Below are 72,089 nucleotides of genomic sequence, written 5' to 3'. Positions count from 1 at the left end.
CATTGTAAAAACGGTGTTCTCAGGAGGGGCATTAGTCCTCACTACAATGGATGGGGATGAGCTACCGCACCCAATCAATTCAGATGCAGTCAAGAGGTACTATGCCTAGCAGGGGTAAGGCTTCAAGCTACGAGCCCAAGACAATTCGTAAAGGATAGGAAATCGAGCAATCATCAACTTCCGAAGTCAAAGGATTATTGGGGCCCTCGATAGTAAAAAAAAAAGAGCAATAGCAGTATTAATGTCATTTCTATTTGTCATTTTTCTTTCTCTCACACCCTTTGTACATTCGCCAATTTAAGGCAATAATCAATAAAAGCTTTTCCCTTTCACACTGCATCTCTTATCATTCCAATACCAAGTGCAAAGAATAATTTATTTCTCATAAACTTTAAACTTCGTATTTAAAACAGGAAACTTACAAATCATTAGACTGAAATAAAGGGGATAAAACCACGATACCTCCGGCAGCCAATATACGCCTGATGATATGATAACCCTAAAAAAAAAAAACAACACCGCCATATTCCAACATACTAGCCCCGGGCGATCTGAGTCAAGACCCGTAAAGTTGCTCGAAAGATCTTAAACAAATTCCAATGGGTGACAAAAGATAGTACCCCAAAGTCATCATACTTACATATTCACTTACATAAACACTCATACACATCGCATTTACATACAAAACATTCACATGACCTGCATCCGCATACAAACATTCATCATACAAATAACAAAATCATGAGCATACACATTTGCAAGATAACCTTTTATACACGTAACTCGCCCGCATCAAGACAAGTAACCCTTTTGGGGTTAATCCAACTACGATAGTAAGCAGGTACGGCTAACTGCGACGACTTACTAGACTGACAGTAAGTGGGCCCTACCATCTACGATAAGCTTACTCCAACTACGATAGTGAGCAGGTACGGCTAACTGCGACGACTTACTAGACTGATAGTAAGTGGGCCCTACCATCTACGATAAGCTTACTCCAACTACGATAGTGAGTAGGTACGGTCAACTGCGACGACTTACTAGACTGATAGTAAGTGGGCCCTACCATCTACGATAAGCTTACTCCAACTACGATAGTGAGTAGGTACGGTCAACTGCGACGACTTACTGAAAAGTAAGTGGACCTTACCATCTACGATAAGCTCACTCCAACTACGATAGTAAGCAGGTACGGCTAACTGCGACGACTTACTAGACTGACAGTAAGTGGGCCCTACCATCTACGATAAGCTTACTCCAACTACGATAGTGAGTAGGTACGGTCAACTGCGACGACTTACTGAAAAGTAAGTGGACCTTACCATCTACGATAAACTCACTCCAACTACGATAGTAAGCAGGTATGGCTAACTACGACGACTTACTAGAGCTATAGTAAGTGGGTCATACCATCTGCGACAGACTTATTCCAACTACGATAGTGAATGGGTATACCAACCGCGACGACTTACTAGAATTATAGTAAGTGAGTTACCCATAAGCTGCAAACCCCTGCTAGCGCCATAAGTAAGGTAACTACTTTAACAAGGCATCCTTCTCCACTACCGGGTACAAGGCAAATTCAAGGGGTCTTCCATTATTTAATAACTCTTCGATCAAAAGACGTGAGAACTGCGTATTCTCACTCCATTCAATCAAAGGTAATTAAATAGGGGCAGCTGTCATACCCCAAAATTTACCTCCCATACTTTTCTCATAACAAAAGCAAGGCTCAAATCTCAAAGCATGGCTCATTCACATAATCCAGATAATTCACAGTCAACTGATCCAAATTGAAAGGTCAATTACAATCAAGGCATGATCCAAACCTTAATCATTGGGCAAACATCAAGTATGGAGTGCATAACCATCATTTGATCAAGAATTGATCATGATTCCATTAATAGAAACTCAAAAATGAACAAACATGAAATGGTTCAAATTAGGGTTTCTTAGGAGAAAGTCAACCCAACTTTGACTGGGCATAACTTTCACATGGAACATCAAAAATTCCCCACTCAAAGCCTATCTTGAAGAAAATTGGATTCTCCACAACTTTGTGTCTCACAAGCCAAGGCTAGAAATGCTTCATTTAGAAGATATGAGGCAAAAGATTACAGGTCATTTTTCAGGCATCCTTCAAAAGTAGTTTTTTCCCAGAAGAGATATGATCAAGATAAAAGCTTCAAATGAGAAATATGTTCCAAAGTGGCTTGTAGAGGACCTCTTGAGGTTTCTAAAAAGTATTAGATCTCCCTCATAGCTTAAAAATTGAGTGAGATATGCTTGATCAAAGTTAGGTGATTTTGAGGGACCAAATGTGAAAAAGGAGGGTTCAAAAGGAGAAATTTTGCAAATGGGCCTATGATTTTATGGTACAAACTTGATCCACAAGCCATTATCTTGTCCAAAACAAAAGGGCACGAAATTTATCAAATTAATTGATTTAATATATTTTTTATTTCATTTTTATGATTTAATTAAGTATAAAATCAAATATTATGATACAATATTCATAGGGGCCAATTTCAATCAGTATTAATGGCAAAATATATTGTTAATTTCGTGCATAATCAATATGGAAAGACCAAATGCAAATCATGACCAAAATAGAAAGATTTTTATTCAAGAAAAATCAAATTTTCTCAACAATGGAAAGATTTGATTCAAAGGCCTTTTTGATTCTTTTTTTGACCTAAATTGCATCTCCTATAAGTACTAAACACAAGGCACAAGGGTTGGGGCGAAAAATTCTGATCAGAGGCAAGAGTGCAAGAACCAAAAAAAGGCTTCAAGAACATCAATTCGGTTTTGGAGAATTTGGAGCTTTCAACAAGAATAAAAGGTTTCAAAAGCTTCTGCAAGGGATTTGGAACGTGTGTGGATCACTTCTCTGCCTCAGCACCCCCAGAATTACCTCATATTTGTCAAGGTGAGTCGTTTTAAAAACCTTCTCGATCCGACCAATATATGCATTCTCAATGATCATTGGCAGTATATTATAATTCATATGATGTTTGTGAACGTTTCTGAATGATTGAATTCAAGTTTGGGTGGTTTGTTCGTGTGTCACCATTAACGGCCGTGTAAGGTTTTTTAGGGTTTTAATTGGGGTTTTTCTGTAAGTGTAAAATTGAGACAAATTGAATATATAAGTGGATTCGCATGGCTTAAACGAGACAATTTCAAGGGTCGCGAAAGATTTATGTGAGTGTATGTTCTGTTCGCTATTTTCGTATTTGATTTGCTACGAGCAAAGCCGTAGCAATCTCGTAGCTAAATTTGCAGACTCTATGTGAAATCTGTGAAGAAGACGACTGCGTGGCAGAACCCCAGTGGTTCGTTTGAATCTCGCGCGCGTGCTTTCCCATTTAGAACCTTTTGTCTTATTTGTTTTACTGAAAGCGTATACTAAACAAAGCGCTTGGCTTGGCTGGTTGGTTGTGAGACGCGTTTGGGAGTGGAGGGTCGCAGGTTCGAGCCCTCCCTCCAACATATTATTTTTCTGTGAAATGTTATGTGATCCAGTGCATACACCTGCACACAGAGCACCATGCACCCCTTAAATCTGGCCTTTAATCTTCACTAGGTTTAGATCTCACGCTCCTGATTCAAGGCCCCATATCATACACCCTCAATATAATCACACTGGATAAAAGTCTCAATGAAATCAATAAATTTTAATTAAAATGTTTATTTAATTAATATGCCAATTAAATTATATTCGATTAAATGGTTGCAACTATTTTATTAGTTGTGATGATTAACCGTTTTCCCTTCAATTTAATTTGTTATTCTTTTTAATCGAATCAATCGATTACGAGGGGTAACAATGCATCTAAAAATTCTATAAAAATTATTAAAATATACCTTAATTCATTATTGGTGATAATCGAATCAATCGATTAAAATTGGTAGTGATGCAAATTTCAAATCTTTTAACTATGGTAATTGAATCAATCGATTATCGCGGTTAATAGTGCCAAATCAGGGTTGTACGCCCTAAATCCTAATAATTCTAAATTCCATTCAAAACTACAATTACAAACCCAAACTGCGATAGGCTGACCAAAAAAGCCTCTAAAAAAACCATATCAAATCAAATTCCAACTCTAAATGGCGTACAACTCTTCCCGAACTACGTAGACTCTGATCCTCCCTAAGGAGGTACGTAGGCACTTGGCAACAAGGCGAGTCCCCCTCTTCAAAATCTCAATCATGTCTTAAAATTCTGTTTGCCACATTTCTCCCTAATTTCCTGCCATGCAACCCTAATCTTTGATTGTTAGCCTTTAGGAAAGGGCTGAGGGTGCCTCATACCTTCCCTCAGCCTGATTATAATAACTTACCCTCAATCTCTTATCTGCGTAGGGTTTCCTATTCGCCCTTCAGAATAGGTGGCGACTCGAAAGCTGAAATTTTTAGGCAGGTTGCTACAGTAATATTTTCGACCTGTAATATATTTTCAACCTGTAATATTTTCGACCTGTAATATATTTTCGACGATATATTTTCAACCATAGGTAGGACTATATATATACTAATATAATACCATTATAATATCCAAAATTATATATATACATCATTATGTCAAACAAACTAAATCTCTAGCATCAACAATATTATACTTCAAATATTGGCAACAATATGAACAAAGTTAGTAACCATATATCCTAGAGTACTATAATATTCTCTTCAAATCGACACAAATCCTACTGCATGAATAGCTGATGAATATAAAATTGACACAATCCTCTTTGATTTCTTCCAACTTAAGTCTCGGGTAAGAAGCAGCACAGAATTCGTCAAAGTACTACAGAATAAAAACATAATATGAATGATTTAGTTAAATGTAATAAATTATAAGAAGTTATCTAATTAAGTTATAAATCCATACCGTGATTGGAATCTCTAATTGATTCATTTGAAGGATTTCTTTCATAAACCTCAAAACAAAGTATCCGCAGTCTGAACTGTTTCGCTGTATCGGACACTACATAGAAAAACAAATAAGATTTTATAGTTGTACGTCTTGTTTTATCAAGTAGCATAAATATTATAAGCAAAATTGTGAAAAATAATGTACCTGCACTTTGATCCAAGTAATGTTGTTTGATTTAGTCCGGGATACCTGTGCGTCTCGTTGACTTCGGAACACTTGTATTGATCTAACAAAAATATAAAAGCATATATTTAGATCAATCTCACAAATAATTAAATATATAAATATACAAGAATATTTAGAACGATCCCACTTACAAATCAATAATTTCCTTCATAGCCGGATAATTGCTCCACTCACCATCTACCGAATTCAGAAAATATACCACTTCTCTTATCGGGTTGATAGCAAGCAACAACCAGTGTGCTCTATAAATTAAAATAATAGGTTATATGAAAATTTAGCTACACAAAAGAAACAAAGATTAGATGAACCAAGAATGAGAAACTAACCCTACTGGTCGGGTATTATACGCCCATAGAATCAGACTTTCTGTATTGCCGGATGACATGAATCTATCGACTAAGCGTTGTCTAACTGATTCCGGTTCCGAAGCAATTGTCATTCCGCTGCAATGGGCGGAAGACACAAAACGGAATCTGTTTGACAATGCAGTCCCGCGCAACACTCTGTCATGCAACAACCTTAAATAAAAACATAATAAACATATTAGATTATTTTCATTGAAATGTTTAAATAAATTGTTCAACTAATTAAATAATATATCGGATGAGTGAATATTACCGGATGTATGAGTGCATATTAGCGACGCCTAGTTGTTCATGCGTAAAAATCTCTTCCAAGTCATCTATTGCAATATGTGACATGAATTCAACACCAAAGATACCTCATCCATATTGATTTCACGGAGAGCACCTTCCTTCAGGATAATCAGTATCAACTTTCATCCACTGTGGTGAGTCTGCCGGATGTCGCAACTTTCCATCAATAATTCTTTCATCTGCATGCCAAGTCAAGTGTCTTGAATCGGTTTCACTACGATATATGCGTCTAAATCTCGGAATTATAGGAAAATACCATAAGACTTTGGCCGGAGACAACTTTTTCTTATATCGAGGGGCACCGCATTTAGGACACTCATTCAACGCTGCATACTCATTTCGAAACAAAATGAAATCGTTTGGACATGCATGTATCTTATCATAGCTCATGCCAATAGAGGACAACATCTTTTTGGCTTCATACGTTCGATTGGGAAGAACATTATCCTTTGGTAGCATATCTTTCATAAGGGCTAATAACTCTGTGAAACTTTTATCCGACCATCCATTGTCCGCCTTTAAGTTGTACAACTTTAACACCGCAGACAATCTTGTGAATTTTGAACAACCATCATACAACGGTTTCTCTGCATCGCTTACCAACCTCTCGAACATTTTGGGACAATCCTCAGGATCTTCTTCAAGCGCTTCTGCAATCTCTTCGACTCGATCGCAATCGTATGTGTCTGTGCAATCGTCGTTTGAAGCATACTTTGTATTACACCTCGGCTCAACATTCCCGTTACTTTTCTCACCATGCAAACTCCAAACTGTATAACTTCTATCAATTCCAAACCGTAGTAAATGCGATGCCAACTTATTCCCGTCAACCTTATCCCCATAACAGCAACCCAAGCAAGGACACGGTATTCGAATCGGGTCTTTGAAGTGCGCAACCACAAACTCAACGAATTCCCATACCCCTTTCTCGTACTCTTTCGACAATCGGTTTGAATTCATCCATGTCTTATCCATGTCTTAATTAAGCTAAACAAAAACGGTCAAACTTTCACTCTTCACAAGTAACCCCTATGGCGAATTCAATTCACAAAGTTAGTAAGTTCATCACTAGTCTATACCACAAATATATTATAACATAAACATCTCTTATATCTATCTATTAAAACAATATTAAAATAGTACATCTATCACTCATGTTAAAACTTCAATACATTAAAACATTAACACAGTTTAGAATCTATCACTCATGTCTTAATTAATTAAGCTAAACAAAAACAACTGATTATTAAGGAACATAACGGTATAATGCGTTTCTGTCAAAACGTAAAGGATACACGGAATGAATCAGAAGCAATAAAACGCAACATATTACTTTGGCGAGAGAGAACAATTAATTACCTGTATAGTAGTAAGCAACTTCTAGACCCACACAATGTAAGATTCTTGAAAACGATCAAACTTTCACTCTTCACAAGTAACCCCTATCTAGCAAAGATATTCCTAAAAAATATAAAATAAAAAACTTAATTGAAGAGTATAAAAATGAGGTCATAATCCATAGCTTAAAAACCAACAAGTTCATGGTATATTCCAATTAAGTCCAAAAGTGGGCAAAACAATAATTAACTCATGGTTTTATCATGCTATTAGTATCCGGGCAGCCACAACAACAATAGTAAATCATGGATTTATTGTTAAGTAAGCTAAACAAAAACACTAATTATTCAAATGTCAAAAGCAGCACTATGGCGTCACATTAGTTGCAATTTGACAACACTTAATAACACTAATTGTGTGTTGCAGAACAATAGTAATTTGTTCAAATTCCACTAGACTATCGGATTATATTCGCTATTTGACAACACTATTGCATGTACTATCACCCCTCCAATAATTTATATATATAAACAATTCTGTCAGTTCATAATAGAATTCACAATAACAAGCAGAAAATAACTCTTCCAAAGAACATTAAGACATGATTGTTAGAAGCTAGAAAACTCACTCTACAATTTAAATCATCAAATAATTCAATCAAACAATCATTTTTTTACAGTATTACTATCATCAACAACGAGGAGTAATTTCCATTTTCGAAGTCATGTTATCAAATTTTTAGCATAAGAAAAATGCACATAATCGATTTTCTTTTAGAAAGGGAAAAAACCTAGAAGCGAGAATTGGTATCAAATTGAAACGAAGAACAGTAATCGATTTTTAGCATAAGAAAAATGCACATAATCGATTTTCTGCAATTTTCTTTCCCTTCTTTAAAAATGTGGACTATCATATGCAATTTCTAGAATTTCTTTCCCTTTTCCAAAAACATGGTTTATCATTTGCAATTTCTAGAATTTTTTTCAATTCTCCAAAAATGTGGTCTATCATAAGCAATTTTTGCAAGTTTCTTTCCCTTCTCCAAAAACTTGGACTATCATATTCAATTTCAGGAATTCCTTTCCCTTCTCCAAAATCATGGATTATCATATGCAGTTTCTAGAATTTCTTTCCCTTTTTCTAAAAATATGGTCTATCATATGCAATTTCTTAAATTTCTTTCCCTTCGCCAAAAACATGAACTATCATATGCAACTTTTGGATTTTGTTTCCCTTTTCCAAAAACGTGGACTATCATATGCAATTTCTAGAATTTCCTTCCCATCTTTAAAAAACATGGACTAACATTTGCAATTTTTGGAATTTCTGTCCCTTTTCCAAAAAGGTGGACTATCATATGCAATTTCTAGACTTTCTTTCTCTTCTCCAAATACATGGTCTATCATATGTAATTACTGCAAATCTTTTTCCCTTCTCAAAAAACGTGGACTATCATATGCAATTTCTATAATTTCCATCACTTCTCCAAAAACGTGGTCTAATATCTATGCAATTTCTGCAAATTTCTTTCCCTTCTTCAAAAATGTGGACTATCATATGCAATTTCTACAATTTCTTTCCCTTTTCCAAAAATATGGTTTATCATATGCAATTTCTAGAATTTTTTTGACTTCTCAAAAAACGTGGACTATCATATGCAATTTCAGAAATTCCTTTCTTCTCCAAAAACATGGACTATCATATGCAATTTCTAGAATTTCTTTCCCTTTTTAAAAAAATATGGCATATTTCTGAAATTTCTTTCACTTGCCAAAAACCTAAACTATCATATGCAACTTTTTGATTTTCTTTCCCATTTCTAAAAACGTGGACTATCATATGGAATTTCTGCAAATCTTTTTCCCTTCTCCAAAAACGTGGACTATCATATGCAATTTCTATAATTTCTCTCACTTATCCAAAAAACATGGTCTAATGTATGCAATTTCTGTTAATTTCTTTCCCTTCTTAAAAAACGTGGACTAACATATGCAATTTCTAGAATTTCTTTCCCTTTTCCAAAAACATGGTTTATCATATGCAATTTCTAGAATTTTTTTCACTTCTCAAAAAACGTGGTCTATCATAAGCAATTTCTGCAAATTTCTTTCCCTTCTCCAAAAACGTGGACTATCATATGTAATTTCAGGAATTCCTTTCCCTTCTCCAAAAACGTAGACTATCATATGCAAATTCTAGACTTTCTTTCTCTTCTCCAAAAACATGGTCTTTAATATGCAGTTTCAGTAAATCTTTTTCCCTTCTCCAAATATGTGGACTATCAAATGCAATATCTATAATTTCTTTCCCTTATCCAAAAACGTGGTCTAATAAATGCAATTTCGGGAGATTTCTTTCCCTTCTTCAAAAACGTGGACTATCATATGCAAATTATAGAATTTCTTTCCCTTTTCCAAAAACATGGTTTATCATATGCAATTTCTAGAATTTTTTTCACTTCTCAAAAAACATGGTCTATCATAAGCAATTTCTGCAAATTTCTTTCCCTTCTCCAAAAACGTGGACTATCATATGCAATTTCTGGAATTCCTTTCCTTCTCCAAAAACATGGACTATCATATGCAATTTGTAGAATTTCTTTCCTTGTTTAAAAAATATGGCCTATTTCTGAAATTTCTTTCCCTTCGCCAAAAACCTAAACTATCATATGCAACTTTTGGATTTTGTTTCCCTCTTCCAAAAACATGGACTATCATATGCAATTTCTACAATTTCCTTCCCATCTTTAAAAAACATGGACTAACATATGCAATTTCTGGAATTTCATTCTCTTTTCCGTACACATGGACTATCATATGCAATTTCTAGACTTTCTTTCTCTTCTCCAAAAACATGGTGTATCATATGCAATATCTGCAAATCTTTTTCCCTTCTCCAAAAATGTGGTCTATCATATGCCATTTCTATAATTTCTTTCACTTATCCAAAAACGTGGTCTAATATATGCAATTTCTGCAAATTTCTTTCCCTTCTTCAAAAATGTGGACTATCATATGCAATTTCTAGAATTTCTTTCCCTTTTCCAAAAACCTGGTTTATCATATGCTATGTCTAGAATTTTTTTCACTTCTCCAAAAACTTGGTCTATCATAAGCAATTTCTGCAAATTTTTTTCCCTTCTCAAAAAACGTGGACTATCATATGCAATTTCATGAATTCCTTTCCTTCTCGAAAAACATGGACTATCATATGCAGTTTCTAGAATTTCTTTCCCTTTTTCAAAAAATATGGCCTATTTCTGAAATTTCTTTCCCTTTGCCAAAAACCTGAACTATCATATGCAACTTTTGGATTTTGTTTCCCTCTTCCAAAAACATGGACTATCATATGCAATTTCTACAATTTCCTTCCCATCTTTAAAAAACATGGACTAACATATGCAATTTCTGGAATTTCTTTCCCTCTTCCAAAAATGTGGACTATCATATGCAATTTCTAGACTTTCTTTCTCTTCTCCAAAAACATGGTCTATCATATGCAATTTCTACAAATCTCTTTCCCTTCTCCAAAAACGTGGACTATCATATGCAATTTCTATAATTTCTTTCACTTATCCAAAAAACATGGTCTAATATATGCAATTTTTGTTAGATTCTTTCCCTTCTTAAAAAACATGGACTAACATATGCAATTTCTAGAATTTCTTCTATGGGAATCAAGCTCACCATATCCAGTGGATCATAGCCTCTGATTCGGGATACTTCTAAATTTGAACGCATATGGCTAGAGGAAAATAAATCCTCCTGCCCCTTGATAGGTGCTGAGCCTTTGGGTTGGAAGGTGTGTGGCCAGAGGAAAATAAATCCTCTTGCCCCTAGATAGGAACTCAGTCCTTGATAAGAGCACCTAAAATTGTGCGCCCTAAATTCCTAAGATCCTTGAAAGGGTTAGTTAAATCATGTTATGCTTATGATGTCATGATGTCATGATATTATGTAATGCATCAGGCAAAGCGTAAGATAGTAAGGATGAGTGAGTCCCACAAGAAAAAACCTGCAAGAAACCAAAGGGTTAGTGGCAAGCACAGACAAGTCACATAAGTATCCTTAGGTTTAAAGGCTTGCGTGAAGTTCGTAGGTAAGTACCCTCCCCACTGAAGTTAAGTTGGTTCAACCTGTCCTAGAATAGTAACCGGGTTCTATGGTGCTCATATCCTTGAGGATGTTGACCAAAAATCAGAAGTTTTTACTGTGGTTTGACTCTAGTTTGACTTTTAGGTCAACTAGTCGATTATTGATTGTTTGGGCCATTGAGTGAGCAATCTTTGGAATTAGAGCTTGAGACTTGGCATGAGGGTACTTTGAATCATATGAGAGATTATGGAATCCACTTGAGGTATCAGAAGTTCAAATTCCTTGATTAAATCTGAAACCCTAATTTAGGGGCTGTTGTTTAGGAGAGAGACTGCATGCTTCCTTCTTGTGTATCTTTGAGCATTTGAGAGTCAGATGGACTGAAATATGGATAAATATGTTGGGCAAATTTTGGGGTATGACAGTTGCCCCTGTTCAGTTTTCTTAAACCTGAAGATGTAGATTGGCTTGTGTGCTTGTCGGAGTCTGAAGGTGGAAGAGGATTGAACACTAGAATACCCAAGAGATTTGCCCTTGTTGGGATAGGGACTTTTTGTAGGAGATGGGCTTAAAGATGCCATGCGAGTATTTGAAGAGTTATTTTTCTAAAGCAGATGCTTTTTAGACTGGATCATATGCATTGATTGTATGTGAAGGAGAGATGAAGTAATGTTTTGCAGAAGACTTCCTAGAGTGGTTCCTGAACAGGATAGACCACTGGCCTAAAGAAGACTGTGATTACTGATTTGAAGGAGATTAGGCTTTTAACAAAGCTCGGGAAGAAATGTCTGGTAGAAGATTAATTGAGAAACTTGTTGGATAAATATTTAAAGGAAGATTACCTAAAGAGGATGAGATATGTTTTAAGCAAGACTAACCTAGAAAGGCTCCTAGAAAGGATATGATATGTCTTAAACAAGAATACCTAGAAAGGGTCCTAGAAAGGATATGATATGTCTTAAACAAGACTACCTAGAAAGGCTCCTAGAAAGGATATGATACGTCTTAAACAAGACTACCTATAAAGGCTCCTAGAAAGGATATGATACGTCTTAAACAAGACTGACCTGTAAAGGCTCCTAGAAAGGATATGAATCATCTTAGAAAAGATTACCTAAAGAGGTTCCTAGAAAGGATATGACTTATCTTAGAAAAGATTACCTAAAGGTTCCTAGAAAGGACATGAATCATCTTAGAAAAGATTACTTAGAAATGTTCCTAGAAAGGATGGGAAGTTCTTTGATTACTTCTGAATTATCTTTGAAGAAGGACCCGTAATGAAGTGTCAGAATTGTATTGTCTTGAATGAGTATTGAGATTGAATCGTTGATACGATTGTATTTGCACCGCACTTGGATGATAATATTCTTTCGACTTTGAAATGACCTGAAAAGGAGAGATTAGTTTTATGCAATGTCATGATGCATGTATTGAGATTCTCGAAATAAACGAGAGTACTGTATGTTATGCATGTATTCATGAATGATGCAGGGATGGACTATATAGTCGGAGCGTATTGATAGCAGCTGCTGATTGAGAAAATAAATCTCTCTGTGTTGTCGGAGATGATGACAAGAGAATTCCTGCCTTTTATTTGATGATATCCAGCTGGGGTTTTTGATCTTCGCTTGGGGATAAGAGTGACTTGAGTGATCTGATCCTGATGTATCCTGCGGACAAGAGAAATGAGTATACTGTCCCACCAGATTTCTGAGCGGCAACTTTAATGGGAATAGCGAGTTTGAATAAACCATGCTAGAGAAGAAGATTGTGTCGGAAAACCGGCAATGTCGGAGGTATAAAATCCGTTAGGGAACCAAGTTTCCGTTGGGAATAGATTGCTTGAAGATAATTTCTTTAAAATGCTATGTGGGGATATATTATGAAAACTGCTCTGTGGGGGAGGTTCCCAAAGATTTTCAATTTTTCATTGCCCCTTGTCTTTGGGTACTTGCTGTTGAAAAACACTGGCGAGAGTATACCTGCCCCTGGAATCAATAGCTTGGTATGCTCGATACTTGAATTTGGAATTAGAACTTCAAAGAAGAGGCATCATCTGATGCTAGTAGCTAAATTGCATTTTGTTGAGATTTGTGACTGATGTGACATGCCCCCAGTGATGGACTAACTTCTCCGGTTTTTCAGTGCCTCTGAGAGATTCTATGAATCGTGACCAGCTTTCCCCCAATAGATGGGATAATAATATGTCGTGCCCCTTGTGTAAACAAGCTTTTAGCTGATCGAGTCATGCATATGAGACGTCTCTGCAAATTTATTTGTCGGGATGACTTTTAGTCAGTAATTATGCCCCATGCAGATTCTTCCTGATGCCAAACATTTGAAATTACGTAGACAAAATTGTTTTATAATAACACTCATTAAAATGCAATGCATATGTCTGTCTTGGAGTTTTAAAAACAATTTTAGTAAAACAAAATATGTAAGAAAGTGATATTTGTAAAAACATGATATCAACTCAGGATTTTTGGTAAACTTTAAGGAGTTAGGATACCCTTTTTGTGACAGTACGCTTTCGAACTAATCATGCTTCAGTTAGGACTTTCAAGGGTTGTAACGTGGCTTGGTTCACGGTTTAAGAAACAAAGGATAAAGGCTCAAAGTTTATTTATACCCATCCCAATCTTCGTGATGTTCTTCGATCTTATGCTCAGTTAACTTTGCATTTAAGTTCTAGCAGGTCTTGAAGTCGTAATATTGACATTTGATGATGGTTGAAGCACCGAAAGTTTATTTGAAAAGGCAGTCATCCTTTTTGTAATTTTTTCTTTTGTCGAGGATTTGTAGTAACCTCTTTTTTTTGACTTTATTATCCCTAACTTTTGCCTGAACTGTTTATTTTGAGATTACAGTCAGCGGGATGTTTCGATTTTTGATAAGTCTCCTTCATAGGTTTTGACTTAACAGTTTTCTTTTTCTTTTATGGATATTGACTGCCTGACTTGAGAACTACGGGAATCCATCACTTGTGTAAAGCACCTGGTATAATTGAGGTAACTGAGTAACTACTCTGCCCCAGGTTATGATTAAAGGTTTTAATCTGTATGAGAAAAAAAACTTCTACTTCTTAGGCTCGAAGGGGTTGACGAGGGATTAACATCCTTATATCTCCACTGTTTGGGGATTTGAAACAATGTCTGTACATCGTCAGCATAGTTCGTTCAAAAGCATACTGTATGAGGTTGCGGTATCGTTTTCGTCATCCTCCCTCAAACGGTTTACAGCTTTAGCGAGAGTTAAATATCATAAAGAAAACCAAGTAAAAACAAAGGTTAATAGAGCATTAGCAAGAGAAATAAATCAAGACAAACATATGCAATCCATTAATGATTATGATAAAATAAATAGAGTCTGACATAAGACGAATGTTTAAACAAACAGGAAAGAAATTGCGAATGTGAGTAAATTAATGATCTAAATAGCCATCCTTTAGACTTTGTGTGGCTCCTCTGGTTGGCCAAATTCGACAATCCCTTCTTCGATCAAATCTTGAATTTTATGTTTCAATGGCCCACAATCTTCTGTATCGTGACCAGGGATATTCGAGTGGTAAGCACATCTTGCATGGTGCTTGTACCCAGGGGCGGGATTAGCAGGAGCTGAGTATGGAGGCAGTAGAGTTATCAGACTTCGATCGAGTAAGTGTTACAAAGCTTGAGCCAATGGCATGTGTAGTGGGGTAAATGACCTCTTGGGTTTTGATTTCCAAGTACGTTGGCACCTTGTTGTTTGCGTTGATCTTTCCGTTGTTGTTGTGTTGGAGCCTGACTAGAGACCAGGAATGCCCCAATAGTGGTGGATTCATTCTTCCCATTGTATGGCTTTTTTAGAGTACCAGAAGAAGTAGCTGCCTGAATTTTTCCGCTTCGGATGCCACTTTCAACATGTTCTCCAGTCAGTACGAGGTCAGTGAAACCAGACGAGGAGCTTCCAAGTAAATGGCTGTAAAAGGGACCAGTCAGTGTATTCATGAATATGTCAACTAACTCTCGGTCAGCCAAGGGAGGTTGGACTCTGCCAGCCAAGTCTCTCCATTTCTGAGCGTATTCTTTGAAGCTTTCATTTGGTCCCATGGACATGCTTTGTAATTTTGTACGAGTTGGCGCAAGATCAACATTGTATTGGTATTGCGTGTAGAAAACAACAGCCAAGTCTTCCCATGTATGGATGTTGGTACCCTCCAGTTGATAGTACCATTCGAGTTGAGTTCCAGATAGGCTCTCTTGGAAAAAATGGATCCATAGCTTCTTATCGGCGGTATGACGTTGAATCTTCCTTACATAAGACCTCAAGTGCAATTTAGGACAAGAGACTCCATTGTATTTTGCGAAAGTTGGAATCTTGAATTTCGGAGGGATAACAACTCCAGAGATGAGTCCTAGCTCCTCAAAATCCAGACCGGGTACCTTCTGAATTTCCATAGCTTTCATACGTTCTTCCAGCAATTTGTACTTGTCATCAGGATGTTCGTCCTCATGGTAATAGTCCTCTTCTTCCTCAGAAGGCTCGGCAGAATCATGGTTACTTTTTGCCTCAGTCTTGATACTAGCATCATCCTCTTCGTCACTGTCTTCAGAGGCTTCGGCATCCCTGAGTTGCAAGATCGGTCTAAGCCTTTTCCTTAGACTCTTCTTGCCTTTCTTCTTCTTATTCTTGGTAAGGAGTGCTTTCAGTTCATCTTGCCCCTTGGACAAGTTCAGGATCAGATCTTGAAACAGGGCATTCTGGGCTTGAAGGTCTTTGACTGATTGTTCAAGATTCATGATGCTGAAATAAACAGCGAGGAGGTGAGAAACCTGTGGTGGAAACCTGTGATGCAATGTTATGAATGCAGATGCAATATTTTCAAGGATCTCTAGAAATTTAGTTAGCAATGATTTGGTCGCTTCTTCGTTTGAAGAACTCTGATTTTTGGATGTTCTTCTATAGGAATCAAGCTCACCATATCCAGTGGGTCAAAGCCTCTGATTAGGGATACTTTTGAATTTGAATGCATATGGCTAGAGGAAAATAAATCCTCCTGCCCCTTGATAGGTGCTGAGCCTTTGGGTTGGAAGGTGTGTGGCCAGAGGAAAATAAATCCTCTTGCCCCTAGATAGGAACTCAGTCCTTGATAAGAGCACCTGAAATTGTGCGCCCTAAATTCCTAAGATCCTTGAAAGGGTTAGTTAAATCATGTTATGCTTATGATGTCATGATGTCATGATGTTATGTAATGCATCAGGCAAAGCGTAAGATAGTAAGGACGAGTGAGTCCCACAAGAAAAAACCTGCAAGAAACCAAAGGGTTAGTGGCAAGCACAGACAAGTCACACAAGTGTCCTTAGGTTTAAAGGCTTGCGTGAAGTTCGTAGGTAAGTACCCTCCCCACTGAAGTTAAGTTGGTTCAACCTGTCCTAGAATAGTAATCGGGTTCTATGGTGCTCATATCCCTGATCTTTCTCGTGGGCATTGTCTCAACATGGCACTCGATCGGCCAGCCAAAAGCATCCCTAGAGTCCAATCTCAATGAGTGTAGCATCGAGTATCAACCAGCTTCAGTCAGGAATCCAAAGCCATCTATCTCGCTACTTCCTATAGGCCAAAGTCAAGTTCAACTAGGGTTCTAAGGGCGAATTAGTGCTTATGACACCACGCGGTAGCCAAATGTCTCCTCGATCATATTCAAGGGCCAACAGGACAAACCAAAGCGTCGCACTAATGATGGCCACCCGTTCAACCATAACGATACATGTCGTATAACCTCCCTGGTCTAATGCCACATACCTAAGGTACACTAGATCCGGGTGTAAGATCTTTCACACAGCAGAATACCCAAAACAGCCTTTAAAGATAAAGCAAACAAGTCAAACAAATTTAAAGTGATCCTAGCTCTAAGGTAACCCCTCTTTAATTCGAAAGTATCCCCAGCAGAGTCGCCAGTTCTGTAATATGGTGAACTGACTTTATCGAAATGTCGCAGTTAAGCAAGAGTCGCCACCGACTTTTATTTTATCCAATTGGAAAGGCTAAAAGAACAGGAAAGACCTTTGAAATATTTTTTGAGTTCGGGGGGTAAGTTATACAAAGGGAAGGTGTAAGGCACCCTTTGTATTCATGGTTATCCATGGGCTCTTAATTGCTTAGCTCACTTTTGAATTTGTTTGAAAAGATTTTGAATAAGAAAAGATTTTGAAGAAGAACTTTAGCTTTTAAATAAGCGTAGTCTTTATGAAAATATTCTTTGAAAAGAAGTGGGAAAAGATTTTGAAATTTTGAAATTTGAATTGAGCAAGCAATTAATAGCTACCTACCCTAAGTTTGAAAAAGTCGTTCTTTTAGCTTTTCGGGTGAAAGGGTCTATCCATACCATGAGAGGGCAGGAAGTCTTTCAATCGGATGTTTAAAGGTCATCGAGAATAATCGTTCGCCATAAGACTGTCCCATGCCATAAAGAGGGCAGGTAGTCTAAGGGAAGGATATAATAGTCATTTAATACTTTTAGGCATCATGCGAGGATACCTTAACAATAGGGACAAATTATTTACCGAGGCAACATCGAGGGAGTTTCAATAACTTTGAAGGCAACATTTGCTTTAGGTATCCTCGGAATCGAGGGACTTGACTATTTTTAGACAACAAAACTAATAAGGCAACCAGGCAACAATATAAGGCAACTGGCAGCATAAGAAGGGTTACCCTAAAGGTGTGTGTGTGGCAATCATGTGTTTAATTCAGATATTATTATCTTGTAATTAGTGATCTAATTCAGTTCAAGGCTTGAACTCCCTAAGATTACTAACCACAGCAGAAAAATAAAGGCAGAATGAAAACCCTACGCTATTGCAATAAACACCTGCGGGGATGGGGGAAAAATAAAACATAAAATTAATTTGCCCATCTTCAGCCTTGATCTTCCTCGAACATTCGATTGACTCTGATCATCTGAGAATTAAACGAAAAATGATAGTGGTGAGTATAGAACAAATTCATTAATTAGTGAGGCAAGCCCTAATTTTTAGAAGGAAAAAATAAAAACAAAAACAAAAATAAAAATATTATTTGAACAAGCAAAGGATTAGAAACTTAGCTTTTGATTGGTAGGGCGCGTAGTCGGAAGATCTTGAGGTAACCCTGAAAAGTAGGCGTGAAGAAGAGAAGTGTTAATGCATTAAGGATTCACAAACCTAATTGATTAATAACTAAAGGCAAGGCAAAAAAGTTTTGAAGCGAGGGTAAACCCTGATTTTTAGGGAATGAGGTTTTAGGAGAAAAGACACTAATTTGATGGATGACATCTACCTAACAGTGATTAGTGTTCATGATGAAATCAAGATTTAAGGTATAAAATAATTAGTTCAAAACCTTAAATTGTTACTCTAAAATATTATTAGCAAAAAAACAATTATGTTTAATGTAACACCCCACTTTCCCATTTTATAAAAATACGGTAAAATAATAAAAATTTATCAGAGTTCACAAACACAAGTGGAATGTCACATCATTTCAAACCAAACAGAATATGAAGTCTCAATTACTTCATCTATTCATTTCTCATTAATCAATAAAAACAGCGGAAATATTATTTTATTTAAAAATAATCACGGCACATTTGCCAACTTATTCCAAAACTCCACATAAAATCGTGGTCCTTAAATATTTGAATAAAAAATAGATACGTAACAAAATTCAATTAAAAATAACAAATAAAATAATCCCAAAAGCATCTCGTGTTACGTATCAGAGCGACTCGAACTAACAACACGGAAGACTCCCATAAAGCTATCCTGGACTTCCACTGCTATTCTTGAGTACCTGCCCATTTCCCATGGTAGGGGAAATATCAGCAGAAAGGGTGAGTACTCACATACCATTACAAAAGATATAGGAACAGATATAATAACATAATTCATAGGTCGTGGTTCATGTTCACATAACATCACTGCATATACAAACTTCATTTATTCAAACATTCATCACAGTATAAATTAACGCATCATTCACAATATCATAAACAAGTCATCACAGATCCATTCATTTATGCAACTCCACAATGCACATATCACGACACACATGTCCCTCCCAATCATAACTCAACAAACATATAATAATAATAATAATGACAATGCAATGTGACTCAATGACTTGACACAATGCATGTGGTACCAAAATATCGTGGTTCATGACCACAGTTCCCGTCGGAACTCTCGACCCCTTTTTCATGGTCCAGTGTGACCCCTATTTCATGATCACACCCACGACCCCTGTTTCATGGTCAAGTACGATCCCTATTTCATGACCGCACCAATTCATGGTTCATTCAATCGAACCCGATTCCTAAAAGAATCCGGATAATTCGCATACACTCCACTAAGCAACGAATTATCTCCACCATGACTCCACAATTGAGTCCGGACCTACTAGGCATCTACCATAGAGTTTCACCTAGCAGTCTCAATGTTATGTTATGCAATGCACAATCAACACAGTATGCATAATCAGAAATAACAACATGCATATCACACGATCCTCTTGATCACACGTAAGCCACACACTAACCGTAATTCACAAAGAATTACCACAACACAATATGTACATTCACAATAGATAATATGCATATCACACGATCCTCCTGATCACACGTAAGCCACACACTTACCGTAATTCACAAAGAATTGCCACAACACAATATGTACATTCATAATAGATAATATGCATTCAACAACAACATACAACAACTACCAATTCATATGACTATCATACAGTCACTACATCATACCACAACTGTCCAACACATCACATATACATGTCAAAACCTGCAGCAATCACAATTCACAGCTACAACACACATTCGCACAACCAAACTCAACATTTCACAGTTCAACACATCGTAACATATACGGAAACACATATAACACATCGAATTATTATAATTCTAGTATTGAAAATAATTTTAACAGAAAGTACACGAAACCAGCTTTCCAACAATTCGAACGGTGCGCGAGTCAGACACACGGAACAAAAGTTATGATTTTTCAAAGTATTTCAACAAACCCGACACCGACATTTTACACTGACACCTTAAAAGCACATTAGACCTTATTTAAATTTAATTCTAGGACTTGAAACCATTTTTACAATAAAGTACACTGTATTAGGTTTCTCCAGGTTTGAACGGTGAGTCAAACGGACACCCGAAACTCAAGTTATGAATTTTTGAAGTTTTATAAAAATCCTGCATTTTTCCTGCGAACAGCTCTCGGGTTCCCACTCAAATCCCCTCAAAATCTCATCTAAACATCACTATAATACAAATTAAATACATAGCAACCTATATCTATCATGTATCAACAATTAGGAACCTTAAAACATGATTTCTAGCACAAAAGTTTTGAATCCAAATCCAAACCCTAACATTTCAATTCTAGCAATTTCAAGAACAAAATCCCTTTTCAAAATTGTTCGTAACTTCATTCCGACTCTGACACGCGAACACGCAACAACAACACATTTACATCATACACTTCATAATCATACAATCGCATAACAACAATTGCAACCAATTATCATTCCAACAACAATCATCATAACAACATAGAATTCATAAATCAAAAATCAACAATCATCAAAATTATCTCATAACGACAAATCCCCAAAACCCCAAATCATATCATTATACATAAACCCATATCAAGAATAATAGCATGGAAACCCCCCTTACCTTGAAATTGCTCAGAAAATCCTACGGAGATTGATTCTTGAAATTGCCCTAGTTCTCCCTTGATCTTCCTCTCTAGCTTGTTCTTCTTCCTCTTCTCACTTCTACGATGTTTTTCACTTTTCTATGTAACTCTTCCTTTTCTCAACTTATAATTCTCTTTTATTCCAATACTAACCCTTAGACCTCTAATACTTAATTCCAACCTTACTCTTCCCTAATTAAATAATTATTTAATAAATCACTAGATATTCATTCTATTATTCTATTAATAATAATAATATCAATAATAAGCATAATAATAATAATAATAATAGTAATTATAATAATAAAAATAAAACTATTATTACTTATATCACATAATTATTACCTACATTTCCAGTCTACCCGTCCCACTATGAACTCCACACCTACACGCTCAACCACACACCCTTAACAAGACCAAACAATTAAAATAACATGCGACGATTAAATAATTAAAAATGGGGTGTTACAACTCTCCCCCACTTAAATTATTTTCGTCCTCGAAAATTTATCCGATACAACTACTCCAACTACTTATTCCATCCGACTAATCAACTCTCATCTCCGAAAAAAATCCCACGTATAATACAACAACTCATAACATCAACGGCGAAAACAACATGAATGCTACTCAAGTAACACACTTTACAACTTAACATCACAACACAAAGAGTAACTAACTTAAGAATTCACCGGTTTAAGAACTAGAACACAACAACATAAAGACACGCAACTTAAACACGACATCAATGCAACCAACCTACCAACATCGTTGTTACTCACGTATGAACAACTGCACTACACCATGCATTCGCTGTGCACTCTGATTACTTGTAAAGTATCAACTCTACCAAGTTTACTCCAACTTCCAATCACCAAAACCGACATAATAAAGATTTTCGACTTAACTCTTCGGAAGTTCCGTTCCAACAGGTATTCTACGCTCTCGTAGTTACCAAATATTTCAAACTTAGATTCGTAAGACAACACCTCGGAACATTCAACATAATTACAACAACAACTACTTCCAAATCTTGGATGAGACATTCATATACTTCCATAAATTCCTAATTGTCATAAAACATAACTACAACTTTACCATCTTTTAATAACACATTCTCTAAAATTGTCTTAAACACATAACAACATTACAACCACATATGGTACATGGGTCCAACTAATTCTAACAAGATAACTCATTTTCTTCACTTCCCACTAATTCAACATACCAAACCATCGATTCCTACTTATATTGACATAGTGCTCCATAAATTCTTGTCCGAATCAACACAACCGAGTAACTCATTTTTTTTCCAACCAAAATCGCACTTTAATAAACCAACTTATAATTTCACTCCTTTTAATAATCACAACTCAACTTTCAATTATTCTACGTGCTCTTCTTCTGATTTTATAACAGCTCAAAACAGTCGCAACAAACACCAGCTCCAACTCATCCAAACAAATATGGAAGATACGCTTCATACTCCATACATACACCTTAAGGCTTACTAGCCATTCGCTTCATCACAAACAACGACTCAAGTTATCCAGAACTCGACTGCGAGTCTTCATACTACTCATCAATCCAATCGCAACTTCATGCTATCATTCTTAAATTCAACTAATATACTTATATACAAATCTGCATCGACAAATCAAACAATACTCAAGCGCTCGGCTTGACTTCAACCAATTCAACGTACATACTATACTAGTTGGCACGACACATCTATCCATCAATTATGATTCCGTCTACTATCGACAATAGATTAAGGGTGACCAGTTCCTCAATTTGTCAATAGATAGTCGGTAACCATAACAGTGGCATAAATCATCATTACCCAACGACAATAGCGTACTTCAACTTGTGCCCAAAGTCCGTAAGCATAATGCTCCGCCAATTCTCTAAGGCCTACCAACTTCTTCTTAGTTTCCTCAATTCCAACCTCTCCAATGATACAAAAAAATTCAAAATCCAATACATATTCTTATACACGCTCGTAGCACAACACAATTGTCAATTAAACATCCTTCTAACATCGGGAATTGCTACTACATCAAGTACAATCCGATTCAGTTTGCTCCAATTGAAACTTTCATCAAAGTTAAGAATTTCAACAACGCTAACCAACCAATTGTCTTTCTTTTATTCTCAGAACCTATATAATCCACCTATTTTCACACTTGGCCTCATTCAATTCACAACTCAATAGTATTATCGCGGTCTCTCTTGAATTCGTTCTTCTCTGAACATTACCATCTCATAACATCGTCACTATAATCATTCTCATTCAACGTAAATTGCATCTCCTGCATTTTCCGATACCGTCGCATTCTTACAAATACCAACGTTTCATTCCTTATCAATATTTTACATTCTTCTTCACCTTTTCAATTTTCAGCAAGAATCGCCCAACTTCAAGCACAATTATCTCTTCCAATACAGACTTCCCAAGCATAAAATTATATACCAAAATTAAGGGAATTTCGTGTAGATTCCAGAACTTCAAGAATCGCCCAAATCCGAGTTACGAGTAAAAAGTTATCATCCTTGCAATGGGACTGGTTTAGAATTTCCGTATGCAGAATTTTCCAAAAAGTCAGCATCAGACCCAAATATTACAACGTATTTTTCTCCCTCTTCACAAACCTCCTGAAGACAAATCTTATATGCAAACTATAAGGAATTTCGTAAGCTTTCCAAAAAGTCCAGAATCGCTTCAATCAGAATCACGAATAAAAAGTTATGCCCGTTTTACTGACAGCTTCTCCATAATTGCAAAAATCAGAATTGGAGATTGATGAACATAAGTTCCATCTCTCTCTCTCTCTCTCTCTCTTGCTTCCAAGATCTACCAACATCCTTTCTTTTCATACAACTACGAAAATCACCTGACTTTAATCCAACTATACTCAAGACATACCATCTACCGAATTAATCCATCAACTATCATTTCCATTGGAATAATTCCTCATTCTCAATCAATTCACCATCCATAATCTACGCACATCTCAAACTCGACTGTTACGAATTCATGAGTCCATACTCTCGCCGGTTCACAACAACATCGCTTCAATAACGTTTGGACTCTTACAATCAACACCACCTTGGACCAACTTCTACATACTAACAACACATCCAGGAGACAAGCCTCTCCCCCACATATTTCAAACCAACACCTGCAGACAACGACTAGAACTAACAAACAAGTACCGACAGTGTTTCACACACATGTCGAGTACTAAGGGACAAACAACATTAGACAACATTGGCCGGACAGACCGACCTGCTCTGATACCACTTGTAACACCCCACTTTCCCATTTTATAAAAATACGGTAAAATAATAAAAATTTATCAGAGTTCACAAACACAAGTGGAATGTCACATCATTTCAAACCAAACAGAATATGAAGTCTCAATTACTTCATCTATTCATTTCTCATTAATCAATAAAAACAGCGGAAATATTATTTTATTTAAAAATAATCACGGCACATTTGCCAACTTATTCCAAAACTCCACATAAAATCGTGGTCCTCAAATATTTGAATAAAAAATAGATACGTAACAAAATTCAATTAAAAATAACAAATAAAATAATCCCAAAAGCATCCCGTGTTACGTATCAGAGCGACTCGAACTAACAACACGGAAGACTCCCATAAAGCTATCCTGGACTTCCACTGCTATTCTTGAGTACCTGCCCATTTCCCATGGTAGGGGAAATATCAGCAGAAAGGGTGAGTACTCACATACCATTACAAAAGATATAGGAACAGATATAATAACATAATTCATAGGTCGTGGTTCATGTTCACATAACATCACTGCATATACAAACTTCATTTATTCAAACATTCATCACAGTATAAATTAACGCATCATTCACAATATCATAAACAAGTCATCACAGATCCATTCATTTATGCAACTCCACAATGCACATATCACGACACACATGTCCCTCCCAATCATAACTCAACAAACATATAATAATAATAATAATGACAATGCAATGTGACTCAATGACTTGACACAATGCATGTGGTACCAAAATATCGTGGTTCATGACCACAGTTCCCGTCGGAACTCTCGACCCCTTTTTCATGGTCCAGTGTGACCCCTATTTCATGATCACACCCACGACCCCTGTTTCATGGTCAAGTACGATCCCTATTTCATGACCGCACCAATTCATGGTTCATTCAATCGAACCCGATTCCTAAAAGAATCCGGATAATTCGCATACACTCCACTAAGCAACGAATTATCTCCACCATGACTCCACAATTGAGTCCGGACCTACTAGGCATCTACCATAGAGTTTCACCTAGCAGTCTCAATGTTATGTTATGCAATGCACAATCAACACAGTATGCATAATCAGAAATAACAACATGCATATCACACGATCCTCTTGATCACACGTAAGCCACACACTAACCGTAATTCACAAAGAATTACCACAACACAATATGTACATTCACAATAGATAATATGCATATCACACGATCCTCCTGATCACACGTAAGCCACACACTTACCGTAATTCACAAAGAATTGCCACAACACAATATGTACATTCATAATAGATAATATGCATTCAACAACAACATACAACAACTACCAATTCATATGACTATCATACAGTCACTACATCATACCACAACTGTCCAACACATCACATATACATGTCAAAACCTGCAGCAATCACAATTCACAGCTACAACACACATTCGCACAACCAAACTCAACATTTCACAGTTCAACACATCGTAACATATACGGAAACACATATAACACATCGAATTATTATAATTCTAGTATTGAAAATAATTTTAACAGAAAGTACACGAAACCAGCTTTCCAACAATTCGAACGGTGCGCGAGTCAGACACACGGAACAAAAGTTATGATTTTTCAAAGTATTTCAACAAACCCGACACCGACATTTTACACTGACACCTTAAAAGCACATTAGACCTTATTTAAATTTAATTCTAGGACTTGAAACCATTTTTACAATAAAGTACACTGTATTAGGTTTCTCCAGGTTTGAACGGTGAGTCAAACGGACACCCGAAACTCAAGTTATGAATTTTTGAAGTTTTATAAAAATCCTGCATTTTTCCTGCGAACAGCTCTCGGGTTCCCACTCAAATCCCCTCAAAATCTCATCTAAACATCACTATAATACAAATTAAATACATAGCAACCTATATCTATCATGTATCAACAATTAGGAACCTTAAAACATGATTTCTAGCACAAAAGTTTTGAATCCAAATCCAAACCCTAACATTTCAATTCTAGCAATTTCAAGAACAAAATCCCTTTTCAAAATTGTTCGTAACTTCATTCCGACTCTGACACGCGAACACGCAACAACAACACATTTACATCATACACTTCATAATCATACAATCGCATAACAACAATTGCAACCAATTATCATTCCAACAACAATCATCATAACAACATAGAATTCATAAATCAAAAATCAACAATCATCAAAATTATCTCATAACGACAAATCCCCAAAACCCCAAATCATATCATTATACATAAACCCATATCAAGAATAATAGCATGGAAACCCCCCTTACCTTGAAATTGCTCAGAAAATCCTACGGAGATTGATTCTTGAAATTGCCCTAGTTCTCCCTTGATCTTCCTCTCTAGCTTGTTCTTCTTCCTCTTCTCACTTCTACGATGTTTTTCACTTTTCTATGTAACTCTTCCTTTTCTCAACTTATAATTCTCTTTTATTCCAATACTAACCCTTAGACCTCTAATACTTAATTCCAACCTTACTCTTCCCTAATTAAATAATTATTTAATAAATCACTAGATATTCATTCTATTATTCTATTAATAATAATAATATCAATAATAAGCATAATAATAATAATAATAATAGTAATTATAATAATAAAAATAAAACTATTATTACTTATATCACATAATTATTACCTACATTTCCAGTCTACCCGTCCCACTATGAACTCCACACCTACACGCTCAACCACACACCCTTAACAAGACCAAACAATTAAAATAACATGCGACGATTAAATAATTAAAAATGGGGTGTTACAACTCTCCCCCACTTAAATTATTTTCGTCCTCGAAAATTTATCCGATACAACTACTCCAACTACTTATTCCATCCGACTAATCAACTCTCATCTCCGAAAAAAATCCCACGTATAATACAACAACTCATAACATCAACGGCGAAAACAACATGAATGCTACTCAAGTAACACACTTTACAACTTAACATCACAACACAAAGAGTAACTAACTTAAGAATTCACCGGTTTAAGAACTAGAACACAACAACATAAAGACACGCAACTTAAACACGACATCAATGCAACCAACCTACCAACATCGTTGTTACTCACGTATGAACAACTGCACTACACCATGCATTCGCTGTGCACTCTGATTACTTGTAAAGTATCAACTCTACCAAGTTTACTCCAACTTCCAATCACCAAAACCGACATAATAAAGATTTTCGACTTAACTCTTCGGAAGTTCCGTTCCAACAGGTATTCTACGCTCTCGTAGTTACCAAATATTTCAAACTTAGATTCGTAAGACAACACCTCGGAACATTCAACATAATTACAACAACAACTACTTCCAAATCTTGGATGAGACATTCATATACTTCCATAAATTCCTAATTGTCATAAAACATAACTACAACTTTACCATCTTTTAATAACACATTCTCTAAAATTGTCTTAAACACATAACAACATTACAACCACATATGGTACATGGGTCCAACTAATTCTAACAAGATAACTCATTTTCTTCACTTCCCACTAATTCAACATACCAAACCATCGATTCCTACTTATATTGACATAGTGCTCCATAAATTCTTGTCCGAATCAACACAACCGAGTAACTCATTTTTTTTCCAACCAAAATCGCACTTTAATAAACCAACTTATAATTTCACTCCTTTTAATAATCACAACTCAACTTTCAATTATTCTACGTGCTCTTCTTCTGATTTTATAACAGCTCAAAACAGTCGCAACAAACACCAGCTCCAACTCATCCAAACAAATATGGAAGATACGCTTCATACTCCATACATACACCTTAAGGCTTACTAGCCATTCGCTTCATCACAAACAACGACTCAAGTTATCCAGAACTCGACTGCGAGTCTTCATACTACTCATCAATCCAATCGCAACTTCATGCTATCATTCTTAAATTCAACTAATATACTTATATACAAATCTGCATCGACAAATCAAACAATACTCAAGCGCTCGGCTTGACTTCAACCAATTCAACGTACATACTATACTAGTTGGCACGACACATCTATCCATCAATTATGATTCCGTCTACTATCGACAATAGATTAAGGGTGACCAGTTCCTCAATTTGTCAATAGATAGTCGGTAACCATAACAGTGGCATAAATCATCATTACCCAACGACAATAGCGTACTTCAACTTGTGCCCAAAGTCCGTAAGCATAATGCTCCGCCAATTCTCTAAGGCCTACCAACTTCTTCTTAGTTTCCTCAATTCCAACCTCTCCAATGATACAAAAAAATTCAAAATCCAATACATATTCTTATACACGCTCGTAGCACAACACAATTGTCAATTAAACATCCTTCTAACATCGGGAATTGCTACTACATCAAGTACAATCCGATTCAGTTTGCTCCAATTGAAACTTTCATCAAAGTTAAGAATTTCAACAACGCTAACCAACCAATTGTCTTTCTTTTATTCTCAGAACCTATATAATCCACCTATTTTCACACTTGGCCTCATTCAATTCACAACTCAATAGTATTATCGCGGTCTCTCTTGAATTCGTTCTTCTCTGAACATTACCATCTCATAACATCGTCACTATAATCATTCTCATTCAACGTAAATTGCATCTCCTGCATTTTCCGATACCGTCGCATTCTTACAAATACCAACGTTTCATTCCTTATCAATATTTTACATTCTTCTTCACCTTTTCAATTTTCAGCAAGAATCGCCCAACTTCAAGCACAATTATCTCTTCCAATACAGACTTCCCAAGCATAAAATTATATACCAAAATTAAGGGAATTTCGTGTAGATTCCAGAACTTCAAGAATCGCCCAAATCCGAGTTACGAGTAAAAAGTTATCATCCTTGCAATGGGACTGGTTTAGAATTTCCGTATGCAGAATTTTCCAAAAAGTCAGCATCAGACCCAAATATTACAACGTATTTTTCTCCCTCTTCACAAACCTCCTGAAGACAAATCTTATATGCAAACTATAAGGAATTTCGTAAGCTTTCCAAAAAGTCCAGAATCGCTTCAATCAGAATCACGAATAAAAAGTTATGCCCGTTTTACTGACAGCTTCTCCATAATTGCAAAAATCAGAATTGGAGATTGATGAACATAAGTTCCATCTCTCTCTCTCTCTCTCTCTCTTGCTTCCAAGATCTACCAACATCCTTTCTTTTCATACAACTACGAAAATCACCTGACTTTAATCCAACTATACTCAAGACATACCATCTACCGAATTAATCCATCAACTATCATTTCCATTGGAATAATTCCTCATTCTCAATCAATTCACCATCCATAATCTACGCACATCTCAAACTCGACTGTTACGAATTCATGAGTCCATACTCTCGCCGGTTCACAACAACATCGCTTCAATAACGTTTGGACTCTTACAATCAACACCACCTTGGACCAACTTCTACATACTAACAACACATCCAGGAGACAAGCCTCTCCCCCACATATTTCAAACCAACACCTGCAGACAACGACTAGAACTAACAAACAAGTACCGACAGTGTTTCACACACATGTCGAGTACTAAGGGACAAACAACATTAGACAACATTGGCCGGACAGACCGACCTGCTCTGATACCACTTGTAACACCCCACTTTCCCATTTTATAAAAATACGGTAAAATAATAAAAATTTATCAGAGTTCACAAACACAAGTGGAATGTCACATCATTTCAAACCAAACAGAATATGAAGTCTCAATTACTTCATCTATTCATTTCTCATTAATCAATAAAAACAGCGGAAATATTATTTTATTTAAAAATAATCACGGCACATTTGCCAACTTATTCCAAAACTCCACATAAAATCGTGGTCCTCAAATATTTGAATAAAAAATAGATACGTAACAAAATTCAATTAAAAATAACAAATAAAATAATCCCAAAAGCATCCCGTGTTACGTATCAGAGCGACTCGAACTAACAACACGGAAGACTCCCATAAAGCTATCCTGGACTTCCACTGCTATTCTTGAGTACCTGCCCATTTCCCATGGTAGGGGAAATATCAGCAGAAAGGGTGAGTACTCACATACCATTACAAAAGATATAGGAACAGATATAATAACATAATTCATAGGTCGTGGTTCATGTTCACATAACATCACTGCATATACAAACTTCATTTATTCAAACATTCATCACAGTATAAATTAACGCATCATTCACAATATCATAAACAAGTCATCACAGATCCATTCATTTATGCAACTCCACAATGCACATATCACGACACACATGTCCCTCCCAATCATAACTCAACAAACATATAATAATAATAATAATGACAATGCAATGTGACTCAATGACTTGACACAATGCATGTGGTACCAAAATATCGTGGTTCATGACCACAGTTCCCGTCGGAACTCTCGACCCCTTTTTCATGGTCCAGTGTGACCCCTATTTCATGATCACACCCACGACCCCTGTTTCATGGTCAAGTACGATCCCTATTTCATGACCGCACCAATTCATGGTTCATTCAATCGAACCCGATTCCTAAAAGAATCCGGATAATTCGCATACACTCCACTAAGCAACGAATTATCTCCACCATGACTCCACAATTGAGTCCGGACCTACTAGGCATCTACCATAGAGTTTCACCTAGCAGTCTCAATGTTATGTTATGCAATGCACAATCAACACAGTATGCATAATCAGAAATAACAACATGCATATCACACGATCCTCTTGATCACACGTAAGCCACACACTAACCGTAATTCACAAAGAATTACCACAACACAATATGTACATTCACAATAGATAATATGCATATCACACGATCCTCCTGATCACACGTAAGCCACACACTTACCGTAATTCACAAAGAATTGCCACAACACAATATGTACATTCATAATAGATAATATGCATTCAACAACAACATACAACAACTACCAATTCATATGACTATCATACAGTCACTACATCATACCACAACTGTCCAACACATCACATATACATGTCAAAACCTGCAGCAATCACAATTCACAGCTACAACACACATTCGCACAACCAAACTCAACATTTCACAGTTCAACACATCGTAACATATACGGAAACACATATAACACATCGAATTATTATAATTCTAGTATTGAAAATAATTTTAACAGAAAGTACACGAAACCAGCTTTCCAACAATTCGAACGGTGCGCGAGTCAGACACACGGAACAAAAGTTATGATTTTTCAAAGTATTTCAACAAACCCGACACCGACATTTTACACTGACACCTTAAAAGCACATTAGACCTTATTTAAATTTAATTCTAGGACTTGAAACCATTTTTACAATAAAGTACACTGTATTAGGTTTCTCCAGGTTTGAACGGTGAGTCAAACGGACACCCGAAACTCAAGTTATGAATTTTTGAAGTTTTATAAAAATCCTGCATTTTTCCTGCGAACAGCTCTCGGGTTCCCACTCAAATCCCCTCAAAATCTCATCTAAACATCACTATAATACAAATTAAATACATAGCAACCTATATCTATCATGTATCAACAATTAGGAACCTTAAAACATGATTTCTAGCACAAAAGTTTTGAATCCAAATCCAAACCCTAACATTTCAATTCTAGCAATTTCAAGAACAAAATCCCTTTTCAAAATTGTTCGTAACTTCATTCCGACTCTGACACGCGAACACGCAACAACAACACATTTACATCATACACTTCATAATCATACAATCGCATAACAACAATTGCAACCAATTATCATTCCAACAACAATCATCATAACAACATAGAATTCATAAATCAAAAATCAACAATCATCAAAATTATCTCATAACGACAAATCCCCAAAACCCCAAATCATATCATTATACATAAACCCATATCAAGAATAATAGCATGGAAACCCCCCTTACCTTGAAATTGCTCAGAAAATCCTACGGAGATTGATTCTTGAAATTGCCCTAGTTCTCCCTTGATCTTCCTCTCTAGCTTGTTCTTCTTCCTCTTCTCACTTCTACGATGTTTTTCACTTTTCTATGTAACTCTTCCTTTTCTCAACTTATAATTCTCTTTTATTCCAATACTAACCCTTAGACCTCTAATACTTAATTCCAACCTTACTCTTCCCTAATTAAATAATTATTTAATAAATCACTAGATATTCATTCTATTATTCTATTAATAATAATAATATCAATAATAAGCATAATAATAATAATAATAATAGTAATTATAATAATAAAAATAAAACTATTATTACTTATATCACATAATTATTACCTACATTTCCAGTCTACCCGTCCCACTATGAACTCCACATGATCTATGTTTAATTGATTTGGAAAAAATATGTCAATCCTGAGGATCGAACTCAGGACATTGTGATATCGCTCCTCCCTTCGTTACCAGTTGAGCCATTTTGTTTGGTTGAAATTGTATTGAAACGAAATTATTATATAAGAAAACATTAATCAATTGAAACCTTCAAACAAAGTCAGACGCGCGCAGTATTTATTTTAAATGGGCCAATCAAAACGTCAAAACCTGCCACGCCAGAGTCAAACAGTCAACATCACTGATCATCGTCCTCTCCTTTTTCCAGCCCAGATTTTGCTACCAATCAAATGCAAGTTTGCTTCCGTTTTGCTACGAAAGCCATTCCTGCACAAATCAAAACTAAAAAAAACACATCTAACAAAATCAAATAGGGTCCTGGTCCACTAAATGGAGGTCTGCGAATCCGTTGGCGCATCCGTTTCGTCCTGAAAAGGCCTGTATGTGGAGATTCGAAAAGCACATGTTCAAAGCCCTAACAATGGTGAATCTCAACTTAGGGCTCTAAGCTCTCATCTTGTACGTCCTTCCTGTTCTAAAGATCATTATAACCATATTGGAAGCATCAAATAGTGTTAAAACGCATTAGATAGTGAAACACGAAATCCAAACATTTGAATGAACATGAACAAATATGTTGTGACCTCTACGTGATATAGGGCTATAAATTAATCCCTATTCACTATAAATCGCTTCAGGAAGAGAACTATGGCGTTGGTTTCGTTTGAATACCACTGCAATTGAAGATCTTGCAAACCCTAATTTCTTTGAAAATTTGGAAACTTTGAGGTTGCTCTTGAGGCAGTTTTTTCTCCCCGTTTTTCGTCCCCTTTGATGTGTGAATGCTAAGCTTATATATGAATGAGATTAGGGTTGGAAAAAGACTTGAATTATGAGATTGGTGAGAGAAAATATTTTAAGAAAATTTGATTGGAAAATCAACATAAAACTTCTATAATTGGCTCAATCTTCCTTTAAGCAAAATATTATATTTACTTGAGCCCCAAGAATAGCTTTTGTGATTGAAAAAAAATCGAATCACTCATTAATATGAATTTATATTATTTTCCTTAGATTTTTATTGGATAAAAATCAAAAATAAATAAAATAAAAATCCATTTCCTTCATCAACGAAATTCCATGGTTTCTAAGTGCTTCTTAGGCTCTTATATGATCCAAAATCGAGTCCCATGATTTAATTCATTATTTTTGGTATTTTATTTAATTTATTTGCAATTTAAATGAATAAAATTCAAGCAAAATATAAATAAAAACACCAAAAATATAAGAATGGTTTTATAATCCCTTTTATGAATCATATGTTTTCTTGGAATCCAAAACTTAAGCCCATTTTTCCAAAAAGTCCATTTTGCTCAATTGGTTTTTTGTAGATTTCTTGAAATTTGCTCAACTTCATCAATTCATAACTCCTTCCACTTTTGTGGTATGAAGGTGTTCTATGACTTTTTAGAGAGCTTATAGAGTCCTCTAAAAGATGCTTTTGGTTTCATCTCAATTAACTATTCCATGCTCAAGTTATGAGCTTTGATCCAAAAGGTGTTTTCGTTGACTTTTTTGGAGGACCTGTAATGTATTGACTTATATCTCTTATGCGAAAGCATTTCTTGACCTTGGGTCCAACAGCAAAGTTGTAGAGCATGAAATTTCCTTCAAAATGAGCTTTGGATGAGAAATTTCTGATGTTCCAGGTAGGAGTTAAGGCGGGTCAAATTTCAGTTGACTTTCTCCTATGAAAACCCTAATTTAGGAACTTTAGGTTTTGTTGATTTCTGATCTTTTTTTGATGAAACATGATCAATCCTTGATCAAATGGTGAATGATACTTCATAATGAGGATGTTGACCAAAAATCAGAAGTTTTGACTGTGGTTTGACTCTAGTTTGACTTTTAGGTCAACTAGTCGATTATTGATTGTTTGGGCCATTGAGTGAGCAATCTTTGGAATTAGAGCTTGAGACTTGGCATGAGGGTACTTTGAATCATATGAGAGATTATGGAATCCACTTGAGGTATCAGAAGTTCAAATTCCTTGATTAAATCTAAAACCCTAATTTAGGGGTTGTTGTTTAGGAGAGAGACTGCATGCTTCCTTCTTGTGTATCTTTGAGCATTTGAGAGTCAGATGGACTGAAATAAGGATAAATATGTTGGGAAAATTTTGGGGTATGACAACTATCATATGCAACTTTTGGATTTTGTTTCCCTTTTCCAAAAACGTGGACTATCATATGCAATTTCTAAAATTTCTTTCCCATCTTTAAAAAACGCGGACTAACATATGCAATTTCTAGAATTTCTGTCTCTTCTCCAAAAACGTGGACTATCATATGCAAATTCTAGACTTTCTTTCTCTTCTCCAAAAACGTCTTTCATATGCAATTTCAGCAAATCTTTTTCCCTTCTCCAAAAATGTGGACTATAAAATGCAATATCTATAATTTCTTTCACTTATCAAAAAACGTGGTCTAATAAATGCAATTTCGGGAAATTTCTTTCCCTTTTTCAAAAACGTGGACTATCATATGCAAATTATAGAATTTCTTTCCCTTTTCCAAAAACATGGTTTATCATATGCAATTTCTAGAATTTTTTTCACTTCTCCAAAAACATGGTCTATCATAAGCAATTTCTGCAAATTTCTTTCCTTTCTCCATAAACGTGGACTATCATATGCAATTTCTGGAATTCCTTTCCTTCTCCAAAAACATTGACTATCATATGCAATTTCTAGAATTTCTTTCCCTTTTTCAAAAAATATGGCCTATTTCTGAAATTTCTTTCCCTTCGCCAAAAACCTGAACTATCATATGCAACTTCTGGATTTTGTTTCCCTCTTCCAAAAACATGGACTATCATATGCAATTTCTAGAATTTCCTTCCCATCTTTAAAAAACATGGACTAACATATGCAATTTCTGGAATTTCATTCCCTTTTCCGTAAACATGGGCTATCATATGCAATTTCTAGACTTTATTTCTCTTCTCCAAAAACATGGTCTATCATATGCAATATCTGAAAATCTTTTTCCATTCTCCAAAAATGTGGACTATCATATGCAATTTCTATAATTTCTTTCACTTATCCAAAAACGTGGTCAAATATATGCAATTTCTGCAAATTTCTATCCCTTCTTCAAAAACATGGACAATCATCGCAATTTCCATAATTTCTTTCACTTCTCCAAAATCGTGGTCTATCATAAGCAATTTCTGCAAATTTCGTTCCCTTCTCCAAAAACGTGGACTATCTTATGCAATTTAAGGAATTCCTTTCCCTTCTCCAAAAACATGAACTATCATATGCAATTTCTAGAATTTCTTTCCCTTTTTCCAAAAATATGGTCTATCATATGCAATTTCTTGACTTTTCTCTCTTCTCCAAAAACACGAACTATCATATGCAACTTTTGGATTTTGTTTCCCTTTCCAAAAACGTGGACTATCATATGCAATTTCTAGAATTTCCTTCCCATCTTTAAAAAACGTGGACTAACATATGCAATTTTTGGAATTTCTTTCCCTTTTCCAAAAACGTCTACTATCATATGCAATTTCTAGAATTTCTTTCCCTTTTCCAAAAACATGGTTTATCATATGCAATTTCTAGAATTTTTTCACTTCTCCAAAAACGTGGTTTATCATAAGCAATTTCTGCAAATTTCTTTCCCTTCTCCAAAAACGTGGACTATCATATGTAATTTCAGGAATTTCTTTCCCTTCTCCAAAAACATGGACTATCATATGCAATTTCTAGAATTTATTTCCCTTTTTAAAAAAATATGGTCCAAAATATGGCCTATTTCCGAAATTTCTTTCCGTTCGCCAAAAACGTGAACTATCATATACAACTTTTGGATTTTGTTTCACTTTTCCAAAAACGTGGACTATTATATGCAATTTCTAAAATTTCTTTCCCTTCTTTAAAAAACCATGGACTAACATATGCAATTTCTAGAATTTGTCTCTTTTCCAAAAACGTGGACTATCATATGCAATTTCTAGACTTTCTTTCTCTTCACCAAAAACATGGTCTATCATATGCAATTTCTGCAAATCTTTTTCCCTTCTCCAAAAACGTGGACTATCAAATGCAATATCTATAATTTCTTTCACTTATCCAAAAACGTGGTCTAATATATGCAATTTCGGGAAATTTCTTTCCGTTCTTCAAAAACGTGGACTATGATATGCAAATTCTAGAATTTCTTTCCCTTTTCCAAAAACATGGTCTATCATAAGCAATTTCTGCAAATTTCTTTCCCTTCTCCAAAAACATGGTCTATCATAAGCAATTTCTGCAAATTTCTTTCCCTTATCCAAAAACGTGGTCTATCATATGCAATTTCAGGAATTCCTTTCCTTCTCCAAAAACATGGACTATGATATGCAAATTCTAGAATTTCTTCCCCTTTTTCAAAAAATATGGCCTATATCTCAAATTTCTTTCCCTTCGCCAAAAACCTGAACTATCATATTCAACTTTTGGATTTTGTTTCCCTCTTCTAAAAACATGGACTATCATATGCAATTTCTAGAATTTCCTTCCCATCTTTAAAAAACATGGACTAACATATGCAATTTCTGGAATTTCTTTCCCTTTTCCATAAACATGGACTATCATATGCAATTTCTTGACTTTCTTTCTCTTCTCCAAAAACATGGTCTATCATATGTAATTTCTACAAATCTTTCTCCCTTCTAAAAAAATGTGGACTATCATATGCATTTTCTACAATTTCTTTAACATATCCAAAAACGTGGTCTAAAATATGCTATTTCTGCAAATTTCTTTTCCTTCTTCAAAAACGTGTACTATCATATGCAATTTCTAGAATTTCTTTCCCTTTTCCAAAAACATGGTTTATCATATGCAATTTCTAGAATTTTTTTCACTTCTCCTAAAACATGGTCTATCATAAGCAATTTTTGCAAATTTCTTTCCCTTCTCCAAAAAAAGTGGACTATCATATGCTATTTCAAGAATTCCTTTCCCTTCTCCAAAAACATGGACTATCATATGCAATTTATAAAATTTCTCCTTTTTTAAAAAAATATGGTCTATCATATGCAATTTCTGAAATTTCTTTCCCTTCCCCAAAAACGTGAACTAGCATATGCAACTTTAGGATTTTGTTTCCCTTTTCCAAAAACGTGGACTATCATATGCAATTTCTAGAACTTCCTTCCCATATTTAAAAAACGTGGACTAACATATGCAAGTTCTAGAATTTCTGTCCCTCTTCCAAAAACGTGGACTATCATATGCAATTTCTTGACTTTCTCTCTTCTCCAAAAACATGGTCTAATTTCTGCAAATCTTTTTCCCTTCTCGTAAAACGTGGACTATCATATGAAATTTCTATAATTTCCTTCACTTATCCAAAAAGTAGTCTACTATATGCAATTTCGGCTAATTTCTTTCCCTTCTTTAAAATCGTGGACTATCATATACAATTTCTAGAATTTCTTTCCCTTTTCCAAAAACATGGTTTATCCTATGCAATTTCTAGAATTTTTTTCACTTCTCCAAAAACGTGGTCTATCATAAGCAATTTCTGCAAATTTCTTTACCTTCTCCAAAAACGTGGACTATCATATGCAATATCAGGAGTTTTTTTCCCTTCTCTAAAAACATGGACTATCATATGCAATTTCTAGAGTTTCTTTCCCTTTTTCAAAAAATATGGTCTACCATATGCAATTTCTGAAATTTCTTTCCCTTCGCCAAAAATGTGGACTATCATATGCAATTTCTAAAATTTCCTCCCCATCTTTAAAAAACATGGACTAACATAAGCACCTTCTGGAATTTCTGTCCCTTTTCCAAAAGCGTGGACTATCATATGCAATTTCTAGACTTCCTTTCTCTTCTCCAAAAACATGGTCTATCATATGCAACTTCTGCAAATCTTTTTCCCTTCTCCAAAAACGTGTACTATCATTGCAATTTCTATAATTTCTTTCACTTCTCCAAAAACGTGGTCTATCATAAGCAATTTCTACAAATTTCTTTCCCTTCTCCAAAAACGTGGACTATCATATGCATTTTCCGGAATTCCTTTCCCTTCTCCAAAAACATGAACTATCATATGAAATTTCTAGAATTACTTTCCCTTTGTCCAAAAATATGGTCTATCATATTCAATTTCTAAAACTTTTTTCCCTTCGCCAAAAACATGAACTATCATATGCAATTTCTATAATTTCTTTCACTTATCCAAAAACTGGTCTACTATATGCAATTTTTGCAAATTTCTTTCCCTTCTTAAAAAACATGGACTATCCTATGCAGTTTCTAGAAGTTATTTCCCTTTTCCAAAAACATGGTTTATCATATGCAATTTCTAGAATTTTTTTCACTTCTCCAAAAATATGGTCCATCATAAGCAATTTTTGCAAATTTCTTTCCTTTCTCAAAAACCATGGACTATCATATGCAATTTCAGGAATTCCTTTACCTTCTTCAAAAACATGGACTATCATATGCAATTTCTAGAATTTCTTTCCCTTTTTCAAAAAATATGGTCTATCATATGCAATGTCTGAAATTTCTTTCCCTTCGCCAAAAACTTGAACTATTATATGCAAATTTTGGATTTTGTTTCCCTTTTCCAAAAACGTGGACTATATTATGCAATTCCTAGAATTTCCTTCCCATCTTTAAAAAACGTGGACTAACATATGCAATTTCTGGAATTTCTTTCCCTTTTCCAAAAACGTGGACTATCATATGCAATTTCTAGACTTTGTTTCTGTTTTCCAAAAACATGGTCCAACATATGCAAAATCTGCAAATCTTTTCCCCTTCTCCAAAAACGTGGACTATCATATGCAATTTCTATAATTTCTTTCACTTATCCAAAAACGTGGTCTAATATATGCAATTTCTGAAAATTTCTTTCCCTTCTTAAAAAATATGGACTATCATATGCAATTTCTAGAAGTTCTTTCCCTTTTCAAAAAACATGGTTTATCCTATGCAATTTCTAGATTTTTTCACTTCTCCAAAAATAGGGTCTATCATAAGCAATTCCTGCAAATTTCTTTCCTTTCTTCAAAAACGTGGACTATCCTATGCAGTTTCAGGAATTCCTTTACCTTCTCCAAAAACATGGACTATAATATGCAATTTCTAGAATTTCTTTCCCTTTTTCCAAAATCATGGTATATCATATACAATGTCTGAAATTTCTTTCCCTTCGCCAAAAACGTGAACTATCATATGCAAATTTCGGATTTTGTTTCCCTTTTCCAAAAAAATGGACTATCATATGCAATTTCTAGAATTTCCTTCCCATCTTTAAAAAACGTGGACTAACATATGCAACTTCTGGAATTTCTGTCCCTTTTCCAAAAACGTGGACTATCATATGCAATTTCTAGACTTTCTTTCTCTTCTCCAAAAACATGGTCTATCATATGCAATTTCTGCAAATCCTTTTCCCTTCTCCAAAGATGTGGACTATCATATGCAATTTCTATAATTTCTTTCACATATCCAAAAACGTGGTCTAATATATGCAATTTCTGCAAATTTCTTTCCTTTCTTCAAAAATGTGGACTATCGAATGCAATTTCTAGAATTTCTTTCCCTTTTCACAAAACATGGTTTATCATATGCAATTTCTAGAATTTATTTCAATTCTCTAGAAATGTGGTCTATCATAAGCAATTTTTGAAAATTTCTTTCCCTTCTCCAAAAACTTGGACTATCATATGCAATTTCAGGAATTCCTTTCCCTTCTCCAAAAACATGGACTATCATATGCAATTTCTAGAATTTCTTTCCCTTTTTCAAAAAATATGGTCTATCATATGCAATTTCTTAAATTTATTTCCCTTCGCCAAAAACGTGAACTATCATATGCAACTTTTGGATTTTATTTCCCTTTTCCAAAAACGTGGACTATTATATGCATTTTCTAGAATTTCCTTCCCATCTTTAAAACAACGTGGACTAACATATGCAATTTTGGGAATTTCTGTCCCTTTTCCAAAAACGTGGACTATCATATGCAATTTCTAGACTTTCTTTCTCTTCTCCAAATACATGGTCTATCATATGTAATTTCTACAAATCTTTTTCCCTTCTCCAAAAACGTGGACTATCATATGCATTTTCTATAATTTCTATCACTTATCCAAAACGTGGTCTAATATATGCAATTTCTGCAAATTTCTTTCCCTTCTTCAAAAATGTGGACTATCATATGCAATTTCTAGAATTTCTTTCCCTTTTAAAAAAACATGGTTTATCATATGCAATTTCTAGAATTTTTTTCACTTCTCAAAAAACGTGGTCTATCATAAGCATTTTTTGCAAATTTCTTTCCCTTCTCAAAAAACATGGACTATCGTATGCAATTTCAGGAATTCCTTTCTCTTCTCCAAAAATATGAACTATCATATGCAATTTCTTGAATTTCTTTCCCTTATTCAAAAAATATGGTCTATCATATGCAATTTCTGAATTTTTTTCCTTCGCCAAAAACTTGAACTATCATATGCAACTTTTGGATTTTGTTTCCCTTTTCCAAAAACGTGGACGATCATATGCAATTTCTAGAATTTGCTTCCCATCTTTAAAAAATATGGACTAACATATGCAATTTCTGGAATTTCTTTCCCTTTTCCAAAAACGTAGACTATCATACGCAATTTCTAGATTTTCTTTCCCTTCTCCAAAAACGTGGTTTTTCATATGCAATTTCTACAAATCTCTTTCCCTTCTCCAAATACGTGGACTATCATATGCAATTTCTATAATTTCTTTCACTTATCCAAAAACGTGGACTAATATATGCAATTTCTGCAAATGTCTTTCCCTTTTTCAAAAAGGTGGACTATCATATGCAATTTCTAGAATTTCTTTCCCTTTTTCCAAAAACATGGTCTATCATATGCAATTTCTAAAAATTTCTTTCCCTCTGCCAAAAACATGACCTTTCATATGCAACTTTTCGATTTTGTTTCCCTTTTCCAAAAACGTGGACTATCATATGCAATTTCTAGAATTTCCTTCCCATCTTTAAAAAACATGGACTAACATATGCAATTTCTGGAATTTCCGTCCCTTTTCCAAAAACGTGGACTATCATATGCAATTTCTAGACTTTCTTTCTCTTCTCCAAAAACATGGTCTATCATATGCAATTTCTGCATATCTTTTTCCCTTCTCTAAAAACGTGGACTATCATATGCAATTTAATTAATTTCTATCACTTATCCAAAAACGTGGTCTAATATATGCAATTTCTGCAAATTTCTTTCCCTTCTTCAAAAATGTGGACTATCATATGCAATTACTAGAATCTTTTTCCCTTTTCCAAAAACATGGTTTATCATATGCAATTTCTAGAATTTATTTCAATTCTCCAGAAATGTGTTCTATCATAAGCAATTTTTGAAAATTTCTTTCGCTTCTCCAAAAACTTGGACTATCATATGCAATTTCAGGAATTCCTTTCCCTTCTCCAAAAACATGGACTATCATATGCAATTTCTATAATTTCTTTCCCTTTTTCAAAAAATATGGTCTATCATATGCAATTTCTTAAATTTATTTCCCCTCGCCAAAAACGTGAACTATCATATGCAACTTTTGGATTTTGTTTCCCTTTTCCAAAAACATGGACTATTATATGCATTTTCTAGAATTTCCTTCCCATCTTTAAAAAACGTGGACTAACATATGCAATTTTGGGAATTTCTGTCCCTTTTCCAAAAACGTGGACTATCATATGCAATTTCTAGACTTTCTTTCTCTTCTCCAAATACATGGTCTATCATATGTAATTTCTGCAAATCTTTTTCCCTTCTCCAAAAACGTGGACTATCATATATATGCATTTTCTATAATTTCTATCACTTATCCAAAAACGTGGTCTAATATATGCAATTTCTGCAAATTTCTTTCCCTTCTTCAAAAATGTGGACTATCATATGCAATTTCTAGAATTTCTTTCCCTTTTCAAAAAACATGGTTTATCATATGCAATTTCTAGAATTTTTTTCACTTCTCAAAAAACGTGGTCTATCATAAGCATTTTCTGCAAATTTCTTTCCCTTCTCAAAAGACGTGGACTATCGTATGCAATTTCAGGAATTCCTTTCCCTTCTCCAAAAATATGGACTATCATATGCAATTTCTTGAATTTCTTTCCCTTTTTCAAAAAATATGGTCTATCATATGCAATTTCTGAATTTTTTTCCTTCGCCAAAAACGTGAACTATCATATGCAACTTTTGGATTTTGTTTCCCTTTTCCAAAGACGTGGACTATCATATGCAACTTCTAGAATTTCCTTCCCATCTTTAAAAAAATATGGACTAACATATGCAATTTCTGGAATTTCTTTCCCTTTTCCAAAAACGTGGACTATCATACGCAATTTCTAGATTTTCTTTCCCTTCTCCAAAAACGTGGTTTTTCATATGCAATTTCTACAAATCTCTTTCCCTTCTCCAAAAACGTGGACTATTATATGCATTTTCTAGAATTTCCTTCCCATCTTTAAAAAACGTGGACTAACATATGCAATTTTGGGAATTTGTGTCCCTTTTCCAAAAACGTGGACTATCATATGCAATTTCTAGACTTTCTTTCTCTTCTCCAAATACATGGTCTATCATATGTAATTTCTGCAAATCTTTTTCCCTTCTCCAAAAACGTGGACTATCATATGCATTTTCTATAAATTCTATCACTTATCCAAAAACGTGGTCTAATATATGCAATTTCTGCAAATTTCTTTCCCTTCTACAAAAATGTGGACTATCATATGCAATTTCTAGAATTTCTTTCCCTTTTCAAAAAACATGGTTTATCATATGCAATTTCTAGAATTTTTTTCACTTCTCAAAAAACGTGGTCTATCATAAGCATTTTCTGCAAATTTCTTTCCCTTCTCAAAAAACGTGGACTATCGTATGCAATTTCAGGAATTCCTTTCCCTTCTCCAAAAATATGGACTATCATATGCAATTTCTTGAATTTCTTTCCCTTTTTAAAAAAATATGGTCTATCATATGCAATTTCTGAATTTTTTTCCTTCGCCAAAAACGTGAACTATCATATGCAACTTTTGGATTTTGTTTCGCTTTTCCAAAAACGTGGACTATCATATGCAATTTCTAGAATTTCCTTCCCATCCTTAAAAAATATGGACTAACATATGCAATTTCTGGAATTTCTTTCCCTTTTCCAAAAACCTAGACTATCATACGCAATTTCTAGATTTTCTTTCCCTTCTCCAAAAACGTGGTTTTTCATATGCAATTTCTACAAATCTCTTTCCCTTCTCCAAAAACGTGGACTATCATGTGCAATTTCTCTAATTTCTTTCACTTATCCAAAAACATGGACTAATATATGCAATTTCTGCAAATTTCTTTCCCTTTTTCAAAAAGGTGGACTATCATATGCAATTTCTAGAATTTCTTTCCCTTTTTCCAAAAACATGGTCTATCATATGCAATTTCTAAAAATTTCTTTCCCTCTGCTAAAAACATGACCTATCATATGCAACTTTTGGATTTTGTTTCCCTTTTCCAAAAACGTGGACTATCATATGCAATTTCTAGAATTTCCTTCCCATCTTTAAAAAACATGGACTAACATATGCAATTTCTGGAATTTCTGTCCCTTTTCCAAAAAGGTGGACTATCATATGCAATTTCTAGACTTTCTTTCTCTTCTCCAAAAACATGGTCTATCATATGCAGTTTCTGCAAATCTTTTTCCCTTCTCAAAAAACGTGGACTATCATATGCAATTTAATTAATTTCTATCACTTATCCAAAAACCTGGTCTAATATATGCAATTTCTGCAAATTTCTTTCCCTTCTTCAAAAATGTGGACTATCATATGCAATTACTAGAATTTTTTTCCCTTTTCCAAAAACATGGTTTATCATATGCAATTTCTAGAATTTATTTCAATTCTCCAAAAATGTGTTCTATCATAAGCAATTTTTGAAAATTTCTTTCCCTTCTCCAAAAACTTGGACTATCATATGCAATTTCAGGAATTCCTTTCCCTTCTCCAAAAACATGGACTATCATATGCAATTTCTATAATTTCGTTCCCTTTTTCAAAAAATATGGTCTATCATATGCAATTTCTTAAATTTATTTCCCTTTGGCAAAAACGTGAACTATCATATGCAACTTTTGGATTTTGTTTCCCTTTTCCAAAAACATGGACTATTATATGCATTTTCTAGAATTTCCTTCCCATCTTTAAAAAAAGTGGACTAACATATGCAATTTTGGGAATTTCTGTCCCTTTTCCAAAAACGTGGACTATCATATGCAATTTCTAGACTTTCTTTCTCTTCTCCAAATACATGGTCTATCATATGTAATTTCTGCAAATCTTTTTCCCTTCTCCAAAAACGTGGACTATCATATGCATTTTCTATAATTTCTATCACTTATCCAAAAACGTGGTCTAATATATGCAATTTCTGCAAATTTCTTTCCCTTCTTCAAAAATGTGGACTATCATATGCAATTTCTTTCCCTTTTCAAAAAACATGGTTTATCATATGCAGTTTCTATAATTTTTTTCACTTCTCAAAAAACGTGGTCTATCATAAGCATTTTCTGCAAATTTCTTTCCCTTCTCAAAAAACGTGGACTATCATATGCAATTTCAGGAATTCCTTTCCCTTCTCCAAAAATATGGACTATCATATGCATTTTCTTGAATTTCTTTCCCTTTTTCAAAAAATATGGTCTATCATATGCAATTTCTGAATTTTTTTCCTTCGCCAAAAACGTGAACTATCATATGCAACTTTTGGATTTTGTTTCCCTTTTCCAAAAACGTGGACTATCATATGCAATTTCTAGAATTTCCTTCCCATCTTTAAAAAATATGGACTAACATATGCAATTTCTGGAATTTCTTTCCCTTTTCCAAAAACGTAGACTATCATATGCAATTTCTAGATTTTCTTTCCCTTCTCCAAAAACGTGGTTTTTCATATGCAATTTCTACAAATCTCTTTCCCTTCTCCAAAAACGTGGACTATCATATGCAATTTCTATAATTTCTTTCACTTATCCAAAAACGTGGACTAATATATGCAATTTCTGCAAATTTCTTTCCCTTTTTCAAAAAGATGGACTATCATATGCAATTTCTAGAATTTCTTTCCCTTTTTCCAAATATATGGAATTTCTAAAAATTTCTTTCCCTCTGCCAAAAACATGACCTATCATATGCAACTTTTGGATTTTGTTTCCCTTTTCCAAAAACGTGGACGATCATATGCAATTTCTAGAATTTGCTTCCCATCTTTAAAAAATATGGACTAACATATGCAATTTTTGGAATTTCTTTCCCTTTTCCAAAAACGTAGACTATCATACGCAATTTCTAGATTTACTTTCCCTTCTCCAAAAACGTGGTTTTTCATATGCAATTTCTACAAATCTCTTTCCCTTCTCCAAAAACGTGGACTATCATATGCAATTTCTATAATTTCTTTCACTTATCCAAAAAACCTGGTCTAATATATGCAATTTCTGCTAATTTCTTTCCCTTCTTAAAAAACGTGGACTAAGATATGCAATTTCTAGAATTTCTTTCCCTTTTCCAAAAACATGGTTTATCATATGTAATTTCTTGAATTTTTTTCACTTCTCCAAAAACGTGGTCTATCATAAGCAATTTCTGCAAATTTCTTTCCCTTCTCCAAAAACGTGGACTATCATTTGTAATTTCAATAATTTCTTTCCCTTCTTTAAAAACATGGACTATCTTATGCAATTTCTAGAATTTCTTTCCCTTTTTCCAGAAACATGGTCTATCATATGCAATTTCTGAAAAATTCTTTCCCTTCGCCAAAAACATGACCTATCATATGCAACTTTTGGATTTTGTTTCCCTTTTCCAAAAACGTGGACTATCATATGCAATTTCTAGAATTTCCTTCCCATCTTTAAAAAACGTGGACTAACATATGCAATTTCTGGAATTTCTGTCCCTTTTCCAAAAAACTTGGACTATCATATGCAATTTCTAGACTTTCTTTCTCTTCTCCAAAAACATGGTTTATCATATGCAATTTCTGCAAATCTTTTTCCCTTCTCCAAAAACGTGGACTATCATATGCAATTTCTATAATTTCTTTCACTTATCCAAAACGTGGACTAATATATGCAATTTCTGCAAATTTCTTTCCCTTTTTCAAAAAGGTGGACTATCATATGCAATTTTTAGAATTTCTTTCCCTTTTCCAAAAACATGGTCTATCATATGCAATTTCTAGAATTTTTTTCACTTTTCCAAAAATGAGGTCTATCATAAGCAATTTCTATAAATTTCTTTCCCTTCTCCAAAAACGTGGACTATCATATGCAATTTCAGAAATTCCATTCCTACTCCAAAAACATGGACTATCATATGCAATTTCTAGAATTTGTTTCCCTTTTTCCAAAAACATGGTCTATCATATGCAATTTCAGAAAATTTCTTTCCCTTTGCCAAAAACATGACCTATCATATTCAACTTTTGGATTTTGTTTCCCTTTTCCAAAAACGTGGACTATCATATGCAATTTCTAGAATTTCCTTCCCATCTTTAAAAAACGCTGACTAACATATGAAATTTCTGGAATTTCTGTCCCTTTTCCAAAAAACCTTGGACTATCATATGCAATTTCCAGACTTTCTTTCTCTTCTCCAAAAACATGGTTTATCATATGCAATTTCTGCAAATCTTTTTCCCTTCTCCAAAAACGTGGACTATCATATGCAATTTCTATAATTTCTTTCACATATCCGAAAACGTGGTCTAATCTATGCAATTTCTGCAAATTTCTTTCCCTTCTTCAAAAACGTGGACTATTGTAACACCCTTCTAAACCCCACGGAAATTTATAAAATAATTTTCAGAGTAAAACATGAAAACAAGGGTGCCACAATTCAATTTAAAACAAATTCATCATATGTTCATTGTCATGCTTTCACTAAGGAACAATTCACCATAATACATAAAATCTCATGTTTTCACAGCGGAAAATTCATCATACGGATAAGCATAACATCATCTATGCAATATCCCACATAATCTAATACAACAACATGATAGAGTATCATCATAAAACTCTAATCTAACGTTCCCCCAGTGTTACAACATCAGAGCATGACACCGACGCTATACTAAACAAACTGACTCATGAGCTAATCCTCACCGAGCCAAAAGCCGCTACTCGCCAATCTGAAATCATCAAAGTAAGGGTGAGTCTCATCACAGTTAACAAATATTATTGCATCTTAAATAACAACACATCATAGTTATATTATTCACCCAATTCATCATATTCAGATTATCAGGAACACATCTTTCAAACAGACAATCATACTCAACATTAATCCAACAAAACACACAAACAACACATCATCAATATTTATAACACTGGAATACATCCAATCATGTTATAAAAGTATGCATATGTATGAACTGACACTATGCATGTGGTACCAAAATTCGTGAATCATATTCACAGGACTTCTCTCCACGATACTGCCCTCTAGTCGCTCACACCCCACATGGGCACACGACTACTGCTTCATCGCTCACACCCCACATGGGCACACGATGACTTCCCGCTAATCTCCGCACAATGGGAATTAGCCTTCCAATGCAAATGATTTATGAATAATGCACACATGACACATACTTACATCTTCATACATCATCATCATTCCGATGCTTAACATCGCTTAACACCTCTTACCAATAAGGTCACAACAAGTATGTACATGTTTAAGCATCATTCAATCATTCGCATACATACACCACATCATCACAATAACATACACATCATAGTAATGTTAATTGCCACCATAACCAACATATTAATATTAACAGCATATTAATATTCACAATCATCAATCATCACCATCATCATACATCGTTATATCTATCATCATTACACACCATGTAATAATTTGATAAATCAACTCAACAACATAATCACAAAACATGTATTCATTTACGACATGTTATAAACCAACATCACCCAATAAATATCATAATCTCATCACCAATACAAACATGTAACAATAATCATATATAAATAAGCACATATTTGCTACAATCATCATCATCATCAAGAATAGCAACATATATTTATCATCATTCTAAACCAATCAAATCATCATCACTTAGATCGTTTAATAAGGTTCAGTTAGCCCAAAACGGCGCATCAAATGAACCAACGGTTAGAAAGTTATGCCTCTTTAAACTTTCATAAAATATCACAAAACATCACAGCACGCGGCGCCATCACACATTCGCGGCGCGGAACGAATCGGGACAACGCCTTCGCGGCGCGGTCACCTGTTCGCGGCGCGTACTGAACTCTACCTTCAGGTTCACGGCGCCTCCTCTATGTACGCGGCGCGAACCGCGATTCTAAAAACCCCAATCTGCAGAAAAACAGCATTCCATATATCCCAAACCCCCCAACACATACCGGTGCGAACATGGAGAATTAGAATGCACAAACAACACAAAAACCACTTCGTAATACATCAATTACACATCAATTGAGATCATAACAACATAGATATCATGGATTCAAACATAGGGATCAAACATCATACAATTCTATCCCAATCCCTAAATCTATCATACGACCCAATTGACTCAACAACATCCCTAATCAACATCATTATCCAAGAACACAATAATAGATGATAACCGGAGAGTCCCCCCTTACCTTAGCCAAGAGATCTTGATTGGTCTCTCCCTCCATTGCTCCTCTTTCACGCTCTTCGTGTTCCAACTCTTCTGCTCTGCTTTTCCCGTTCCTTTCCCTTATTCCCAATTCTTATTATTTTATAAAAATAACCTTTAATTGGAATAAGACCTTTACTAACATAACACCCCCTCATTCCTTAACGTCACACATGGCCCAACACCGTAAACCACCATTTTCCAATTAAATTCTACAAATCACCAATAATTCTAATTATTAAATTAAATTTCCATTTAAATTAAAAATTAAAATATACGGGTGTTACAACTCTCCCCCACTAAAAGAGTTTTCGTCCTCGAAAACATACCTCAAGTAACCAGCTCGTATAAGAGTCCTTCACCTGACTCTCTAGCTCCCAATTAACATTACCATCCGTCAATCCATCTGACATAACCAACAGGAAACATGTTTCATACATTCAAATCCCAGTTCTTACGTCGCATTTGGCTATCCAAAAATATATCACTCGCTATATCTCCAAAAGGTTAACAACAACGGAACATTGAGGTACAACCTATACAATACGCTCAACAAACGAGTAATACAATTACACAATCTATAGTATGATCACACTGATCAACACTGCAGTAATGCATACCATCTACCAACATACCAACCTTAGACATACTCTTCCATCTGAACGATAAAATAATACTTACACTTTTCACCAACCGCTTCCTTCAAGAAACCCAATACTCATATTCCTATACCATTGAATTCCAATTATCTGACTCCTCTTAAGTCACACCAGTAATTATACAACACGTTACATTCCACTTTTCCCGCACTACTCTGATTACTCTTTACAACCATCATTACCATTTAGACTTATGAGTTATACCCAACTCTGGCCCTCTTTACTCATTCGTTCAAGAATCATTCTTTACCATCAATGGTACTAATCCACCACTCATCAATACTTACTCGCACTCAAAACAAATTCTTGAGTTTTTACATCTATTAAACATCCCGGCCATCGGAACAAGTACACACTCATCAGCCTCAATATACCATCGCTTACAAAATAGCTCAACTAAGCCACGCTCTCTACTAAGAATCAAATCAACTCCGTCCTTCATAGAGTGTAATTCCTCATTATATCTGTAATTTACAATATCGCCTCAATAACAGCACAAAATTATTACAACATCATATAACATCAACTCTTCGTTTTAATTTCGCCGGATACATACTCGTTAACTACGTACAACCGTAATAACATATTCATCATCTCGGCAATTATTCAAAAGAGTTATAATTCTTTGACACGACATCCTTACATCCACTGGATTCTAATTCCAACATATAGATCAACACATATGTTCTATGTAGGCTTCCAACATATTAATTCCTTTACTGCCCGCGAGTAGTACTCATAACACTACTCCACATCACACTTTCGCTGCGCGACTCTGATTACCCGTCTTAAGTCATTTGCCCATCATGTCGCACTCTTCCATATTCACTTCTTCATAAGTCCACACAACATAGTGAGTGATTATTCTCACGGCTTAGTATCCATCACATCTTAAACCATTAAGGTAACAAAACAAGCTCATCCCATCTATATGATTTCGTCTTCTATCAACAAGAGATTAAGGGTGATCAAGTCCTCAATTTGTCAATGGATAGCCGACAACCATATTTAAGCATAAACCGTCGTTACTACATAATAGTGTCCATTTTCGAGTTTGCACCCAAGCTCATTAACATCGTCACAGCCCAATAATTCACTACGGTGTCCTTCTAGAATATCCTTCTTGGTAATTCAAAGTCAACCTATCGATCAAGTCAGCATAATCTTTCTGACCTTCTCTATCTCGTCAAGAATACCACTAGTAATCTCCTAGCATACCCAATCTAACACTATCACGAGTTCCTTCACATACCAACTTAAGTCTCTAAATTGTCCAATTAAATCCAACTCCTTCACCATTAGCACCGACATATTTAAAGACTTCATACGCAACACAGTAGCACAACATTCTCCTTACCATGATGGTAATTCAAACCAAAATCATAATTCTAGAAAAATACTCTAATCATTTCTTCCGCCTCATATTAAGCCCTTTCGAATCAAAGAGGTACTTCAACTCTTATACTCACAAAACACTTCGAATCTTGAACCACACAATTAACCTGCAAGACCAAGACCACATTCATAACTCGTGGTTTTAATCCAAATTCTATAACATCCTTCACGTCCAAATATCATCCCACTCGGAATCTCAACAAAGTCTTCCTCACGTCAACAAATGTTAGAAATTCCCTACAATTCTCCTTTTATACTTATCGTTATTTTGCCATCACAAATACGATTCCAAGGGTTCTAAAGTTTGTCCCATCTTTACTACTAATTTACTCATCTACTAAAATCCATCGGTATTTCAAATCATCTTTGTGACCGAACATCTCATCGACTTATTCATCAACAACATGTTCTACTCCACGTCGTTTCAAACAATCGCGGTAGTAGGCATTCTTATTCAACAAGTTTCACGCTTCCATAACCGACTTCAAAACCTTTCCTCATAGGGTCACTCTACTGTATTTATAACTCTCCCATAATTAGAACACAATCCCTCCTCCTCGTAGGTTCAAACGGCACATTAATCCGACACTCGGAACCCAAGATATGAATTTTCCAATCATTGTCCGAAAATGCAACACTGACATCATGCAGCGACACTCTATACGATATATCCAAAACTCCTCAATTGGTAAATTCAATTCTTAAAATTACTCCTCAACAAACCTTCTAATTATTCCTTCGATCTATTCAACACTGACACTGACATCCCGTGCAGTACCAATAAACAAGTCTAGCTATAAGAACAAGAGTAACCGTAACTTCACCTCCTTCCAACGTCATCCTGTCACAATTAATTATGTTACAGCTGCTGCAACCATTTTTATAACAAAGTTCATCTCGTTAGCTTTCCGACGCTTCAAACGGAACTCAAATCGGATGTCCAGAACTCCAGTTATGAATTTTCGAAGTTCCGCAGCCATTCAGCAGTTTTCCTGCGTTTTGCTTACGAAAATCTCTCTCCAAAACTCATTCTCTTCAACTCTATCACATTCCAAACAGCCCCTTATCGTATCTCTTTACTTCCAAACATCCTTATAACTTAAGCGACACATTCCCCCGCCGAAGTCCGCTTCCTGCAACATCACGACAACAATCCTCCTTGCAAACTCGTAACTGAACCTCTTCCGAGACGCAAGGCTACTCAACTGACAACTTCGCAGCACACCAGCAGAGCTGACACATCGCAACTCTCCAATCTCCTTCTCTTACAATAACTGTCAATTACCTCTAATCACCTTCAACTCGGGAAACAACAAACTCCGACAACGCTCGCACTGTTTCCAACAACAGCCTACTGAATCAATCTTCTTCAACTGAAACATAACCGAGAAGCGAAGCTTCTCCCCCACTTGTTTCAATCCCACACCTGCAACAAACAACCAAGTACCGACAGTGATTCACTCACCTGTCGCATACCAAGGAATTAAAATGCCGACAGTATTCAACCGTCGTGCAACTCAACTGACTCAACAATTGGCCGGACGGACCGACCTGCTCTGATACCACTATTGTAACACCCTTCTAAACCCCACGGAAATTTATAAAATAATTTTCAGAGTAAAACATGAAAACAAGGGTGCCACAATTCAATTTAAAACAAATTCATCATATGTTCATTGTCATGCTTTCACTAAGGAACAATTCACCATAATACATAAAATCTCATGTTTTCACAGCGGAAAATTCATCATACGGATAAGCATAACATCATCTATGCAATATCCCACATAATCTAATACAACAACATGATAGAGTATCATCATAAAACTCTAATCTAACGTTCCCCCAGTGTTACAACATCAGAGCATGACACCGACGCTATACTAAACAAACTGACTCATGAGCTAATCCTCACCGAGCCAAAAGCCGCTACTCGCCAATCTGAAATCATCAAAGTAAGGGTGAGTCTCATCACAGATAACAAATATTATTGCATCTTAAATAACAACACATCATAGTTATATTATTCACCCAATTCATCATATTCAGATTATCAGGAACACATCTTTCAAACAGACAATCATACTCAACATTAATCCAACAAAACACACAAACAACACATCATCAATATTTATAACACTGGAATACATCCAATCATGTTATAAAAGTATGCATATGTATGAACTGACACTATGCATGTGGTACCAAAATTCGTGAATCATATTCACAGGACTTCTCTCCACGATACTGCCCTCTAGTCGCTCACACCCCACATGGGCACACGACTACTGCTTCATCGCTCACACCCCACATGGGCACACGATGACTTCCCGCTAATCTCTGCACAATGGGAATTAGCCTTCCAATGCAAATGATTTATGAATAATGCACACATGACACATACTTACATCTTCATACATCATCATCATTCCGATGCTTAACATCGCTTAACACCTCTTACCAATAAGGTCACAACAAGTATGTACATGTTTAAGCATCATTCAATCATTCGCATACATACACCACATCATCACAATAACATACACATCATAGTAATGTTAATTGCCACCATAACCAACATATTAATATTAACAGCATATTAATATTCACAATCATCAATCATCACCATCATCATACATCGTTATATCTATCATCATTACACACCATGTAATAATTTGATAAATCAACTCAACAACATAATCACAAAACATGTATTCATTTACGACATGTTATAAACCAACATCACCCAATAAATATCATAATCTCATCACCAATACAAACATGTAACAATAATCATATATAAATAAGCACATATTTGCTACAATCATCATCATCATCAAGAATAGCAACATATATTTATCATCATTCTAAACCAATCAAATCATCATCACTTAGATCGTTTAATAAGGTTCAGTTAGCCCAAAACGGCGCATCAAATGAACCAACGGTTAGAAAGTTATGCCTCTTTAAACTTTCATAAAATATCACAAAACATCACAGCACGCGGCGCCATCACACATTCGCGGCGCGGAACGAATCGGGACAACGCCTTCGCGGCGCGGTCACCTGTTCGCGGCGCGTACTGAACTCTACCTTCAGGTTCACGGCGCCTCCTCTATGTACGCGGCGCGAACCGCGATTCTAAAAACCCCAATCTGCAGAAAAACAGCATTCCATATATCCCAGACCCCCCAACACATACCGGTGCGAACATGGAGAATTAGAATGCACAAACAACACAAAAACCACTTCGTAATACATCAATTACACATCAATTGAGATCATAACAACATAGATATCATGGATTCAAACATAGGGATCAAACATCATACAATTCTATCCCAATCCCTAAATCTATCATACGACCCAATTGACTCAACAACATCCCTAATCAACATCATTATCCAAGAACACAATAATAGATGATAACCGGAGAGTCCCCCCTTACCTTAGCCAAGAGTTCTTGATTGGTCTCTCCCTCCATTGCTCCTCTTTCACGCTCTTCGTGTTCCAACTCTTCTGCTCTGCTTTTCCCGTTCCTTTCCCTTATTCCCAATTCTTATTATTTTATAAAAATAACCTTTAATTGGAATAAGACCTTTACTAACATAACACCCCCTCATTCCTTAACGTCACACATGGCCCAACACCGTAAACCACCATTTTCCAATTAAATTCTACAAATCACCAATAATTCTAATTATTAAATTAAATTTCCATTTAAATTAAAAATTAAAATATACGGGTGTTACAACTATCATATGCAATTTCTAGAATTTCTTTCCCTTTTCAAAAAACATGGTTTATCATTTGCAATTTCTAGAATTTTTTTCACTTCTCAAAAAACGTGGTCTATCATATGCATTTTCTGCAAATTTCTTTCCCTTCTCAAAAAACGTGGACTATCGTATGCAATTTCAGGAATTCCTTTCCTTTCTCTAAAAACATGGACTATCATATGCAATTTCTTGAATTTCTTTCCCTTTTTCAAAAAATATGGTCTATCATATGCAATTTCTGAATTCTTTTTCCTTCGCCAAAAACGTGAGCTATCATATGCAACTTTTGGATTTTGTTTCCCTTTTCCAAAAACGTGAACTATCATATGCAATTTCTAGAATTTCCTTCCCATATTTAAAAAACATGGACTAACATATGCAATTTATGGAATTTCTGTCCCTTTTCCAAAAACTTGGACTATCATATGCAATTTCTAGACTTTCTTTCTCATCTCCAAAAACACGGTTTATCATATGCAATTTCTGCAAATCTTTTTCCCTTCTCTTAAAACATGGACTATCATATGCAATTTCTATAAATTCTTTCACTTATCCAAAAACCTGGTCTAATATATGCAATTTCTGCAAATTTCTTTCCCTTCTCCAAAAACGTGGTTTTTCATATGCAATTTCTACAAATCTCTTTCCCTTCTCCAAAAACGTGGACTATCATATGCAATTTCTATAATTTCTTTCACTTATCCAAAAAACACGGTCTAATATATGCAATTTCTGAATTTTTTTCACTTCTCCAAAAACGTGGTCTATCATAAGCAATTTCTGCAAATTTCTTTCCCTTCTCCAAAAACGTGGACTATCATATGTAATTTCAATAATTTCTTTCCCTTCTTTAAAAACATGGACTATCATATGCAATTTCTAGAATTTCTTTCCCTTTTTCCAAAAACATGGTCTATCTTATGCAATTTATGAAAAATTCTTTCCCTTCGCCAAAAACATGACCTATCATATGCAACTTTTGGATTTTGTTTCCCTTTTCCAAAAACGTGGACTATCATATGCAATTTCTAGAATTTCCTTCCCATCTTTAAAAAACGTGGACTAACATATGCAATTTCTGGAATTTCTGTCCCTTTTCCAAAAAACTTGGACTATCATATGCAATTTCTAGACTTTCTTTCTCTTCTCCAAAAACATGGTTTATCATATGCAATTTCTGCAAATCTTTTTCCCTTCTCCAAAAACGTGGACTATCATATGCAATTTCTATAATTTCTTTCACTTATCCAAAAACGTGGACTAATATATGCAATTTCTGCAAATTTCTTTCCCTTTTTCAAAAAGGTGGACTATCATATGCAATTTTTAGAATTTCTTTCCCTTTTCCAAAAACATGGTCTATCATATGCAATTTCTAGAATTTTTTTCACTTATCCAAAAATGTGGTCTATCATAAGCAATTTCTATAAATTTCTTTCCCTTCTCCAAAAATGTGGACTATCATATGCAATTTCAGGAATTCCATTCCTACTCCAAAAACATGGACTATCATATGCAATTTCTAGAATTTGTTTCCCTTTTTCCAAAAACATGGCCTATCATATGCAATTTCAGAAAATTTCTTTCCCTTTGCCAAAAACATGACCTATCATATTCAACTTTTGGATTTTGTTTCCCTTTTCCAAAAACGTGGACTATCATATGCAATTTCTAGAATTTCCTTCCCATCTTTAAAAAACGTGGACTAACATATGCAATTTCTGGAATTTCTGTCCCTTTTTCAAAAAACCTTGGACTATCATATGCAATTTCTATAATTTCTTTCACATATCCGAAAACGTGGTCTAATATATGCAATTTCTGCAAATTTCTTTCCCTTCTTCAAAAACGTGGACTATCATATGCAATTTCTAGAATTTCTTTCCCTTTTCAAAAAACATGGTTTATCATTTGCAATTTCTAGAATTTTTTTCACTTCTCAAAAAACGTGGTCTATCATATGCATTTTCTGCAAATTTCTTTCCCTTCTCAAAAAACGTGGATTATCGTATGCAATTTCAGGAATTCCTTTCCTTTCTCTAAAAACATGGACTATCATATGCAATTTCTTGAATTTCTTTCCCTTTTTCAAAAAATATGGTCTATCATATGCAATTTCTGAATTTTTTTTCCTTCGCCAAAAACGTGAACTATCATATGCAACTTTTGGATTTTGTTTCCCTTTTCCAAAAATGTGAACTATCATATGCAATTTCTAGAATTTCCTTCCCATCTTTAAAAAACGTGGACTAACATATGCAATTTATGGAATTTCTGTCCCTTTTCCAAAAACGTGGACTATCATATGCAATTTCTAGACTTTCTTTCTCATCTCCAAAAACACGGTTTATCATATGCAATTTCTGCAAATCTTTTTCCCTTCTCCAAAAACGTGGACTATCATATGCAATTTCTATAATTTCTTTCACTTATCCAAAAACCTGGTCTAATATATGCAATTTCTGCAAATTTCTTTCCCTTCTTCAAAAATGTGGACTATCATATGCAATTTCTAGAATTTCTTTCCCTTTTCTAAAAACATGGTTTATCATATGCAATTTCTAGAATTATTTTCAATTCTCCAAAAATGTGGTCTATCATAAGCAATTTTTGCAAATTTCTTTCCCTTCTCCAAAAACTTGGACTATCATATGAAATTTCAGGAATTCCTTTCCCTTCTCCAAAAACATGGACTATCATATGCAATTTCTGGAATTTCTTTCCCTTTTTCAAAAAATATGGCCTATTTCTGAAATTTCTTTTCCTTCGCCAAAAACGTGAACTATCATATGCAACTTTTGGATTTTGTTTCCCTTTTCCAAAAACGTGGACTACCATATGCATTTTCTAGACTTTCATTCCCATCTTTAAAAAACATGGACTAACATATGCAATTTTTGGAATTTCTTACCCTTTTCCAAAAACGTGGACTATCATATGCAATTTCTAGACTTTCTTTCTCTTCTCCAAAAACATAGTCTATCATATGCAATTTCTGCAAATCTTCTTCCCTTCTCAAAAAACGTGGGCTATCATATGCAATTTCTAAAATTTCTTTAACTTATCCAAAAAACATGGTCTTATATATGCAATTTCTGCTAATTTCTTCCCCTTCTTAAAAAACGTGGACTTACATATGCAATTTCTAGAATTTCTTTCCCTTTTCGAAAAACATGGTTTATAATATGCAATTTCTAGAATTTTTTTCACTTCTCCAAAAACGTGGTCTATCATAAGCAATTTCTGCAAATTTCTTTCCCTTCTCCAAAATCGTGGACTATCATATGTAATTTCAGGAATTTCTTTCCCTTCTCCAAAAACATGGAATATCATATTCAATTTCTAGAATTTCTTCCCATCTTTCAAAAAAATATGGTCCAAAATATGGCCTATTTCTGAAATTTCTTTCCCTTCGCCAAAAACGTGAACTATCATATGCAACTTTTGGATTTTGTTTCCCTTTTCCAAAAACGTGGACTATCATATGCAATTTCTAAAATTTCTTTCCCATCTTTAAAAAACGTGGACTAACATATGCAATTTCTAGAATTTCTGTCTCTTTTCCAAAAACGTGGACTATCATATGCAATTTCTAGACTTACTCTCTCTTCTCCAAAAACATGGTCTATCATATGCAGTTTCTGCAAATCTTTTTCCCTTCTCCAAAAACGTGGACTATCATATGCAATTTTTGGAATTTCTGTCCCTTTTCCAAAAACGTGTACTATCATATGCAATTTCTAGACTTTCTTTCTCTTCTCTAAATACATGATCTATCATATGTATTTTCTGCAAATCTTTTTCCCTTCTCCAAAAACGTGGTCTATCATATGCAATTTACATAATTTCTATCACTTATCCAAAAACGTGGTCTAATATATGCAATTTCTGCAAATTTCTTCCCCTTCTTCAAAAATGTGGACTATCATATGCAATTTCTAGAATTTCTTTCCCTTTTCTAAAAACATGGTTTATCATATGCAATTTCTAGAATTATTTTCAATTCTCCAAAAATGTGGTCTATCATAAGCAATTTTTGCAAATTTCTTTCCCTTCTCCAAAAACTTGGACTATCATATGAAATTTCAGGAATTCCTTTCCCTTCTCCAAAAACATGGACTATCATATGCAATTTCTGGAATTTCTTTCCCTTTTTCAAAAAATATGGCCTATTTCTGAAATTTCTTTTCCTTCGCCAAAAACCTGAACTATCATATGCAACTTTTGGATTTTGTTTCCCTTTTCCAAAAACGTGGACTACCATATGCATTTTCTAGACTTTCATTCCCATCTTTAAAAAACATGGACTAACATATGCAATTTTTGGAATTTCTTACCCTTTTCCAAAAACGTGGACTATCATATGCAATTTCTAGACTTTCTTTCTCTTCTCCAAAAACATAGTCTATAATATGCAATTTCTGCAAATCTTCTTCCCTTCTCAAAAAACGTGGACTATCATATGCAATTTCTAAAATTTCTTTAACTTATCCAAAAAATATGGTCTTATATATGCAATTTCTGCTAATTTCTTCCCCTTCTTAAAAAACTTGGACTTACATATGAAATTTCTAGAATTTCTTTCCCTTTTCGAAAAACATGGTTTATCATATGCAATTTCTAGAATTTTTTTCACTTCTCCAAAAACGTGGTCTATCATAAGCAATTTCTGCAAATTTCTTTCCCTTCTCCAAAATCGTGGACTATCATATGTAATTTCAGGAATTTCTTTCCCTTCTCCAAAAACATGGAATATCATATTCAATTTCTAGAATTTCTTCCCATCTTTCAAAAAAATATGGTCCAAAATATGGCCTATTTCTGAAATTTCTTTCCCTTCGCCAAAAACGTGAACTATCATATGCAACTTTTGGATTTTGTTTCCCTTTTCCAAAAACGTGGACTATCATATGCAATTTCTAAAATTTCTTTCCCATCTTTAAAAAACGTGGACTAACATATGCAATTTCTAGAATTTCTGTCTCTTTTCCAAAAACGTGGACTATCATATGCAATTTCTAGACTTACTCTCTCTTCTCCAAAAACATGGTCTATCATATGCAGTTTCTGCAAATCTTTTTCCCTTCTCCAAAAACGTGGACTATCATATGCAATTTTTGGAATTTCTGTCCCTTTTCCAAAAACGTGTACTATCATATGCAATTTCTAGACTTTCTTTCTCTTCTCTAAATACATGATCTATCATATGTATTTTCTGCAAATCTTTTTCCCTTCTCCAAAAACGTGGTCTATCATATGCAATTTATATAATTTCTATCACTTATCCAAAAGCGTGGTCTAATATATGCAATTTCTGCAAATTTCTTCCCCTTCTTCAAAAATGTGGACTATCATATGCAATTTCTAGAATTTCTTTCCCTTTTCTAAAAACATGGTTTATCATATGCAATTTCTAGAATTATTTTCAATTCTCCAAAAATGTGGTCTATCATAAGCAATTTTTGCAAATTTCTTTCCCTTCTCCAAAAACTTGGACTATCATATGAAATTTCAGGAATTCCTTTCCCTTCTCCAAAAACATGGACTATCATATGCAATTTCTGGAATTTCTTTCCCTTTTTCAAAAAATATGGCCTATTTCTGAAATTTCTTTTCCTTCGCCAAAAACCTGAACTATCATATGCAACTTTTGGATTTTGTTTCCCTTTTCCAAAAACGTGGACTACCATATGCATTTTCTAGACTTTCATTCCCATCTTTAAAAAACATGGACTAACATATGCAATTTTTGGAATTTCTTACCCTTTTCCAAAAACGTGGACTATCATATGCAATTTCTAGACTTTCTTTCTCTTCTCCAAAAACATAGTCTATAATATGCAATTTCTGCAAATCTTCTTCCCTTCTCAAAAAACGTGGACTATCATATGCAATTTCTAAAATTTCTTTAACTTATCCAAAAAATATGGTCTTATATATGCAATTTCTGCTAATTTCTTCCCCTTCTTAAAAAACTTGGACTTACATATGAAATTTCTAGAATTTCTTTCCCTTTTCGAAAAACATGGTTTATCATATGCAATTTCTAGAATTTTTTTCACTTCTCCAAAAACGTGGTCTATCATAAGCAATTTCTGCAAATTTCTTTCCCTTCTCCAAAATCGTGGACTATCATATGTAATTTCAGGAATTTCTTTCCCTTCTCCAAAAACATGGAATATCATATTCAATTTCTAGAATTTCTTCCCATCTTTCAAAAAAATATGGTCCAAAATATGGCCTATTTCTGAAATTTCTTTCCCTTCGCCAAAAACGTGAACTATCATATGCAACTTTTGGATTTTGTTTCCCTTTTCCAAAAACGTGGACTATCATATGCAATTTCTAAAATTTCTTTCCCATCTTTAAAAAACGTGGACTAACATATGCAATTTCTAGAATTTCTGTCTCTTTTCCAAAAACGTGGACTATCATATGCAATTTCTAGACTTACTTTCTCTTCTCCAAAAACATGGTCTATCATATGCAGTTTCTGCAAATCTTTTTCCCTTCTCCAAAAACGTGGACTATCATATGCAATTTTTGGAATTTCTGTCCCTTTTCCAAAAACGTGTACTATCATATGCAATTTCTAGACTTTCTTTCTCTTCTCTAAATACATGATCTATCATATGTATTTTCTGCAAATCTTTTTCCCTTCTCCAAAAACGTGGACTATCATATGAAATTTATATAATTTCTATCACTTATCCAAAAACGTGGTCTAATATAAGCAATTTCTGCAAATTTCTTCCCCTTCTTCAAAAATGTGGACTATCATATGCAATTTCTAGAATTTCTTTCCCTTTTCTAAAAACATGGTTTATCATATGCAATTTCTAGAATTATTTTCAATTCTCCAAAAATGTGGTCTATCATAAGCAATTTTTGCAAATTTCTTTCCCTTCTCCAAAAACTTGGACTATCATATGAAATTTCAGGAATTCCTTTCCCTTCTCCAAAAACATGGACTATCATATGCAATTTCTGGAATTTCTTTCCCTTTTTCAAAAAATATGGCCTATTTCTGAAATTTCTTTTCCTTCGCCAAAAACCTGAACTATCATATGCAACTTTTGGATTTTGTTTCCCTTTTCCAAAAACGTGCACTACCATATGCATTTTCTAGACTTTCATTCCCATCTTTAAAAAACATGGACTAACATATGCAACTTTTGGAATTTCTTACCCTTTTCCAAAAACGTGGACTATCATATGCAATTTCTAGACTTTCTTTCTCTTCTCCAAAAACATAGTCTATCATATGCAATTTCTGCAAATCTTCTTCCCTTCTCAAAAAACGTGGACTATCATATGCAATTTCTAAAATTTCTTTAACTTATCCAAAAAACATGGTCTTATATATGCAATTTCTGCTAATTTCTTCCCCTTCTTAAAAAACGTGGACTTACATATGCAATTTCTAAAATTTCTTTCCCTTTTCCAAAAACATGGTTTATCATATGCAATTTCTAGAATTTTTTTCACTTCTCCTAAAACGTGGTCTATCATAAGCAATTTCTGCAAATTTCTTTCCCTTCTCCAAAATCGTTGACTATCATATGTAATTTCAGGAATTTCTTTCCCTTCTCCAAAAACATGGAATATCATATGCAATTTCTAGAATTTCTTCCCTTCTTTCAAAAAAATATGGTCCAAAATATGGCCTATTTCTGAAATTTCTTTCCCTTCGCCAAAAACGTGAACTATCATATGCAACTTTTGGATTTTGTTTCCCTTATCCAAAAACGTGGACTATCATATGCAATTTCTAAAATTTCTTTCCCATCTTTAAAAAACGTGGACTAACATATGCAATTTCCAGAATTTCTGTCTCTTTTCCAAAAACGTGGACTATCATATGCAATTTCTAAACTTACTTTCTCTTCTCCAAAAACATGGTCTATCATATGCAGTTTCTGCAAATCTTTTTCCCTTCTCCAAAAAAGTGGACTATCATATGCAATTTTTGGAATTTCTTTCTCTTCTCCAAATACATGATCTATCATATGTATTTTCGGCAAATCTTTTTCCCTTCTCCAAAAACGTGGACTATCATATGCAATTTATATAATTTCTATCACTTATCCAAAAACGTGGTCTAATATATGCAATATCTGCAAATTTCTTCCCCTTCTTCAAAAATGTGGACTATCATATGCAATTTCTAGAATTTCTTTCCCTTTTCCAAAAATATGGTTTATCATATGCAATTTCTAGAATTTTTTTCACTTCTCCAAAAACGAGGCCTATCATAAGCAATTTCTGCAAATTTCTTTCCCTTCTCCAAAAACATTGACTATCATATACAATTTCAGGAATTCCTTTCTTCTCCAAAAACATGGACTATCATATGCAATTTCAAGAATTTCTTTCCCTTTTTCAAAAAATATGTCCTATTTCTGAAATTTCTTTCCCTTCGCCAAAAACCTGAACTATCATATGCAACTTTTGGATTTTGTTTCCCTTTTCCAAAAACGTGGACTACCATATGCATTTTCTAGACTTTCATTCCCATCTTTAAAAAACATGGACTAACATATGCAATTTTTGGAATTTCTTTCCCTTTTTCCAAAACGTGGACTATCATATGCAATTTCTAGACTTTCTTTCTCTTCTCCAAAAACATGGTCTATCATATGCAATTTCTGCAAATCTTTTTCCCTTCTCCAAAAACGTGGACTATCATATGCAATTTCTATAATTTCTTTAACTTATCCCAAAAACATGGTCTTATATATGCAATTTCTGCTAATTTCATCCCCTTCTTAAAAAACGTAGACTAACATATGCAATTTCTAGAATTTCTTTCTCTTTTCCAAAAACACGGTTTATCATATGCAATTTCTAGAAATTTTTTCACTTCTCCAAAAACATGGTCTATCATAAGCAATTTCTGCAAATTTCTTTCCCTTCTCCAAAAACGTGGACTATCATATGTAATTTTAGGAACTTCTTTCCCTTCTCCAAAATCATGGACTATCATATGCAATTTCTAGAATTTATTTCCCTTTTTCAAAAAAACATGGTCCAAAATATGGCCTATTTCTGAAATTTCTTTCCCTTTGCCAAAAACGTGAACTATCATATGCAACTTTTGGATTTTGTTTCCCTTTTCCAAAAACGTGGACTATCATATGCAATTTCTAAAATTTCTTTCCCATCTTTAAAAAACGTGGACTAACATATGCAATTTCTAGAATTTCTGTCTCTTTTCCAAAAACGTGGACTATCATATGCAATTTCTAGACATACTTTCTCTTCTCCAAAATCATGGTCTATCATATTCAGTTTCTGCAAATTTTTTTCCCTTCTCCAAAAGCGTGGACTATATCATATGCAATTTTTGGAATTTCTGTCCCTTTTCCAAAAACGTGGACTATCATATGCAATTTCTAGACTTTCTTTGTCTTCTCCAAATACATGATCTATCATATGTAATTTCTGCAAATCTTTTTCCCTTCTCCAAAAACGTGGACTATCATATGCAATTTATATAATTTCTATCACTTATCCAAATACGTGGTCTAATATATGCAATTTCTGCAAATTTCGTCCCCTTCTTCAAAAATGTGGACTATCATATGCGATTTCTAGAATTTCTTTCCCTTTTCCAAAAATATGGTTTATCCTATGCAATTTCTAGAATTTTTTTCACTTCTCCAAAAACGAGGTCTATCATAAACAATTTCTGCAAATTTCTTTCCCTTCTCCAAAAACGTTGACTATCATATGCAATTTCAGGAATTCCTTTCTTCTCCAAAAACATGGACTATCATATGCAATTTCAAGAATTTCTTTCCCTTTTTCAAAAAATATGGCCTATTTCTGAAATTTCTTTCCCTTCGCCAAAAACCTGAACTATCATATGCAACTTTTTGATTTTGTTTCCCTTTTCCAAAAACGTGGACTACCATATGCATTTTCTAGACTTTCATTCCCATCTTTAAAAAACTTGGACTAACATATGCAATTTTGGAATTTCTTACCCTTTTCTAAAAACGTGGACTATCATATGCAATTTCTAGACTTTCTTTCTCTTCTCCAAAAACATGGTCTATCATATGCAATTTCTGCAAATCTTCTTCCCTTCTCAAAAAACGTGGACTATCATATGCAATTTCTAAAATTTCTTTAACTTATCCAAAAAACATGGTCTTATATATGCAATTTCTGCTAATTTCTTCCCCTTCTTAAAAAACGTGGACTTACATATGCAATTTCTAAAATTTCTTTCCCTTTTCCAAAAACATGGTTTATCATATGCAATTTCTAGAATTTTTTTCACTTCTCCTAAAACGTGGTCTATCATAAGCAATTTCTGCAAATTTCTTTCCCTTCTCCAAAATCGTTGACTATCATATGTAATTTCAGGAATTTCTTTCCCTTCTCCAAAAACATGGAATATCATATGCAATTTCTAGAATTTCTTCCCTTCTTTCAAAAAAATATGGTCCAAAATATGGCCTATTTCTGAAATTTCTTTCCCTTCGCCAAAAACGTGAACTATCATATGCAACTTTTGGATTTTGTTTCCCTTATCCAAAAACGTGGACTATCATATGCAATTTCTAAAATTTCTTTCCCATCTTTAAAAAACGTGGACTAACATATGCAATTTCCAGAATTTCTGTCTCTTTTCCAAAAACGTGGACTATCATATGCAATTTCTAAACTTACTTTCTCTTCTCCAAAAACATGGTCTATCATATGCAGTTTCTGCAAATCTTTTTCCCTTCTCCAAAAAAGTGGACTATCATATGCAATTTTTGGAATTTCTTTCTCTTCTCCAAATACATGATCTATCATATGTATTTTCGGCAAATCTTTTTCCCTTCTCCAAAAACGTGGACTATCATATGCAATTTATATAATTTCTATCACTTATCCAAAAACGTGGTCTAATATATGCAATATCTGCAAATTTCTTCCCCTTCTTCAAAAATGTGGACTATCATATGCAATTTCTAGAATTTCTTTCCCTTTTCCAAAAATATGGTTTATCATATGCAATTTCTAGAATTTTTTTCACTTCTCCAAAAACGAGGCCTATCATAAGCAATTTCTGCAAATTTCTTTCCCTTCTCCAAAAACATTGACTATCATATACAATTTCAGGAATTCCTTTCTTCTCCAAAAACATGGACTATCATATGCAATTTCAAGAATTTCTTTCCCTTTTTCAAAAAATATGTCCTATTTCTGAAATTTCTTTCCCTTCGCCAAAAACCTGAACTATCATATGCAACTTTTGGATTTTGTTTCCCTTTTCCAAAAACGTGGACTACCATATGCATTTTCTAGACTTTCATTCCCATCTTTAAAAAACATGGACTAACATATGCAATTTTTGGAATTTCTTTCCCTTTTTCCAAAACGTGGACTATCATATGCAATTTCTAGACTTTCTTTCTCTTCTCCAAAAACATGGTCTATCATATGCAATTTCTGCAAATCTTTTTCCCTTCTCCAAAAACGTGGACTATCATATGCAATTTCTATAATTTCTTTAACTTATCCCAAAAACATGGTCTTATATATGCAATTTCTGCTAATTTCATCCCCTTCTTAAAAAACGTGGACTAACATATGCAATTTCTAGAATTTCTTTCTCTTTTCCAAAAACACGGTTTATCATATGCAATTTCTAGAAATTTTTTCACTTCTCCAAAAACATGGTCTATCATAAGCAATTTCTGCAAATTTCTTTCCCTTCTCCAAAAACGTGGACTATCATATGTAATTTTAGGAACTTCTTTCCCTTCTCCAAAATCATGGACTATCATATGCAATTTCTAGAATTTATTTCCCTTTTTCAAAAAAACATGGTCCAAAATATGGCCTATTTCTGAAATTTCTTTCCCTTTGCCAAAAACGTGAACTATCATATGCAACTTTTGGATTTTGTTTCCCTTTTCCAAAAACGTGGACTATCATATGCAATTTCTAAAATTTCTTTCCCATCTTTAAAAAACGTGGACTAACATATGCAATTTCTAGAATTTCTGTCTCTTTTCCAAAAACGTGGACTATCATATGCAATTTCTAGACATACTTTCTCTTCTCCAAAATCATGGTCTATCATATTCAGTTTCTGCAAATTTTTTTCCCTTCTCCAAAAGCGTGGACTATATCATATGCAATTTTTGGAATTTCTGTCCCTTTTCCAAAAACGTGGACTATCATATGCAATTTCTAGACTTTCTTTGTCTTCTCCAAATACATGATCTATCATATGTAATTTCTGCAAATCTTTTTCCCTTCTCCAAAAACGTGGACTATCATATGCAATTTATATAATTTCTATCACTTATCCAAATACGTGGTCTAATATATGCAATTTCTGCAAATTTCGTCCCCTTCTTCAAAAATGTGGACTATCATATGCGATTTCTAGAATTTCTTTCCCTTTTCCAAAAATATGGTTTATCCTATGCAATTTCTAGAATTTTTTTCACTTCTCCAAAAACGAGGTCTATCATAAACAATTTCTGCAAATTTCTTTCCCTTCTCCAAAAACGTTGACTATCATATGCAATTTCAGGAATTCCTTTCTTCTCCAAAAACATGGACTATCATATGCAATTTCAAGAATTTCTTTCCCTTTTTCAAAAAATATGGCCTATTTCTGAAATTTCTTTCCCTTCGCCAAAAACCTGAACTATCATATGCAACTTTTTGATTTTGTTTCCCTTTTCCAAAAACGTGGACTACCATATGCATTTTCTAGACTTTCATTCCCATCTTTAAAAAACTTGGACTAACATATGCAATTTTGGAATTTCTTACCCTTTTCTAAAAACGTGGACTATCATATGCAATTTCTAGACTTTCTTTCTCTTCTCCAAAAACATGGTCTATCATATGCAATTTCTGCAAATCTTTTTCCCTTCTCCAAAAACGTGGACTATCATATGCAATTTCTAAAATTTCTTTAACTTATCCAAAAAACATGGTCTTATATATGCAATTTCTGCTAATTTCTTCCCCTTCTTAAAAAACGTGGACTAACATATGCAATTTCTAGAATTTCTTTCCCTTTTCCAAAAACATGGTTTATCATATGCAATTTCTAGAATTTTTTTCACTTCTCCAAAAACGTGGTCTATCATAAGCAATTTCTGCAAATTTCTTTCCCTTCTCCAAAAACGTGGACTATCATATGTAATTTCAGGAATTTCTTTCCCTTCTCCAAAAACATGGAATATCATATGCAATTTCTAGAATTTCTTCCCTTCTTTCAAAAAAATATGGTCCAAAATATGGCCTATTTCTGAAATTTCTTTCCCTTCGCCAAAAACGTGAACTATCATATGCAACTTTTGGATTTTGTTTCCCTTATCCAAAAACGTGGACTATCATATGCAATTTCTAAAATTTCTTTCCCATCTTTAAAAAACGTGGACTAACATATGCAATTTCCAGAATTTCTGTCTCTTTTCCAAAAACGTGGACTATCATATGCAATTTCTAAACTTACTTTCTCTTCTCCAAAAACATGGTCTATCATATGCAGTTTCTGCAAATCTTTTTCCCTTCTCCAAAAAAGTGGACTATCATATGCAATTTTTGGAATTTCTTTCTCTTCTCCAAATACATGATCTATCATATGTATTTTCGGCAAATCTTTTTCCCTTCTCCAAAAACGTGGACTATCATATGCAATTTATATAATTTCTATCACTTATCCAAAAACGTGGTCTAATATATGCAATATCTGCAAATTTCTTCCCCTTCTTCAAAAATGTGGACTATCATATGCAATTTCTAGAATTTCTTTCCCTTTTCCAAAAATATGGTTTATCATATGCAATTTCTAGAATTTTTTTCACTTCTCCAAAAACGAGGCCTATCATAAGCAATTTCTGCAAATTTCTTTCCCTTCTCCAAAAACATTGACTATCATATACAATTTCAGGAATTCCTTTCTTCTCCAAAAACATGGACTATCATATGCAATTTCAAGAATTTCTTTCCCTTTTTCAAAAAATATGTCCTATTTCTGAAATTTCTTTCCCTTCGCCAAAAACCTGAACTATCATATGCAACTTTTGGATTTTGTTTCCCTTTTCCAAAAACGTGGACTACCATATGCATTTTCTAGACTTTCATTCCCATCTTTAAAAAACATGGACTAACATATGCAATTTTTGGAATTTCTTTCCCTTTTTCCAAAACGTGGACTATCATATGCAATTTCTAGACTTTCTTTCTCTTCTCCAAAAACATGGTCTATCATATGCAATTTCTGCAAATCTTTTTCCCTTCTCCAAAAACGTGGACTATCATATGCAATTTCTATAATTTCTTTAACTTATCCCAAAAACATGGTCTTATATATGCAATTTCTGCTAATTTCATCCCCTTCTTAAAAAACGTGGACTAACATATGCAATTTCTAGAATTTCTTTCTCTTTTCCAAAAACACGGTTTATCATATGCAATTTCTAGAAATTTTTTCACTTCTCCAAAAACATGGTCTATCATAAGCAATTTCTGCAAATTTCTTTCCCTTCTCCAAAAACGTGGACTATCATATGTAATTTTAGGAACTTCTTTCCCTTCTCCAAAATCATGGACTATCATATGCAATTTCTAGAATTTATTTCCCTTTTTCAAAAAAACATGGTCCAAAATATGGCCTATTTCTGAAATTTCTTTCCCTTTGCCAAAAACGTGAACTATCATATGCAACTTTTGGATTTTGTTTCCCTTTTCCAAAAACGTGGACTATCATATGCAATTTCTAAAATTTCTTTCCCATCTTTAAAAAACGTGGACTAACATATGCAATTTCTAGAATTTCTGTCTCTTTTCCAAAAACGTGGACTATCATATGCAATTTCTAGACATACTTTCTCTTCTCCAAAATCATGGTCTATCATATTCAGTTTCTGCAAATTTTTTTCCCTTCTCCAAAAGCGTGGACTATATCATATGCAATTTTTGGAATTTCTGTCCCTTTTCCAAAAACGTGGACTATCATATGCAATTTCTAGACTTTCTTTGTCTTCTCCAAATACATGATCTATCATATGTAATTTCTGCAAATCTTTTTCCCTTCTCCAAAAACGTGGACTATCATATGCAATTTATATAATTTCTATCACTTATCCAAATACGTGGTCTAATATATGCAATTTCTGCAAATTTCGTCCCCTTCTTCAAAAATGTGGACTATCATATGCGATTTCTAGAATTTCTTTCCCTTTTCCAAAAATATGGTTTATCCTATGCAATTTCTAGAATTTTTTTCACTTCTCCAAAAACGAGGTCTATCATAAACAATTTCTGCAAATTTCTTTCCCTTCTCCAAAAACGTTGACTATCATATGCAATTTCAGGAATTCCTTTCTTCTCCAAAAACATGGACTATCATATGCAATTTCAAGAATTTCTTTCCCTTTTTCAAAAAATATGGCCTATTTCTGAAATTTCTTTCCCTTCGCCAAAAACCTGAACTATCATATGCAACTTTTTGATTTTGTTTCCCTTTTCCAAAAACGTGGACTACCATATGCATTTTCTAGACTTTCATTCCCATCTTTAAAAAACTTGGACTAACATATGCAATTTTGGAATTTCTTTCCCTTTTCTAAAAACGTGGACTATCATATGCAATTTCTAGACTTTCTTTCTCTTCTCCAAAAACATGGTCTATCATATGCAATTTCTGCAAATCTTTTTCCCTTCTCCAAAAACGTGGACTATCATATGCAATTTCTATAATTTCTTTAACTTATCCAAAAAACATGGTCTTATATATGCAATTTCTGCTAATTTCTTCCCCTTCTTAAAAAACGTGGACTAACATATGCAATTTCTAGAATTTCTTTCCCTTTTCCAAAAACATGGTTTATCATATGCAATTTCTAGAATTTTTTTCACTTCTCCAAAAACGTGGTCTATCATAAGCAATTTCTGCAAATTTCTTTCCCTTCTCCAAAAACGTGGACTATCATATGTAATTTCAGGAATTTCTTTCCCTTCTCCAAAAACATGGACTATCATATGCAATTTCTAGAATTTCTTACCCTTTTTCAAAAAAACATGGTCCAAAATATGGCCTTTTTCTGAAATTTCTTTCCCTTCGCCAAAAACGTGAACTATCATATGCAACTTTTGGATTTTGTTTCCCTTTTCCAAAAACGTTGACTATCATATGCAATTTCTATAATTTCTTTCCCATCTTTAAAAAACGTGGACTAACATATGCAATTTCTAGAATTTCTGTCTCTTTTCCAAAAACGTGGAGTATCATATGCAATTTCTAGACTTACTTTCTCTTCTCCAAAAACATGATCTATCATATGCAGTTTCTGCAAATGTTTTTCCCTTCCCCAAAAACATGTACTATCATATGCAATTTCAAGAATTTCTTTCCCTTTTTCAAAAAATATGGCCTATTTCTGAAATTTCTTTCCCTTCGCCAAAAACCTGAACTGTCATATGCAACTTTTGGATTTTGTTTCCCTTTTCCAAAAACGTGGACCACCATATGCATTTTCTAGACTTTTATTCCCATCTTTAAAAAACATGGACTAACATATGCAATTTTTGGAATTTCTTTCCCTTTTCCAAAAACGTGGACTATCATATGCAATTTTTATACTTTCTTTCTCTTCTCCAAAAACATGGTCTATCATATGCAATTTCTGCAAATCTTTTCCCCTTCTCCAAAAACATGGACTATCATATGCAATTTCTATAATTTCTTTAACTTATCCAAAAAACATGGTCTTATATATGCAATTTCTGCTAATTTCTTCCCCTTCTTAAAAAACGTGGACTAACATATGCAATTTCTAGAATTTCTGTCTCTTTTCCAAAAACGTGGACTATCATATGCAATTTCTAGA

The sequence above is a fragment of the Vicia villosa genome, linkage group LG4, assembly GCF_029867415.1.
Source record: "Vicia villosa cultivar HV-30 ecotype Madison, WI linkage group LG4, Vvil1.0, whole genome shotgun sequence".
NCBI classification, from domain to species: domain Eukaryota; kingdom Viridiplantae; phylum Streptophyta; class Magnoliopsida; order Fabales; family Fabaceae; genus Vicia; species Vicia villosa.
Note: the sequence above shows the minus strand (reverse complement) of the source record.